We start from the raw sequence: 69,352 nt of genomic DNA, 5'->3' as shown, positions 1-69,352 counted from the left end.
TTAAACTATTTTTTATTTTAATTTTTAATTATAAAAAAGAAGAAGTAGACTAACTTGTTAGTTTGCTCCACTTGTTTATGCCCTATTGAATTGGTGGGTCAAAAAGGATTAACAAGTTCAGAATATCAACTCATCTTGTCAAGTAATGAAAAACTTGCAAATCAACCTACTTTATTACCTTTACTAATTATAATATGATAGTATATTAAAATAGGATACTAAAATAAAATATAAAAATTTAGACACAATAACAACACTTTTATTTCCAATTATTTATACAATGAGAATTATGTTTTTTAATTTTTTTTAATATTTATACCTTTATAAATAATAGGGAAAATACATGTGTAATTACTATTATTATTATAAAATTATTGAAAAAGATATTATTAAATTCTAAAAATATTTGATAAAATGTAATTACAATAATAAATATTTTTTATAATGTTATTATTTATATCTTTTTATTGTAGATAGTAATTTGAATTAAAAAAAAAACAATTGAACAAAAGATAAGATTCACTTAAAAAAATCATTAAATAGAAATAAAAAATAATTAGTTGTTATTGACAAAATTAAAAACTATTTTAGAGACTAAAAAAATTATTGATTTATAAATTATTTTTTATTATTGATAAATAATTTTTAAATTGTTATTTAATTAGTTACCAAGGTTTTAACTACTATTTATTCACATTCAGAATTTGGTAAAAAAAACTTTGGTAACTAATTAGATATTAATTTAAAAATTATTTATCAAGAAACTAATTTAGAAAGTAATAAATTTTGTAGTCTCTAAAATGATTTCTAATTTAGTTAATATAGCAACTAATTATTTTTTATTTCTATAATTGTTTCTAATCAATGATTTTCTTGTAATGAGAGTAAAAAATTAGATATAACAAAAAGAGTAATTAAAAAGAAAGAACAGGTTAATTTAATAGATAATAGATTATTTTATGATTTATTGAAGGTAATTTTTTTTATTGTGTAGATAGTTATTTTTTATTTTTTTATTGTGTAGATAGTCTAAAATGATTTTACTTTTTTTTATCGTAGATAGTTATTTAAATTTGAATAAACAAGAAAAATTGTAAGAAATTATGTATAAAAAAGAATTTCTTTTATAGATAATTAATTTTATTGATTTATGAAAGACACTACCCGTCATAAATATAAATCTTTTTCAACTGTTTTTATTGTATAATTATAATATTATAAAAACGAATAAAATATAACTTTTTTATTTATACATTTTTTTATAAATTTCAGTATAAATTTATTACCGTATTTTCATTTTAATAACTATTATAATACTTAAAATTGTAATTATATATATTTTTATTTTCAGAAAAAAACAAAAAAAATTAATTTATACAACAAAATCTGTAAGAAATAAATATTTTAAATATATAAAATATATGAGAGAGAGAAAAAGATATCCGCTTAAAATAATTGTGTTGCGATTCCATCATTATTTATGATAAGTTTGCTAGTTTTTATATTTGTTATTTTAAAAGATATAATGATATGTTTCGTAATTACAAAATTCTTGCATATTATCAATGAATAATCATTAAACTTTAAATATATTAAAGATAAACTTGATTGAAAAACTATTTTTAATATAAAAATGACATTTGAAAAAAAAATGATAAAAATTATATATACACACACATTTAGTTATCGATAATCTATTTTAAAAATATTAAAATTGAAGTTAGCGATATTAAAAATATCTTTTCTTTGCCTGAAAAAAAAAAGAGATAGGGAATTTAAAGAGATAATTAAAGGTAATAATTAAATGCTATATAAAGGAGAATAATGAACACAGAATTCACAAATCCATCTAAAAACATTCATCTTAACCCTAAGATTTGACGAAATCTGGTTCCCACGCTCCAATGTCTTCACGAGCAATCGCTGTTGTGATGCTTCTTTTGCCACTGATGATGACAAGTTCAGTGGCTATACCGAGCCCCATAGAGCAGTGCCTGAGGCAACGACTGAATCCTGCGCCTCCGCCACCGCTGGATTCGGAACTCTATGGACTCTTCGATTTCAATCGCATTGTATGCAAAGACATGTTTCGCGGTGTGAGCCATTCGCTGCGGATAACAGGTGAATTGCCTCTGGATTACGTGCTTGCTCTATGTGACATTTTCGGCGATGACGAGTATATGGTTCAGAGTTACGTCACTCTCCTTTTCAATACTGACGATTTTCACACACTCGCCGGCGGTCGCTCTTGCGCCACCATTCGAAGGAGGCAACGCGCCAACCCTCACAATTCCTCTCTCTGGTGAACAATCCTATTCCATCTTCAAATAGGATTTTTCTTTTTCCTTTTCTTGATTTGTGGTAACTCTTCTGTATCGAAAGTGGTAGAGCTTTATTTTTTTAATCTTTAATATTTAATAAATATATTATTTTTATGCAGTAATTTTTGTTAACACTCAAAATTATATGTTTTTGTAGTTGTTTAGTTTTATCCATTGAATTAAAGAATTTCATTACTTGTTCTGTCTTTAAAAATTCATAAAAAAATAATTATGTAATTTAAATCAAATTTGTTAAAGTGTTGTGGTTTAAGTTGATTTAATTTTTAGGTTTTGAAAGAAGTTTGTTTCGCACATTATCTTAAAATATTAGTAATTTATATAATAAACAAGATATTTATTTTATATAATATGGATTTTTTTTGTTGGGAACGTGTAATATGGGATCTGAATAAACATAATTAAACCACGTTAGTTTTTATGAGAAAAATCTAAGACTTTCTAAAGTAATAAAAAAAAACATTTATTAAGAATCTGTATGTTTTCGAATTTGATTTAAACCAATAGGTATTTAACCATAATGTCCAATCTATTTTCAATGTAACGTTAATTTCCTGTCCAATAGGTATTTAACCATAATTGTCCGGTCAGATAATAGGTTCCTGATTATTTTTTATTATGAAAAAGCAATTTCCAAGGAACAGGGAGACTAGAACCTGAATAGATAAACAGCACCTTCAAACCAAAACCTTTTTAATGAGTCTCTAGTTTTGTGCATGAACTTAAAATCTTGATATAACCATTAACTTATGAGATAAGTTTCATATATATATATATATATATATATATATATATATATATATATATATATATATATATATATATATATATATATATATATAATTATGCCATGGGTTTAGAAAAAAAGAAGCCATGTGTCACTTAGGCTAACTTTTTTCTACACTCCCATGATTTTTATGTCCACCCATGAAGTGGGTAAAAGATCAAATTATCTTTTTTGTTGTCACCATTTCTTTTCTTCACCACTCTCATGTGATTAGTCTCATCCTTATCTAAGTGTTGTGTCATGATAGATTTAAAGAAAAAGTATTTTAGATTATGTAATTCGAATAGACTCAATGAAGAAAATATTTTAAAAAATATTTTAGATTGTATAATCCGAAAGATATTTATAATGTGGAATCCAAATAATACTTTTATATTATATAATATGAAAGTTTTGGTTTTTTAAAAGAAAAATATTTTGAGACGGTGTAATTGAATGAAAAATTATAAAAAAAAAAAACTTTAAGATTGTTGAATTCAGAAATTTAAAAACTTATAGATTTCACACTTCGAAATTCTAAGTTACACAATTTCATATAGGGTGCAAAAAGAAATCCTCACCACCAAGTAGAGGGATAAAGAAGCCCAATTTATTCTTTCTTTCTTTCTTCAATGTCCATATTCAAGTTTTGTTCAGGTATAATTTAAAATGCAAAGCATTTTAATTTTTTCTTGAATATATATATATATATATATATATATATATTACACTTTAGATAAATAATATTCTATTGATACAAATATTTTTTAATTATTCATAGACTACTTTAAAAAACTTACAACTTTGTTTAGGGATATAAACAAAAAGGGAATAACTTGAAAGTGATAAGCCATTACAAAATCATGTATACGAATAATAAAGATGAAAAAGAACGTTAATTTTAGATGATGAAGAATTTTAGACTGTATTTTTGTTGAAATCTGTAATAAGAATTTAATTAATAAAATATATTCATTAAAGAATAAATAAGAAATGTGAATTCTTATTATTTTGACTAGTAAATAATAAAAAAAAACAATTTAAATAACTAAGTTATATATATAACATGCTTAATCATACTATTAGAAAACATTAAAACTGAAAATGTCAACAAAAACAAGCTAATTATGGTTTTTTTTATCTTTAATATTTAATAAATATATTATTTTCATTCAGTAATTTTTCTAATACCTATAATTGGTATATCGATTTTGTCAATCCAAAAATAACTGAATTACACAATATTATGTTTTTTTTCAGTTGTTTAGTTATCCATTCAATTAATGAGTTCGTAGTTAAAAGTTACCTCTCCAATGTAATTGTGTATTTTGTCACAAAAAAAAATACATTAAATTCTTTTATATTAACAACTTTGATAATTATTCTTCTACTTTGAGTTACAACCTTTATGTGAACGCTTTTATAAAACTTTTAAGTGTTTAATTGAACAATTTATACAAATCTTCAATGTAGTTTTATTAGCTCTATTTAAACCCCCTCTTTTCGAGAACTAACATTTTCTTCCACATGAGACTATGATTACTTGTGATCAAATGTGTAACCCAAATGCTGAAAATTTTACCACTCTCCTACTTCTCTAGTTCATTTGATATTCTTTTAACTATGTATCCTAATGTATCTCTCTAGTCATTCATATAAATCTCACCAACTACAAATGACATTAAAAATTCTTAATTTCATATATACTAGTATGTTGACACGCACAAAAATATTTTAAATATTTAATATTTAAATAATAATATTATAATAATAAATCTATATATTAAAATTAAGAATAATGGTAGAGTCAATTATAATTATAAATCAAAATTATATGAATTATTAGTAAACAATTTAAGAATGTATCAAATAGATAAAAATAAAAATATTATGACTCAAACTAAAAATAAGTGTTTGACCTTGACTTTTGTTTATTGTCATAGTAAAACACAAGATATTGTAAATTGTCTTCTCTAAAACTTAAAAGGCATGACTTCAAAATGTCATATCTTGATTCATTTGTTTTACAACAGACAATATTGTCTAAAATCTTCTCAACAGTGTAATAAACAATCTTGTTAACTGAATTCCTGAAGCAAAGTTGTTGGTCAATAGTCTCATTGCATAACAAATCATTTTTTATAATTCAGTACTATCCTGAGATAATATAATTTTCTTGACCCAGGAGGAATATATGTAAGTCTTCCAATTCTAGCATCCATCTTCCATAGCTATTTCTTATTTTGCGTCATATACAACCACAATTATAATGAAAACATTATAAAATATATTTTTAATATTTTAACACTCAAGCAAATTAACACGTAACTTTTAAAAAATTTAAATTTTATAAAACACACGAGCAACATTATAATTGTAATTTTATTATTTCTCAAAAATTAAATCAAACAAATAAAATAAAATATTTTACGTTAACATAATTTCATATTTTAAAAATCTTATTAGTTGATAAAATCTTTTAGAGCGAAATTGTGTTAATAATTTTTTTTTCAAACAAATTATCAAAATTATTGAACAACAAAATTTCAGGAGATGTATATCTTTTAATTTGAGGAAGATAAGTTTGGTCCCTTTGAAAGGGTACACACTAAACTATTGTAAACAAGAAAATTGGCACGTAAATAGAAATCCATAATTTACAGTCATGACCAGTGATGATGATACTTAATCCATAACTTGTAATAAATGAAACACACGGTGATATCCCTGTGTTAATTATTTACCGTTTTTAAAAGAAAGCACTTCCAATTTTTTAGTAAAATTTTATTAAAAATGGTAATAAATAATTAAATTGACTTACATGTGTTATAATTAGTCAAATTTTAAAATGAATTACAATAAGAAAATGTTTTATTAAATAATTATTATATTAAAAAAATAAAAGTATCATAATAAAAAATTATTAATAAACACAGACATATAATGTTAATATTAACTAAATGTTAAAACTACATATTTTAATTGTTATTTAAAATTAACTTTTAACTATTTTTTTCCTAAAATGATCGGTTCCTAGATTGTTTGTTATTTGGTAAGAAACCGCCAAGTAGAGAAGATGAAACTGAATGAGAACAAAAGAAACTTAGGAATCTGAATCGACAACGTTAGCAACAGCGTCTTCTTCGCACATCCCAATCAATGTCTTCTTCGCCAACAATCCTTTTTCTTCCAATCATGCTTCTTCTGGTCACCGCAAGTGTCAATGCCGTCGCCACACCCACCACCATCACCGTGGAACGCTGCCTGAGACTGCAACTCAATCCCCCTCCTCCGCCACCGGCCAATTCAGAATCCCGTTCACGCTTAGATCTAAGTCGCATCATCTGCAAAGACGCGTTTCGCTCCGTTTCCCATTTCCTCCACGCGACGGGGAAACTGCCACCGGGTTACGTGGTGGCGCTCTGTCACATCTTCCACCACAACGAACAAAACGTGGAACGGCACGTGGCGCGCACGTTCAGGCCCTACGATTTTCACACGCTCCTGGCCGGTCGCACGTGTGGCTCCATGCGAAAGAGGCAACACGTGGACACACCCTCCTCTTTCTCTTCTTCACTGTAACAGAGATTAATTGGATACAGCTAGCAATAATTCATCGCTCTGGTGAACAACTATAAATTTAATATTTCCTTCACCAATCTTTTCCACTTCGATTTGTCATTCTACCAATGAGTTGTGAAATCAATTATTGTTCTTGTTTTCATTGCCTGTTTTTCTTTTCCAGTTATTGGATGAAACAATTCAATAACGTGTTCCTTCGTGCACTCATCTTTAACAGTATCCCATTTGAATTTTAAATTTTTTGGGCCTTGTTAATTGAGATTTGCATTCGAATGTTCTCAATCATACCTAGAATTATGCGATTTTGTGGATTTTTTTGGTGGGGTTCAGGGGGTTCCTGTTATCTAAGATATGTTGTGTGATAAGGGTAACATGTTGATGTAACCGAACATTTACGATTTAGGTTGAGTGTTGTACACATGTAGTATTGTTATGGTCCATTTTATACATATGCATGGAAAAAGGACTAGATTCTTTGTTTCTTCCTTGTCCTAAGTAATAGCTTATTCTTATTTGGATTTTAGATTTTCTAGAACCTCTAAACTAATTTTTACTTTTTATTAAATGTTATGCTAATATATTTAGTATTTTTTTTTTACTTCTATTTTTCTTTTAAATCCAATTTAATTCAACTTACTTTCATTTTTATCTGAAATTCAAACACATTTCTAGAACTTGAGATATATTTAGAGTTAAATAAGTTAACTTTACTTAATTTTGGTTAGATTGTATCTGATTATATCACCTAATGAAATAAAATTTAAAAAAAACAATAAAATTAAAGAAAATGAATGAATAATTTCAAAATTATAATTATTCATAGGAAGAAGTGTCACCTAGTTTAGTTTTTATTATTATTTTTCCTTCCTTTTAACTAGTTTAAGTTTTACAAGCTTAAATAGAATATTTACACTGGTATGATCAAGTATTTAATTTTAAAATGAGTTATAATAAGTTAAACAAATCAATATTTTCTTTTCAATGAAGTTGAACTAGATTATGCTCAACCTTATTGTTAATTAATATTATTTGAAAGAGATAAATATAAATTGTTGTGCTAAATGGTCAAGGAGTGAAAAATTAGAGGTAGTAAAATTGGTGAGTCCACTTTATTTTTGGTTTACCTGGCTTCTAGTCCATCAAAAATAGATTGGGACAGGTAAAGGCTTTGTCCTCTCCTGTTAGAGAGTAAGTTGCAGGTTGGCATGGCCCAACAATTTATAAACCTAATTTTTAAACTTGTGATATACATAGTTGTTCCTTTGCTTAATTGTTCCTAATTGAGATGAGATTGGCTAGCTATCATTATTGTATGGTCCTTTAATTGCATGGGATATAGTTGTTATAATAATTTCTTCATTTCATTACCTTTTCTCTTACTTCATTATGTCACTAGTGTTCCCATTTGTTTATTTTTTGTCTAGGTAGGTTCTCCTTTGCTCTCTATAAATTTAGCTTTGTTATTTTTTTTTAAATTTAATTTGCATTATGTCTATTGTGTTTTGTATAGTTTCTGATTAGTTTGTTTAACACATTAATATTTGATTTAAGGTGTTCAACTCCTAGCAAAAAATATATATTTTTTAGAAGTTTGTATTTTATGTGTTATGTCGTCAAAATTTTGAAAAAATGATGTAAACTCAAAATTATCAAACTTGAAAGTTTATGTAAATTTTAAAAAGTTTTGTAATTTTTGATGAGTTTACTTTATATTAATAATTATATTATCCAATATAGAGTACATCCTAGAAATTAGGAAAGACACTTTCTTGATTGAATTCCATATGTGTAAAATATAATTACGTGATGAACATATTATTTGTTGAATTCCCTTATATTACTATTAAAGTTCATAATAAATATGTTGGAATATATAAATTATAATTTTATATTTAAAATATTATGCTATTAATTTTTTTGTAATTGTTGACAAATTTTCAAAATATTATTTTTAATTGATAAATAAAAATAAAATATGGTACATTGAAATAAATGGAGAATGGAGAAAATATAACATAACACACTTTTAGTAGAAAGAGAAGGAAGTTGAAAATTACTATAATAAAGAACTTTTATTGAAAGTTTTGTCCTATTTTTATTTCTTGTTAGATTGAATGTGTACCACTAAGTTAAAAGTTATAAATGATAGTTAAGACACAACTTTTTTTATTTAAGGGTGTAGTAACTCAAGGGTCATGATTCAAACCTTTGTCATGAGATGATTGATTCACCCTGCAACAATTTTCTCATCAGCAATTGTCTATTTAATAATCAAACTCTTCAATTGTAACCTAATTCACGTGACCTCTATCACCAAATAATTGATGCAACCTACAATAATCTCACATTCAACAATTGTCTTATTAGGATTTACACTTCTGATCTCGACTCTAATATCAATTGTTACATCAAACACTTATTATTCGGTCAAAAACCATAACTTAAAAAATTTATCCTATTTAAATGACAAGTTAAAAGTTATAATAATTAGCTTCAGAAGAAAGCGGATGAATTAAAAAAAATTCATGATCCCTCGTTAAAGTTTTCTATAATTAAGTAGGTTTATTATTGTGATATGATCTCTTAGTAAATTTTGTTTGTAAATGAAAAATTGATTATTAAGAGAAAATGTGCAACATTCTCTCTTCTAGTGTTTCTCTTTCTTATTAAAGTAAAATGAACCTCAATGCACTAATTTGAAAATTTTCATTTGAATATCTAACAACCACTTTATTTCTTGTACTTTTATAAGCCCTAATCTTATTTGTATGCCAAAAGTTGTTTAAGATTGTGTTCTAAGATACAACATTGTTTATGACTTATTGGTCTCCCTCTTCTCTCTATATATTCCTATTTATAATGAAATAAATTAAAGAAAGCATGGAAGAAGGAAATTTCATAAAACATGTTGTATGTTGTAGGTGAAAACAAGAGAGTAGTTATTACTCATAAAACCTTCAAAATTCATGCATCCATCCAAATTGATTTGACCTATAAGAGAGGAAAACTAGACACTAGTTAGAAAGAGAGACATCACACCTTTAACAACCTAAATACCACAAACTTTCTATATTTCTTAGAAATTAAAATGAGTGTTTACTTTATATTTGTCACTTGTAAAGTTGAAGATAATATTAATTACTCTTTTATCCATCATACTCTAAAAAGTAAAAACCACATTAATTATTCTTTTATCAATTATACTTTTATGTGATTAATATTTAAATAATTTGCAATCGTGAGATGGAAAGAGAAAGAGGTAAAATAAAAAATTTCCAACTATCTCATTAAAAAAACTATTGTATTTTTCTAAACTATTTAAACAAATTACAGTTTTATTGCTGTAAAAAAGTGTACCTATTACATTGGGTTCCATCTTAAATTGAAATATATAATTCAATTTTCTTCATTTAATACTATTAAAAATATTTTTTAAAAAGATTTAAATTCATTTTAACAGAAAAAAATATAATAAAAAAACTAACTTACCAAGTTAAAACAAGATTAAAACAACGCATTGTTGATTTCCTATTTTACAATACTTAATCAAATTAAACAAACCATAAATCATTATAATTTCAAAAGTTTACACAAACCTTATTCTTATTTCCAAATGTCTTTCCACTTGTATAGATTTCAATTTCATCATCACAAAATTCCTACGAATAATATTTCTCATAATATTTTTTTAATCAAAATGAATCCAACATATGAGATAAAAACTTAATGATTCTAATGTTAATAACTTTGAACAACTAATTTATAATTAGAACCAAATTCATTTATAACTTAAAATAGTTTTTCTCATTCGAAGGAATAATAAGGAGTGAGAAATATACCAAGAATCCTAGAGATCTAATAAAATATTATCAAATAACCAAAATACAAATGAAAAGAGGAATTAGTTGAGAAAATAAAGATGTTCAACTAATAAGATTGGCGAAACTTCAAAATACCACAAAAAGGTAAAATAATTAAGAATAGGGAGATTTTAGAGCAAAATAAATTACTCTAAAACAAAATTTGATAAATTTGAAATTCTATTATTGTTCACCTTCTAACTGATAACATTTGTTTATGTAAAAGACGATAAACAACTTTATAATCGAAGAGAGGAGGAAGAAGGAGAAATTTAGAGAGGGAAAGATGATAAGAAAAATGAATAAAGAATAAGAAGAAGAAAGTGTAAAGATTGATTAAATAAAGATATGTTCAAAATTATATATCTAAACAAGGTTATCTAGTAGGACATGATCATTTACTATTCATGGTCATCTAGAGAAAAATGGTCGAATATATTTGTCTAATGAAGATTGCTCGATACATTTATATAAGAAAGATCGTCTTGTGCACTCATAATGAAAATTATTATAAATAAATAATTAACTTTTTAAACAAAAAATCATTTAAATTAAAATATATTTAAAGTTATTTTTAATGATTTTTTTTTTCATTGGAATTTATTAACCATTAACTTTTATCTAAAGTTCTTTTCGAAGAATTTTTTGTTCAATGCAATTTATCATGATTCTAGTTTAATCAAGTGATATTCTTGTATACTATTATTATTATATTTTACTCCTTATTACTATTTTTTAGTTTGTTATTGTGAGTGTTTTGAATGTGTTAATATCTAGTGAACTAACATTGATTCTCCTAAAAAAAAGTACAAGAGCTTACACTTACGGATGCAACACATATACTTATTGTGTGGATAAAGAGAAAATAAAATTAATACAATTATTAAAATAATATTTTATTATAAGCTTTAAAGAAGTAAAGGTAAAAAAGGGAAAGGAGGGTTTACTAGTTTTAGGTTTTGAAGAAGGAGTTTGGTGTGTGAAATTGAAGAAAAAAGATGAAGATAAATGGAGAAGGGGTTGTGAAAAACATGAATGCATACACATGTGAGTCACGCAAAGCCTGGTTTCTTGGCAAAAGTAAAAAAGTGTGTTCTTTTTTTTTTTATCTTACCGTGATGAATGCAAGTCTGAGCAAGCAGCCCTTCTATAGCCTTACTTTTGTGTTACACCAAAGCTCTGCAACACGTTAAAATAAATGCATAAATGGCATTATTACGATGACCCTTTTGTTACACATAAAATGTGTAGATAGGTAGAGACATAAGTTGGGTTGATTTGATTTAATTCTGTGTCGGAATAGGACCCTTCGATTCAGTACTACTTTAATTAATTTTATTGGTTTGTCTTAGTACCTTGCATGGTTGTATGTGTGCATGTGACAGCCTAAACATGGTGTTGTGGAACAGAAGAATGAAAACGTTGTTGCCCCAGCAAGTGGGGCCAGGTCCGAACCCTGAGGCTTCGGATTCTGAGATTGAAGACAATTGGAGGGTTTGAAGGAGTTTGGTTACCCTAAACGAGGTTCTTTGTTGAAAAATTCCCAACAAAGATTCTTCTTAATTGAATTAAATAAAAGGAAAAAGAGAGAAAGTGGTGGTGTAGTGTATATGGTTAAGTAAGATGTTATGTTATGTTATGGTGTGGTATTTTAGTGGTAGATGCATTGGAAAAAGAAAGTGTGGATTGAAACAGGACACAGATTGATTCCTGTGGTGAGGACCCATTGGTGGAAAAAAGGGGTTTTGAGTTTTTGTGGTTGCTTGGGAGGAAATGATGGTGATGGACATGGAGAAGCAGGCCTGAGTTTGACATGAACATGGGACAACCTGTTGTTGCTTCATCAAATCATTTAACTAATCCATACTCTCTACTTTTTTGTTTTTTTACTCAACCCTTCTTCCCCTACTCATTCCTTTCTCTTTCTCTTTCTCTGCTCTCCACCCAAACAAATAATTAACCATTATAAAACTCATTTCCCCTTTTACTTCTTCATCATCAACCCAACACACCTTCCAAATCTTCAAATTCTCTACTTTTCTCATGGATCACTTTCACTTTTCAAACTAAACCCATTTCTATTAAGATCACATTCCTCTCCTCTCAATTTTTTTTCTATAAAAAAAATTACAATTTTTTTACGATCAACTTTATAAAATTATTCATAAGTTAAGGTTTATATTCACGAGTGTGATATTATAATAAAAAATAAACTTTAAATCTAATTTAAATTTAAAAAACACTACCAGAAAATTATGAAATAAAAATCAATTTAAAAAAAAAATAATTAGTTACTATAGGAACTAAATTAAATATCATTTTAAACCCTAAATAAATTTTGGTTTTTAAATTAGATTTTATTACTATTAAATGGTTTCTAAATTGGTATCTAATTAGCTGTCAAGATTTTTGCTACCAAATTTAAAATCTAAATAATTGATAGTTAAAACCTTGATAGCTAATTACATACCAATTTAAAAACTATTTAACAGTAATGAAACTAATTTAGAAACTATTTTTTTTTAGTTTCTGAATTGTTCTCTAATTTAGTCACTATAACAACTAATTATTTTTTGTTTCTAAAATTAGTTTATAAAATTGATTCATAAGTTAAGGTTTATATTCACGATATTATAATAAAAAATAAACTTTAAATCTAATTCAAATCTAAAAAACACTACAAGAAAATTATGAAATAAAATCTAATTTTAGAAATAAAAAATAATTAGTTACTGAGACTAAATTAGATACCATTTTAGACACTATTTTTTTTTTAATTTCTAAATTAGTTTCTATTATTATTAAATGATTTCTAAATTGGTATCTAATTAGCTACCAAAGTTTTTGTTACCAAATTTAAAATCTAAATAATTGATAGTTAAAACATGGATAGCTAATTGGATACAAATTTATAAACTATTTAACAATAATAGAAACTATTTTTTTTAGTTTATGAATTGTTCTATAATTTAGTCACTATAACAACTAATTATTTTTTATTTCTAAAATTGGTTTATATTTCATGATTTTCTTGTAGTGAAATTATATTATAAAATTAGTTTATATTACATTCCTTTATGTAAATATTTAATTTTATTGGATGTAAAAATATTTTCTATTCTCTACCAGTTACTCATTGTTTATTATTTAGTTTTGAATTTGCAGTCAACTAATACAATTTTTTTTGTTTAACTTTACAAGGGTTAACAAATTTATGAAATATGATAATTTGTGATGAATGAAACTACTTTGCCATGCTAATGCATAAATAATTTTTTCTTCAGTTTTTTTTATGTCATTACTTTGTATGTCTTAATAGTATTTTTTTTTTCACAAATAATACAACAAAATGAGCAAATTAAGTTCCAAATGCTAATATATATGTATTGTGTGTGGATAATAATATTCCTACAATCGATATTAAAGGACTATGGGGGCCTTAAAGCTACATGTGTAACCATTTTGATTGTTATAAATAATGACAATGTATGTATTAAGTGACTCACTGTGATGCTACTTCTCACAACAACAAAAATTAAAGAATAACCACTTAACTGTGTGTGATGACACGTTTCATGAAAGTTTTTTTATTAATAAAAATATTATTTTAATATCCATAAACATGAATTTCTTATTATTAAAGAGTTATTTATTTGTATATTCAAAACTAATTTCATGCCATCTCATTATTTAAAATTGAACTATTTATTAAAGACCAAAATTTTCAAGATCCTTAAAAGGCGATTATAGTCTAAAAAAAATTTAATAATTGTTTTTTTTAAATATTAGAAGTTAATTTATGTTTGTTTCTAATAGAAAAATAAATTTGTGAAGGAATTTGAATTTATAAAAAAGTGTTTTCAATAGTTTTGGAATATAATAAAATTGATGATCTTTTCCAGTTTTTGATTGTTTAAAAACCTGTAACAAGCAAAAAAATATTTTTTTATAAAGAATTTAAAGTAACAAATGTACATCAAATTGTAGTAAGTAAGCAAACAAGTCAGATAAACATGACTTAATATATTAAATAAAAAGTATATATTATGTAGAAATTATAATAATTTTAGGGTGGTGGGAAAATAAAATGGTTGGAAATGGAAATGGGAATAAAGAGACCACAAGTGAGAAAGAAAAAACACCAGGCCAAGAGGATAACACGTGGAACTAACTGTATTAGAGACAAGTAATTAATAGATAGATAGGAATGGGAATAATAGGAATAGGAATAAGAATAGGAATAGGAATAATAATAATATAAGAATGCGACTCCATCATCTAACACTGTTATTTTCCCACCCCCAAAACAAATAAAAAACTAATTAATTACAACCCAATAATAATAAATAAATAAATAAATAAATAAATAAATAAAAACCCTGCGAGTGAGTGAGGTCAGGTTCATTTCACACCAAAAAGGTGAAGGTGAATGTGAGAATCGAAGAAGCCAGTGAGTGAGTGAGTGACTGAGTGAGTTTTTCGAAGGAAGAAGAAGATGGGAGGTGTGACTTCTTCAATGGCGGCGAAGTTGGCGTTCTTCCCTCCGAATCCACCGTCGTATAGGCTGGTCAAGGAGGAGGCCACGGGGCTGCTGCTCATGGACCCTTTCCCGCACCGCGAGAACGTGGAGGTTCTCCGCTTCCCCAACCGCCGTGGCACGGAGATCGTCGCCGTCTACGTTCGCCATCCCACCGCCAAGTCTACCGTCCTTTACTCCCACGGCAATGCCGCCGATATTGGTCAGATGTACGAGCTCTTCGTAGAGTTGAGCATCCACCTCCGCGTCAATCTCATCGGGTATTTACTTCAAGCTTTGTAGTTCTCTCTCCCTCCCTCTCTCTCTCTCTCTCTTGGGTTTGGGATTCTTGATTCGGTTATGGTCGTTGATGTTGATGGGCTTGTTGCTCATTGGTCAAAGATGATGTGTTAACTTGAATCTTATCTGCTAGGATTTGGGGCTGTGGTAATTTCCACCTGTGGTGTTCCTCTGTGTGGACCTGGTTGCCTAGTGGGCTAAATTTATCATTTTTTTGTGGTTCCTGTGTGATTATGTTAAGTAGATCAGGTGAATTTCGGAGTGTGGTGTTCGATCGTTTTCAAATTTTTTTGTACTCAATTTGTCAGCTAAATGACCAATTGGGGGCTGAGCCTTGCAGAAGGAACTAGTGTACGATAGTAGTTTGAACCAGATTTTCGTCGAAAGAGATACTTGTGGGGAAACAAAAAGTAATATGTCGGCTAAATGGGATGAATGTGAAGTTGGAATTTTGAATATATCTAGCCTTTTGTTTGTATTTTTGAATATATCTATACTTGTGGTTCTCTTTACCTTTGGCTGAAGCTTGGTGGAACGTGAGTGAATACGAAGTTGGTAATTAGGGGCTTAACTTGTTCGAGAAATTGATGTGTGACATTAATGATGTTCGAAGGATTTCTTTTGGGTTCTTCTGGAAGTGCCGGTTGATTTTTTTTTTTTATCTCCAATGGGAATAAAGCTCGTATTTTGAACGTTTTTCTCTAGTATTAGCAAATCCCTTTGCTGTTATAAGTGATATTTAGATGGGTTGGTATGGTTGGGTTGTCGGTTTCTGAACTTCTCAAATTGGTATGTCATTTACTCGATTACAATTCCACATGGGGCGATTGTTTACCAACAATTCAGGGATTACAGCAACATCTCTATAATAACCATTGAAATTGTAAACTATGACGATTAATTTAGGAATGCCAGCAAAGAAATTTCACGATTGAGTTGAACATCCAAAAGTTACCTATCAGATGCTAATCTATTACGCTCACTTTATCCCCGCTAATTTCAGTCTTGTTTTCTCTTTTGAATGTTGCTTTTTTATGTGGTAAAATAATTGTTTGCACAAGAGATGTTTTATTGTGGTACAAATGAGGAGGTCACACGACCAGAAATCATGTTTGAGACTGTACTATATAGATCTTTACTTGATAGAATTAATCTAAAGGACCTCCCCCCAAACAAAGAAAATGATAAAAGTTTACTTGAAGTACTATGCGTGCTTATCATTTGTAAAGTTATATGTTACTAACGTTTTTAAGCATATTGTATCAAACATAATGCAGATATGATTACTCTGGCTATGGACAGTCATCAGGAAAGGTAACTGCTCTATGCACTTCTTTCTGGTTTATTTTATTCTGTTGTTCTCAGCGGACAGAAGCGTCATGGAAAAACTAATCTGCATATTTTCCACAGCCAAGTGAGCATAATACTTATGCTGACATTGAAGCTGCATATAAGTATCTTGAAGAGAACTATGGTGCTAAGCAGGAAGACATCATCCTTTATGGTCAATCTGTTGGAAGCGGTCCTACTTTGGATCTTGCTTCCCGTTTACCCCGACTAAGGGCTGTTGTTCTCCACAGTCCTATACTATCAGGACTGAGAGTCATGTACCCTGTGAAACGGACATACTGGTTTGACATTTATAAGGTTACAATTTTCATTTCGTATTTGCTTGGTGTCATTTGATTTGAAAATGATGCATGTGGTGTGTCTGAGCTTAGTTCTATGTTATATTACAGAACATCGATAAAATTCCATTGGTGAAGTGTCCGGTACTAGTAATTCATGTGAGTATTCCTTGCTTATCTTGTTGAATCTTCTTACTATTTTTTTACAATCATGATTTCAGTAGTTACTTTATGCCTTTTACTGGTATCCAATTTTACCAACTTCTATAATGGTCGTAGCCCTTAAGACAGTGCTTAGTGTGCTGGCTTGGTGTTCCAAGCGACAAATAGAATCTCTTCTAATACAAACAACTTAAGTGTAACTATTTAGTACCTGCCTTTTAGCTGCTGACGTTTGTGATGAAAAATCATGAAATGCGTTGATAAATGGGGAACAACACTTACACGAGCTAGTTAACACAAGAAGTAGAAATATGTTCATTATAGCTGACTTTTCTGCATAAAATTTAAAGAGAAATCAGCCTTTGTTGCCCATTTAAACATTTTGAAATCGGACTTCTTGTGAATATGGTAACTTAGCAAACATTGGTTTTCTGTAGTCATATTTTTGGGTACAAAGCATTCCATGTGGCTTTACTAATCTCTAGTCATTCCCATACTCTCTTCAGGGAACTGCTGATGAGGTTGTTGATTGCTCTCATGGCAAGCAGTTGTGGGAGCTGTGCCAACAGAAATATGAACCTTTATGGCTCAAAGGAGGAAATCACTGTAATTTGGAACTCTATCCTGAATATTTACGACATCTCAGAAAATTCATATCCTCGGTGGAGAAGCCACCATCCCAAAGAGTGAGTTTCAGGAGAAGTGTAGATAGAGTTGAACAATCCAGAGGAAGTACCGATTGCTTTGAAACACCGAGGAAGAGTACCGATCAGAGGGACAAACCAAGGAAAAGCACTGATAGGACAGAAAAAATGAAATTTCATGAATTCAAATTCAATAATACTGAAAAGTTAGAAAAGATAAGAGTCCAATTTGATCAGATGGAGAGGTCACGAAGAAGCGTAGAGTACAATGATAAATCAAGAAGCATTGAGTTCCAAGATAAATCCAGGAGAAGTGTTGATGTTCAGTTTGAGAGGCCACGGAAGAGCATTGATTGGCTGGATAGAATTCGTTAAAGCTGAAGATCTTGAAGCATAAGTTATATTGGCACTGGGTTTGCTACATGGGAGGAAAAGGTACAAAGATACAGACACAGTTACTTACACTGGGGTTTTAACTTATGGTTTGCAGAATGCATATGCTACTCGTGCAGTTTCATACTTTCATTGCAATGTTCATGTAGATTTGGATATGTTGGGACTTGGGATTTAATATCCTTAGTTTTTTCATTGTTATTACTATTTGCAATTGAAGCGACTCTAACCTTGTTTTAGTCATGAAAACGGAAATGAACATCATATCAAAGGTGGCTGTTGCTATGATTTATGAAAATTCAAATGAATTCAATATCCTTATTTATTTTGCATTCATTTTTCTTATCGCAATTAAGATATTGTGTTTACTTTTTTACAGTGCCAGTTTAGCTTAATTTTGCCAAAGCAGCATGAATTTTGCCATTACTTGTGTTGCCAAAAGGGAAATAATAAGAAAGAGAAGAGTTCATTGACCATCTCATAAAAGTTTATGTTGTCGTCTTGTAATTATTTAGATTCATTGGAAGCAACGTGAAATGCAAGCTAACCCTCAACTTTTGACTGATTTGTTTGAAATTGGCACTTTTTACTTTGAAATCCTGCTTATCTAATGAATCCTATTAACGGTCCCTTAGCTTAGATTTTATTGTTATTAATTGTTATAAGTTCATTATAGATTCTTCCAACTAATATCAGTTTTTTAATGACAATAGTCCTAGTCTGTCAACAAGCACTTTCGCCCTATTTTATACTTTAGAAAAACAATTTTTTATCATTTAAATTAACTTTTCTTGTCAGCATACGTACATAAACAACTAAATAAACAAACAATACTATCCAAAAAAAAATGCAGAATACATATGCGTGACTGCATGATGGTCTTCACTTTTTGACCTAAACTGATGCACTTTCAGATAAAAAAAATGCAGTTTTCAAACACCATTGTTTTTGACAGCATAACATAAAGCTGGCGTTTTTATTATTTTTTAATAAGACAATCATTATTTGTTTTATTTTTAAAGAGAGGTGTCAATTACACTATCTGTCTCCATCCACTCAATTATTCAACAGTGACTTGAGAATTATATATATATATATATATATATAATCTTACCAGTCAAATTTTGTTTCACATGGTCATGAGTGTTTGGAGCGTCTCTTTACTAATACTCTCATCAAATATTGTTTCACTAATTCCATAAATTTAATTTTTTATGATTCCGAATTATAGAGGTAGATGCAATCAAAATATTGTTTTGAGAAAATTATAATAAAACAATATATACTTTTAACGTAACGTTAAAAGTTAAAGCTAAACGGCCAAAATGCATAAATTTCTAAATAGAATCACAGGTTTTGAATCTTAGGTTGAAGGGTAAGACCTGTAAAAAGTAGTTCAAAGACCAAACTGGGTGCACTCTTGAAGATGCTCTTGCAAGTTTTTAACATTTTTCTTTTGTCTCGACCCTTTTTAAAACCAAATGTCAAATAAATAGTTGTGTCGTGTTATTCCTTGCTTCCTTTTAGTAAACCAAAAAGGTCCTATACATGAGTAATCATGTCAATGGTGTGCAACCAAACAATGAACATGTTTTATTTCCTCTACATTTTTTTATTTAAATTGTTCGAACAGTATTAGGTTACAAAAATTTGTATGACTTGAGTTTCATTTAGAGATAAATTTTAAATAGATAAAAAAAATTATAAATAAAGTATAGACAATATTTTTTATTTTATTCATAATTCTATCTTTCTAAAACTCTTTTATATTTTATTAAAAAAAATTAATTTTAGAAAATAACTATAACATTGTTGTCCTGCCAAGACATGTGAAAGATAAGAAACAAAAATTGGACAATTAAAATTGTGATTGGGGATTAAGTGGCTTAATCTCTATAAAAGATTGTGCTATTTTTGTTTTCTCCTCTTTGGATGTTTGTAAAGAAAAAGATGTTGGTGTAAGATTTGATATTTGGGTGATTTACTTAGAACATTGAGAATTTCTGAAAGTTTCAATGTAACTACTAAACACACTACTTCCAAGTAAGGGGAGTTCATGATATATATATATATATATATATATATATATATATATATATATATATATATATATATATATATATATATATATATATATATATATATATATATAAAGTTAACTTATGAGTAAATGAATATACTTGTACCTTTGAATGAAGTTGAAGTTTCTAAAGATATGTAAAAAATATAAGATTTAATTAATTATTTAGAAATGAACAATATGATTGATATGTTGGATGAATAAAGTAAGTTTTAGTTGTGCTTCTTCTGGTTGAATTTTCTATATTTTGAAAAATATTGCTCTCGTTGCACTATCACTCGTGCGATTTGCTCAAGCGGTGACTCACCTCTCAAGCAATGTTCAAGTGGTGTGTAATGATTGTCTTTATTGTTCACCATCATTTAAATGATATTACAGACATTAAAGCAATGGGGATAATAGTTCAAGTGAAAGCTTGTATTTAAGCAAAAGAAATGTTAAGCCAAATTCTCTCCTCTACTAGAGATGTCGCTCAAGTGAATGTCTGGTCACTTAAGTGAGAATCATGGTGGTGGTGCTTGGGTTTTTGAATATTGAAGACCATGTATCTAGGTCATTATGCTCAAGCAAGGTCTAGAGCGTTCAAGTACTAGTGAAACAATGAGTTCATGTTCTAGAACTTATTACAATAAGCGTGATAAGTAAGCGTGATAAGTATATCACTCAACCAGAACACTTAATCATTATGAGAATGTTCAAGTGGTAGACGCTCGAGCATGTAAGTGGATGTTTGAGAAAGGAGGAAACTAAACCGGGTTATTCTCTGTAGAGGTATCTCGCTCAAGTGGTATGAGATTATTAAAAGAAAAGAAAGAATAGGGTAAATCTTTTATGTATATTGAACCATAGGGTTATGTTTATATAGGAAAAGAAACATATGGGCTAAGCTCATTACATAAATAGAAATATCTAACAATATCTATAATATCTCATAATATCTAACATTCTCCCTCAAGTTGGTGCTTATAGATCATATGTACCCAGTTTGTTACAAATGTAATCAATCCTAGGCCCTCGTAAGGGTATCTGCTAATTGATTATTTGAATTAACAAACTTAGTCTTGATATCTCTCGATATAATCTTTTCTCGAATGAAATGACAATCAATCTCAATATGTTTGGTCCTTTCAATCACAAACAAGTGTTATTTGAGTGATCTCTCCAAATTGCAATTCTTTAAGTAACTGTTTAAGCCAAATAAACTCACGAGTAGCTGAAGTCATAGCTCTATATTGTGCTTTTGCACTAGATCTCGCCACAACACTTTGTTTCTTTTTCTTCCAAGAGATCAAGTTATCACCAATGGAGATACAATAACTGGAAGTTGATCTCCTATCAAATGGAGATCCTGCCCATTCAACATCTTAATAACAAATGACTTTAGTATGGCATATAACAAACTTTTTTCAGGAGAGCCTTTAATGTACTTCAATATACGAATGGCTGTATTCCAATGATCTTCACATGGAGAATTAAGAAATTTACTCACAACATCGACTGCAAAGGAAATATCAGGACAGTAACAATGAAATAGTTCAATTTTCCAACTAATCTTTTGTACTTCTCATGATCTGAAAGAGGCTCCCCCTGATTGGATAGAAGTTTGACATTGGGATTCATGGGAGTATCAATAAATTTTGAATTCATCAACCCAATTTCCTCCAAAATATCCAATGCATATTTGCTTTGAGAGATAACAATACCAGTATTTGATTGTGCTACCTCAGTTCCCAAGAAATATGAGTTTGTCAAGATCTTTGGTCTAAAAGTGTTGACAAAGGTGTTGTTTTACTTGTGAGATGTCATGGTGATCACTGCTAGTAAGAATAATGTCATCAACATATACTACAAGATAGGTACACCCAACACTCAAGTGACGATAAAAAACTGAATGATCTGCTTCATTACGAGTCATACCAAACTGTTGAACAACATTGCTAAATTTTCCAAAGCAAGCCTTAGGAGACTGCTTGAGGCCATATAAGGATTTGCGAAGACGACATGTTGATCAAAAGTGATCATGTGCTTTGAAGAATCCAAATCCAAGGTGTTTGATGAAAAGCTAGTGTTGTTGCTGTGTTTGGGTGAGATTTGGGTAGAATAAAGTGTGATCCACTCCTTTGTTGAATCTAAATCTGATGTGATTAAAAACCTTTTTGAAATCAAGTGTTTTTCCAACTAAGTGAAAAACAACCTGTTGTTTTGTCGAATCAACCTCTTAGGAGTTTTGAAAAGGTTGAAAACTATTTTGGTTTGGTTGACTTGATTGTCAAGCCAAACAATCGGTTGTTTCGTAGTTTCAACCGATTGTTTGTTTGAAAATCCTAACAAAATTCTGTTTTGAATGGTGAATCTGCTTTAAATGTTTTTCAACTGAGTACGCTCCTTCATTAATTGCTATGACCAATCTTTGGAAAATATAAATGGTTTGTTTATGTTTTCAAATAAGCAAGAAACAATTTTGAGAAATTCAGTTTGACAGAATTGATTTTAAGATTTCAAGATTCACATCAAGCTTTGGATTTTCAAGAGAGAGTGGAATAGGATTGCAATTGTATTCAATTCAGATTGTACTGTGATCAGGTGTAATCCTTTCTAAAACTACTGTATTTCTGGTGTTGTGTTGCCAAGGAGTATTGTGTGTTCTTAAGGTGTTCAAGATCAATACTCTTGGTGTGATTTGCCAAAGGTAGTGTGTTTCTTGAATGGTTCAAGGTCACTACTTTGGTGGTTTGTGTTTTTTAATCTGGTTTGATTACTTTGTGATTTACCCAGTGGTATTCTGGGGACTGGATGTAGCTCTTAAGAGTGAATCGGTATAAACTGTTGGTGTATTTCTCTTTTACTTTGAACTCATTTAAATTCTGTTTTAAGCTTTGCTGATATAAACAACCAATTATTTTTCTATTGATTTGCTGAATAAATTGCTTAAATTCTTGGCCAACTTGATTCCTATTCTGGTTTTACACAAAGAATTTTGTTAAACCTGAAAAAGTTTTCAAAAACCCCTCTTAAATAATTCACCCCCCTCTCGTTTAAGGCCATATATTCTTACACGACATACCAATCCAAAAGACTCTCCCTGAGCAACAAAATCGAGAAGTTGCTCCATATAAATTTCTTCCTGCAAATCCCCATTATGAAAGGCATTTTTGACATCCTGTTGATAAAGAGGTCATTGTTGAAGAGCAGCCATGACTATGAATAAGCGAACATAAACTATATTTTCCATTGGAGAAAAAGTATCACCATAGTCTAAACCAAAAATTTAGGTATAACCCTTAGCCACAAGACGAGCTTTGAGACGATCAATAGTACCATGAAGACCAATTTTGATAGAAAAAATCCACCTGCAACCAACAACAGATTTCCTAGATGGTAAAGGAACAAGTTCCCAAGTTCCATTATTCTGAAATACATTCATTTCATCAAGCATGCCTGATGCCAACCAGGATGAGTTAAGATATCACCTACAGATTTCAGAATGGATACAAAAGAGATAGAAGAAATGTAGGTATAAAATGGTTGAGATAGTCTATGGTAACTCAAAACAATATAATGTGGAGAGGGATTACGAGTAGAATGTATACCTTTACAAATAACAATAAGAAGATCAAGTTCAACTGTCGGAGCTAGAGAGGGGGATGAGGTGTTGGCACTAGAAGAGAGTCATGATGGACGATGAGACATTTGATGACGATTATACACCTTAAGAGTTGGTGGCAGTGGGGAATCTTTAGGTGTACTAAGCACAACAAGAGGAATATTAACTTGATTAGATGAAGACATAGAAGGATAAGGACAAGACTTAAAATAAAGGGAAAATTCACTGAAGGTGACATTTGCTGAAATAAAATAAAGGTTTAGAGAAGGTGAGAAAGATTTATATCCTTTTTGTGATCTAGTGAACCCTAAAAGGACACATTTGTGTGACTTAGGAGATAATTTATCAAGACCAAGACTAAAATTATGAACAAAGCATGTGGCCCCAAAAATTTTGGGAGGTAAAGAGTGGAGAGGGTCATGTGGAAATAAAATAAAATAAGGAATTTTGTCATCTAAAACTGAAGATGGCATGTGATTAATGAGATAACATGAACTAAGATCAACATCACACCAAAAAGGAACATCACCATGGATTAAAATAATATGAGTTGTTTCAACAAGATGTTTATTTTTGTTGAGGTGTATAAGCACATGAAGTTTGATGAAGAATACCATAAGAAGACATACAAATTTTAAAACAATGAGAAAGATGCTCACGTCCATTATCACTGCACAAAATTCGAATGGAAATTCTAAATTGATTTTTAGTTTCATTGTAAAATATTTGAAATATAGAAAACAACTTAGAACGGTTTTTCATTAAAAACACTTAAGTACATCTTGAATAGTCATTAATAAAAAAAAATAATGAAATCCTAAATTAGACTTAATACGACTTGGTCTCCAAATGATAGAGTGAACTAAGGTAAAAGGAGATGAAGCACGTTGTGAGACACTACTAGGAAAAGAACTATGAATGTGCTTCCTTAACTGACACGACTCACACGATAAACTATATACATTAGATAAACTTGGAACAAGCTGTTGCATCTTGACAACACTAGGATTCTAGTTCCAGTCATCTGTCTCGAACTCTGGTCTTGTAAAGAAACATAATCTTTGGTAAAAGAAATAACATAATCAAGGGAACGAGTGAGACGACTAATAGATAATACGTTAAATGAAGACTCAGGGACATAAAAAACATTATAAATAAATAAATAAGAAAAAAGATTAATAGTACCAACTGTTGGGAAAATTCAGAATTAATCCACCCCTTTGGTGTAGATACAAAATGGGCACTTACGGAAGCAATAAGCAAATAATTAAAATATAGAAAAATAGAATAATGACATTGAGAATTTTTATCTTGGGAAAACTTCCTCATTTGAGAAATAAAAACCCACAGGACCTAGTCCAAAAAAATGTCTCCGCTACGAAAGTAGGATTACAATGTTTGTTTCTTCTCACTCTGTGAGGATAACACTCAATCTCATCCAACAAGGATGAAATACAACGTCTCTCTAGCATCTCATTAGGATTTCTAATATCACTATTATGGTGGAAAACGTCTCCACTATGAAAGTGGTATTACAATATTTGTTTGTTTCTCTCACTCTTCTATGAGGATAACACTCAATCTCATCCAACAAAGATGAAATACAACGTCTCTCTAACATATCATTAGGATTTCTAATATCACCATTATGGTGGAAAACGCCTTCACTATGAAAGTGAGATTACAATATTTGTTTCTCTCACTCTATGAGTATAACACTCAATTTCACCCAAGAATGGAATACAATGTCTCTCTAGCATTTCACTAGGATTTCTAATCTCACAATCACGATGGAAAACCCCTCCACTATGAAAGTGAGATTACAATATTTGTTCCTCTCACTCCGTGAGGATAACACTCAATCTCACCCAACAAGGATGAAATACAAAGTCTCTCTAGCATATCTAATCTCACCCAAGAAGGATGAAATACAAAGTATCTCTAGCATCTCACTAGGATTTCTAATCTCACCATTATGGTGGATATCTACTCACTTTTTTCTCTCTCTATGTTGCTCTTCTCATTTGCTTCATTTTTTCTCTTCCTCAAAAGTTCCCTTTATTCAGAGAATGAGAGGAAAGCTTCTTAATAAAGAGATTAATACTCATTACATTTTCAAGAGAGATTTACAATTTAAAAAAAACATTTGAATGGTCATAATTAAATATATTCAATGGATCAGTTACCAATTCATTGGTCATAATCTCACATTTTAAGGAGGGATCTCCAACACCAACATCATGTGATAGTACCCTATTAGTGCTAACTAACTTTTTTTTATCAAAATAAAACATTGAAATTTAATAAATTTGAATTGTGTTATGTGAATAATATATTTAAAATAAAAAATTGGCAAAATGGTTGGAGGTGTAGGTGTAGCTTAAATAGAAGTTGTAAGTGTGAACATCTAAAAGAGTGTGAAAGCTTAACTTTAAGCCGGTGGTGAGGTAGAAAGCGGGAAAGCACTTTGAGGTGGTAGTAAAAAAAGAATAAAATGTTTGAAAAATTAAGAAAGAAGAAGAAAATATTTTGAGAAAGCACGCGAGGGATCTAATCCTTTCATGAAAAAGAATATAAGATAACAAAATTGACAACATCAGATAATACTTCACCCAAAAGTCTACACATTAATAAAGGCTAAATCACAAATAATTTTTGGTGCCCAATGCATTACGCTATTGCAATCCTTTACAACAAGCAAATGATAACCACTGAACCGTTCATGAATAAAAAATGTTCTTTCACATTGCTTTTGCCGAATACAACCTTTGCCAAATTGGAATTACAAACTCTAGCTCTTTGCCAAATTAACTTACCTACTTCTGATTATATAATTCTAGATTTATAATTCTGCCTAATAATTTTTTCTTAACTTCTCTGTAATGGATCTGGATAATTAGATATCTCAATCTTATAAGAATCGATTTGTAAAATATTAAGTTTATATTTATTTATATACTATGAGTTAGTTTTATTTTTAGTCGATATAAAATGTTTAACACACTCTCTTATACTGAGATTGTCAATTTGTGCGAGACTAAAAATTTATGAGTAGTCTGATAGAAGATGAAACGATAGATCCAATAAACTTTCGTTGTAATATATTCTAGATAGTTATGATATCCTTTTTGAGGAGCGAACTTTAAATCTAACTCTATTACAAAACAAATAAGATGATGTTTACACCCATTTATATATTATGAATTGGCCTTACTTGAAATCACTATTGAATGTTTTAAAGAAATAATTGAACACTAATAAAGTAGGAGTCAACCTATACAAAGAGATTAACACTTCTAAGATTAATTGGTGACTTTTCAGAAGAAGAGGTCAGAGCAGCGGTTTGGGGGTGCGATAGTTCAAAGAGTCCCGGTCCTAACGGGTTTAACTTTGGTTTTATTAAATCTTGTTGGGACATCTTGAAGAAGGATGTGGTGTCGACAGTGAAGGATTTTGCAGGTTATGGCTGTTGGCCAAGAGGCTCAAACGCGCCGTTTCTTTGTTTGATACCAAAAGTAGAAAATCCTCAACAACTTGGGGAGTTTAGACCTATTTCATTAGTGGGTTGCTTGTACAAAATCATCTCTAAGGCGCTCTCCTTGCGATAGAAAAAGGTGATAGGTAAAATCATAGATGTTAGACAGTCGACTTTTCTTGAAAGAAGATGTTTATTGGACAGTGTGTTAGTTGCAAATGAGATTCTGGAAGACTACAAGAGAAATAGGAAGTGTTGTGTTTTCTTCAAAGTCGATTATGAGAAGGCTTATGACTCGGTGAATTGGGATTTTATCTATTATATGCTAAGGAGGTTGGGATTCTGCGATTGTTGGATCCGGTGGATAAAGGGTTGCTTAGAGTCAGTTTCGGTTTCTGTCCTAGCAAATGGGAGTCCAACTAGGGAGTTCTTTTCTAGAAAGGGCCTCCGCTAGGGCGATCTGCTTGCTCCTTTTCTCTTCCTCATTGTGGCAGAAAGGTTAGCTGGGGTGATAAGGGTAGCAAAAGAAAAGAAGTTGATTGACAGTTTGGAGGTCGGAAAGGATAAAGTAAAGGTAAATATGTTACAATATGCTGACGATACTCTGTTCTTCTGTGAAGCAAATACCAAAAGTGTATTTAACATTAAGGCAATCTTGCAATGCTTTGAGCTATCTTCCGGGTTAAGGGTTAAGGGTTAAGGGTTAATTTTGCGAAGAGTAGAATTGGTGGGACGAGGTGGACCAGGTCGCGCTTCAGTGTTTCACAGCTATTCTTAACTGCGACACGATGGTCTCCCCTTTTATCTACTAGGGCATGCCAGTTGGAGGGATTCATAAGTGCGATGCCTTTTGGAACGAGTAATAGAGAAAGTTCAGGCTAGATTAAGCAGGTGAAAGGGAAGATGTTTAACGATGGCTAGGAGGATTTGCTTGATAAAGTCCGTGCTCTCTTCTATTCCGTTATTCTTTATGTCGTTATTCAAATTGCCTTCTGGGGTGGCAGGAAAACTGGTTAGGATACAAAGGAATTTTCTCTGGGGGTGGGGTGCAGAAGGAAGGAAGATTGCTTGGGCTCCCTGGAGCTTGGTTTGTAAGCCTCGCGAGTTTCGGGGGCTAGGAATTGTTGATCCAAATTTGTTAACTTGGCTTTGTTGGGGAAGTGGATTTGGAGGCTGGGTTCGGTTGAGGGCGACTTTTGGGAGGAGGTTCTCATTTCTAAATACGAAGGGTGGAGAAGTCTGGGAGAGGAAGGAAAAGGTAGGAGGAGCTCTCTTTGGTGGAAAGATTTGAAAGAGGTGTGGACTTCGGAGGGTTGGGAGAGAAGTTTTGAAGACAGTTTCAAGTGGAAAGTAGGTGACGGGAAGGACATTTATTTCTGGAAGGACAATTGGTTGAATGGCGAGGCGCTGAAGAATGCCTTTCCAAGATTGTTTTCTATTAGTTCTGTCAAAGACGCAAAGTTGGCAGAGCTTGGCTTTTGGTCTAATGGCGTTTGGGTTTGACAACTAGCTTGGAGAAGATCGTTTTTTGACTGGGAGAAGTCTATGGCGGATCAGTTGAGTCAGTTTCTGCTTGAGGCTAGGGTTCGGAAGAGGATGATAGTTGGATTTGGAAGGCTGGGGGTCTCCAAACTTTTTCAGTTAATTCTGCCTACAATCTTGTTAGGAAGGACAAAAAGGCGTATTCTTCTCCGATTTTTTGTAAGTTGTGGAGGTGCAAGGCAATACCCTTTGCAGTGCTTACGGCTTGGAGGTTGATGGAAAACAAGCTTGCTACTAGGGTAAATCTGAGTAGAAGAGGGGTGTTGGTAGAAAGCTCGATGTGTTGTTTGTGCGGAAAGGAGGAAGAATCTTGCAGACATTTGTTCTTCGATTGTAGTTTCGCTTGGCGAGTTTGGTTTTATGCTTTAGATGGCTTGGGGTTTCGTTTGTGTCCCACATTGAGCCGAAGTCTAACTTTGATCAATTTAGGATGAGTCTTTCTTCAAAATCGGTTAATATCGTATGGAACATAATCTGGGTCGGGGTGGTAAGCGAAATCTAGAACCACATGAATTATATTGTTTTCAAAAGAGGTGTGACTGATGCGTTTGAAGTATTTGCTTTGGTGCAAGTAAAGGTTTGGTCTTGGGTCTCTACAAATATTCGGTTAGCTTCGTTTTCCTATTCTGATTGGTATTTGGATCCTGTGGTGTGTATGAGGTTGGTTTTTGAAGTTTGTTAGGTGTAGTAAGGGCAAAGTTTTTTTAGTTAGTTTTGGAGGTTTTTGGCTAAAATAGGTGCTTGGATACCGTGTATAAGGGTTGAGTCACCCTTGAAGTGGTTCTTATTTATTTATTTTTTATTGTCGATAAAAATAAAATGTTTAAAATATCATATATTTGTAATTTTTTTTTATGTTACTGAAATATCTAATTTATATATACTATATAGGATACTCATTTATACTTAGTAACTTAGAGTCACACTTAAATTTATAATAAAATGAGGTTACACTATATTCAAAGAGTTTTGAATTATTGCAATATAACACATTTTGAATAAATAGATTTTGAACGATTTTATTTGGATAACTCTAACTCATTTTTAAATGTTCGGATTTAGAGTTTCATTTTTAGTCTTTACTACGGCAATAATTAAAATTGTAACCTTTGTTCCAGGACACGTCAGTTTTTGTTTTATACGTTTAATTATAACAGACACGTTAGTTAAATTACTAATCAGAAGAAGTTAGAAGTGTAGAAAAGTAGCTTTATTCAGAAATATCTTGTTTTAGGCTGCACTTTATGGTGCGTAGCACCACAGAACTCTTACATTTCGGATACATTTTCACACTTTTTCCCAAACCTTTCAAAAAGTCACTCCCTGTTATATTATATCATAAAATCAGTTATGATAGTGTTTTCATAGTTTTCAGAATGTTTTCACTCCACTTGCAAATCAAAACTGGACGTAACCATGTTGCTCACTCTCCTGCACCACCCCTTGTTAACCTGATAGCGTGATCAGCATGCAAGACAAAGATGATCCTTGAAGCATACGATAACAGATTGCATGTCACAGCTTCAGGGTCGGCACCTAACACATAATTCTTAAAAATAATACAAAAGAAAATTTCTCAAGTTTCCTTTTCCTTAATTTCTTTCACTTCCATGCTTGAGCAACACAAACACATCCTACATCTGTTCCCCACAATTCTCTGAGTGTGTGCCACAGCTTGGTATCTTCATGATTGGTCATTGTTGATGCCCATAAGGAACATGTAACTTCCTCATTATTTATTGCTTTTGTTTTCTTCTCACTTGTTAACTTTTATTTCCCTATATAAAGCCTCCTTTCTTCCCTTCCCTTCTCATCTTCCATTGAGTTGATTGATTCCAAACACAAACATGGCAACAAAGAAGCTCCTTTGGGTTGTTCTGTCCTTTTCTTTGGTTCTTGGAGTGGCCAATAGCTTTGATTTTCATGACAAGGATTTGGCGTCTGAGGAAAGCTTGTGGGACTTGTACGAGAGATGGAGGAGTCACCACACGGTCTCGCGAAGCCTCGGTGAGAAGCACAAACGGTTTAACGTGTTCAAAGCAAATCTTATGCATGTGCATAACACTAACAAGATGGATAAGCCTTACAAGCTGAAACTGAACAAGTTCGCTGACATGACCAACCATGAATTCAGGAGTACCTATGCTGGCTCAAAGGTTAATCACCACAGAATGTTCCGAGGCACGCCACATGAGAACGGGGCCTTCATGTATGAGAAGGTTGTTAGTGTTCCTCCTTCTGTGGATTGGAGAAAGAAAGGTGCCGTCACTGATGTAAAAGATCAAGGCCAATGTGGTAAGCTAACTTATCACTGCTCATTAATCATAGACCTCAAACTAGGTGAAGAACGTTTGATAATTAGCTTTTAATCGATTTTAATGTCACTGTAATAGTTGACTTCATCTAATGGGATAAAACTGCAGTTATTGAGTAAAAAACTGTAAGGTGGATTTGGTGTGATGTGATCATATTGTTTTGTTCTGTCATGGATATCTTTCAGTCCACTCGACCAGAAAGATAAAATTGTCATATAGACTATAGCTTCTAATAACATTGTTTTTTTTTTGTCTTTTAAGCTTCAATTCATGCAAAATATCTTTTGATTAATGTCTCGTGTAGGTAGCTGCTGGGCGTTTTCAACTGTTGTAGCTGTTGAAGGCATTAACCAAATCAAGACAAATAAGTTGGTCGCGTTGTCTGAACAAGAGTTGGTGGACTGTGACAAGGAAGAAAACCAAGGATGCAATGGTGGGTTAATGGAATCTGCTTTTGAGTTCATCAAGCAGAAGGGAGGCATAACAACAGAAAGCAATTACCCTTACAAAGCTCAAGAAGGAACCTGTGATGCATCAAAGGTGCATGTTCGGCCAAACTTTTTTTTTTTTTTTAATGAAACCAATATAACTTGAGAAATCTAAAATTGCCAAAAATCTTGCATGTGGTAGGTGAATGACCTAGCTGTGTCAATTGATGGCCATGAGAATGTCCCTGCTAACGATGAAGATGCATTGCTCAAAGCTGTTGCCAACCAACCTGTTTCTGTAGCCATTGATGCTGGGGGATCTGATTTCCAGTTCTACTCTGAGGTAAATATCTAATTCGCTAATTTAGTGTAATTTTTTTTCAACAGCTACCACTGAACATGTTTCAATAGGTATGCTGCTATAATTTGACTATTCTCAATCAACATTGAAGCAAAAGGGTATATCATAATTTTGTATAAAAAAATTTGCAGGGAGTATTTACTGGTGATTGTAGCACGGATCTAAATCATGGTGTAGCGATTGTGGGGTATGGAACAACTGTTGATGGGACTAATTACTGGATAGTGAGGAACTCTTGGGGACCAGAATGGGGAGAACATGGTTACATCAGAATGCAAAGGAACATATCTAAAAAGGAGGGACTTTGTGGCATAGCCATGTTGCCTTCCTACCCAATCAAAAATTCCTCCGATAATCCAACAGGATCTTTCTCATCTCCCAAAGATGAACTTTGAAAGCCTCCCACAAAATCAAAACTCTCATAAGCCTTGGTTGTTTTCATTTTAGTTTGTTTCTAAGATTCTATGCCAATGTATCCATCAATATATTACATCAGACAGAAATAAGTATTTTAATTTGATTTGAGTGCTAGCAGTTTCTCATGTTTCTATAGCCAAGTATTGAATGCAAAGTGATAACTTTAAAACATTTATATAAATAGAAATTGATCAACTAGAGTCCAGATTGTATATGATATGATCACTTTGAAGATACACCATGACATTTTATTTTTGGATTATACTATTATATTGGAAAACACATTATATGGCTGATATAGAAGGTAGACATGATGTAATGTGTAGCAAGCAAGTGAGCACCATTCATCCATCATCAGCCATAGCACCTGATGGGATCAGTGCAACCTTTTTTTGCTGACTGTTTGTTGCTTTCACCATTTCCTCCACCTTTCTCCAGATATTGTTGATGGTAGTCCTCTGCTTTGTAGAACCTCTTAGCTGGAAGTATTTCTGTCACAATCTTCTCCTTCAACTCCAACTGTTTTGCTTCTTTCGATTCCTGGGCTAAACGAGCCTGGTCTTCGTTGTAGTAGTATATTCCAGATCTATACTGTGCACCCACATCATTGCCCTGAGATTTATACACACATGAATAAACAACTAAGAACATAACATGTTTTTATGGAAGAAGAAAACAGCCTCCACAAAAGACAATTTCTTGGTGCTTTCAGAATTGTTCCTTTATGAAGAAAATTCTACACCAAGGATTTCTACTTTATAAAAGCTTTGTACCGGTGAAAGTCTAACTCTACAACAAGTATACATAGCTATAAAATTAAAATTAGATGCAACTCAAGAACTACATCCTGGAGTACCAAAATTCATACTTTTAAAGGTTAATTCGGTAGTATTTCCTAATTATAATGAAAGTTTTACCTTACTAATGGTTTGTATTATGTTATAAATTACAATAATTGTTATGGTTCTGTCATAATCTTTGGTATTGTCAAAAAAGTATGATCAAAATTGCAGTTGCAAAAAGCTGAACATTGTGACCAAAACTCTTGTTAAGAGCACGTAATGCTTTACCCAAATGAAATTCCCAATAGGAAACCATCACCTAAAATATGTAAAACAATCAAGCCCAAGTCTTTCACTCCACATGTATACATACCAGAACAGCCAAACTTTCCCACCACAAAAATTATCATAAATTATATTAAAAAAAAAAAAAACACTTGAAATTCATTACCCATTTGACCCAATAATTTCCGTAGATTTACGTACCTGGCGGTTGATGGAAGTTGGGTCATGTCGAGACCAAAAGAGAACAAGTAGATTCTCGTAGGGACAAACCTTCGGGTCGAACTGAACCCGAACCACTTCAACGTGGTTAGTGGTTCCGGTGCAAACCAGTTTGTAATTTGGATCCGGGGTGTGACCCTGAGTATATCCAACCTGGGTCTTCACCACTCCCTCAATTCGCTGAAAGGCCAACTCCGCTCCCCAGAAACAACCCGATCCGAACTCAGCGAACTGGAGATCCGGAGTATCCGGAATATCCAAATCCGGGTGAAGAGCAGGGTTGTTGTGACCCTCATCGCCTCCACTAGTAGCCATTGTACTTCACCGCTGGTGTGACAGTTTAATGCCTTAAGTTAAGAAGAAGATGGAGAAAAAACGAACGTTAATTAATTAATTGGTTTTTTTGAAAAAGACAGAATGTCACCGATGAAATGAAACGCTTGTTGTGGTGACTAGGAACGGGATAGAATTCAAAATGAAACTAGACTACAAATTTGGGTGGGTGCATGACGGTGGCGTGGTGTAATTTTTCATTTTTTAATTTCTTACTAAAATGAGATTGGTTTTTAATCATATTTTTTATATAACCATATTATAATTTAATTTTTTTTATATTTGTTAATTTTAAATTTATTTTTTATTATATATATATTTTTTAAATTTATTATATAAAAAATTTATTTTTTATTATATATATTTATTTTTAAACTTTTTACATCAAAAATCATATATAATTCCGTAAATTGTGAAAGTATTATTTTTCAGGAAAATATAAGTGGTGCATGGGGAAAGATTAGCAAGTAAGTCACATCCAATATTAATAATTACTGTCAATGTGACATGAAAACTGTGGTGTGAAGGTGACATAATTTTGGTATTAACTACAACAAGTCTTATCAACCTATATAATTTTGATTAATGAAATTTTGTTAAAATTATATTAAGACTTTCAGTTTTAATGATTTTTTTAAATGCTTATAAAAAATAATATTTTTTAATAATTAATAAAATGAAAATTATTATTAAAACTTATATATGCATATAAAGAAACAGATGTAATTTTTTTTAAAATTTAGTTTAATTAAATTTTAAATCAATTTAAATATTTTTAATTAAATTTTTATTAAATTTTTTATTTTATTGAATATTCAAAATACTTTTTTAAATACCAGATCTTATTGTTGTCAATAAGATAACCTAATTTTGTCTCCTCCAACTCATTTACTAATTGTTTTTTTTATTCTTTTTCCTAATTAGTTAACTTTTTCTTTTCAAGTTAACATTGACCATAATTTCTCTTTCATCAATTCGGATATTCTCTAACAATTCATTACTAACCACTTATCTTATTATTCATGTTAATCCCTCATAAGATATAAGAAAGGAGCACACTTGCTTTAATCCTTTCTTTGAGTCTACTTATCTTGTAGTTGTAGACTTGTTCTAACATGTATAGTAAATTTACGTGTAATAGACTTTTACAATATATACCATAGTTTTAAGGTATGTTTATTTCCATCAGAAGGAGGGAAAGGTATTTTTGTGTTTGATTTAAGGGTTTTGAGGGTGGAGGAGTGGATGGGCGAGAGCTGAATGATTTTTTTTCACTCTTCACAAAATGAAGAGATTTGTGGGGATTATGTAGGATTATTATATTTTACCTAAATATCCTTGTGCATGTATTTTAATATACAAAATTAAATATTACATAAATTTATTTATTATTTATAATTTCAAAAAATATTTAATTATACTATTAATAACAACATATCATTATAAATAATGAAAATAAAAAAATAAAATTATAATATCAACAATATATATATATATTTTTTTTTATCAGCAATAATCAACAATATATATATATATATATATTTTTTTTTATCAGCAATAATCAACTATATATATATATATAGTTATATAAAGTAACAAATACTACTAGGACAAATGTTCCTTTGATGTGTTTCGTAATCGATGAAATACTTGTCTTAATTACTGTGGAAAAATCAGGTTTAGCGTTACTCATAAGGGAATGCGTGTGCTGCTAATTTATGATTTATTCATAAAAAAATCATTTCATTGGTATAATAGGTTTCCATCTAGTCTGTTCTTAGAATTCTTTATTACCTATGTATCGTTTTTGTTAACATATGAGTTTTGGTTTAGTCCCCATATTTTTGTATTTTCTTTTTTTTTAATAATATTTTTTTTTTCATGTGATGACAAATAATTGTTGTTATTTGAGGTGTCAGCCTAACTAAGATGTCAAGTAACATAATGATGCCTAACATGAAAGTTTTTTATACAAAAAATAATAAATAAAATATTATTTTCATAAATTTTAATATATTAAATAAATTTATTTCAATTTAACACAAAAATATTTTCTATTATATTTTTTAATTTTTTATTAAAATATAAATAATTATGAATATTATATATTAAAAACATTTAATTAATTCAAACCTACACTAAAAAAATCATAATTCATTATTCAAATATTTTTTAATAACAAGGATAAATTTGTAAACTTATAATAAATCATTTTCACAAATTCATTCTATCATGCCTCAATCCAAACAACTTCACATATCCTTACACATCCTCTCTAATCCTTACAAATTCACTCCCTCCCTCTCCTCACAAATCCCCTCCTCAATCCAAACAAAACAATAGTCGTGAACCTTTCTTAATAATAAAATACAACATAACATACTTTCAAGATAATATTAAATGATATTAAAAATATGAATGAATAATTTTAAAAAAAAATGCTTCCTCTTAGTAATAAATGAGTTTTTTTTTTATTGGTATCTCATATGAGTTTAAACAATATTTTGTCTATAATGTTAAAAGTAAAGACTTTAAAATTATATACATGTGTGTTTTCTTTTGGGTGTCCTTCTAATAATTATAACACATGAGCATTAAATAATAAAATTAACAGTGTTAATTACCGTGGCAAGAAATTATTGAAGAAAAAGGAAAAAATACAAAATAAAAACAGGTAATTTTAATATTTTATATCATATAAATTAAAATAAGGGTCTTACCCGTGTTTTTTCACAACGATATAGAACAAAAAAAAAACCTTTCACTTAAAAAAAGAAAAAAAAAACAAGAAAAGTAGTTAACTCTCTTAAATTTTACTTCTTAAAGAGATAAAAATAATATTTATTTTAGGAGTTTATGATTTTGATTATATTTTGGCCGTCATTTAAGTTAGTTCATAGGTTTTTTTCCTATAGGTGAAAATCTTGTATGTCTGTAATACTAGTAGATCATATAACAAACTTCTTTATAGAAGTGAAGTTGTTTAAATAGTAAGATCTTTTAAATGTTAAGTTCAAACTTTTTTTTATAGTATTTAAGAGTACACCGACATCTCTCTACAGAAGCAAGACGATAAAGTATGGAGTATACATGAAAGTTGGGATGGTAGGTATTTTTATTGTCCCTCTCCTCTAATTTCCTCAACCCTCTTCCTCTTTGGCAGTGCCAAGAAAGACATGGCTTTGGCAGAGGCCACCTTCCTCACTAGTACTTCCCACCTTGCGTCACCTTTCTTCTTCTCTTCCTCCATTCTTAATCTAATTTTCCTGTCACATTCATTCAAAACCAAACCTATAAATAAATCAAAAAATACTACACATATCATCGCAACACTTCTTTCTTTCTCTTTCAACGTGTCCAAAACCACAGAATATCCACGCATCCTTGTCCTTACTAAAGGAGGAAGAATACATATATGGATACTCGTACATCACAAACACCTATTTCACATTTATTTTTTCTCTATCTTTTTCTTCCTATTTTCATATATTATCTATAGTACATAAACCTTTTCAGTTTACCAAAATGTCAAATACCATTGTTATGTTAGGGAAAAAAAGTTTATATATATATATATGTAATCCATTCAACTTATAAATTTCATGTATTGTGATTTAGATTTATTTAGATGTTTACTAGTTCTTTTAGTTTGAAGATATAATATGATATTTAAAAATATGTAAATTTTTGTTATTAAATAATATAGTTAAAAAAAAGAGTGAAATTTAATACATATGATTATTAAGATAATAAAGAAATTTATAGAACTTTTGAAATTTATATTTTAAAAAAAAATAGTGAAAGTGAATCCGTGTTTAATGTAAATTATAGATTATGAAAAACATAAAAGTGGTAAAAGAGAGAGGATGGTGACCTGCAGAGAGGAACCTTGCAGGAATCGTGTCGCAGGCAAATGGAGGAGTCGAGTTTGAAGAGTTGCCACATACGCTTACACGGCAAACACCGTCCCTTAACCCTCTCGCAAGTCACAAAGTGTCGAATCAAATTTTGCAGACCCTGACACGTGCCGAACTTTGAGCACGGTTCTCTCCCTCGCCCAACCTCCACTTCCAACGGCCCTACCTCCGTGCACCCTTCCGTGCATATGTGCTCCAGACATACCATCGCCTCGCTCAGTTCCGTGTACAACCTTCCATCCTCCCTCCTCTTCCTCGTCTTCCTCTTCCTCTGTTCACAAAACACAACCAATTAACTAACTACTACTGTGATTCTTATTCCAGATCTCACATCACATCGATAAGTAATATAGTTACCATTACCTTTTCATCTTCTTCCATGAATCGGAGAATCTCAAGTTCAAGGCAGGGGTCGTGGTTCTGCAAGAATCTCCATCCCTCGGTTTCCTTCACCGCTTTGAAACGGTTGGTGAGGTACTTGACGCACTTGAGGTAGAGATCCGGTGCGTCGCAGAGCCGCGCCAGTTGCAACACGTCCACTACGTTCTCCGTACTGGCGCGGTCGCCCAGTCCCTTGATGCACCGCTGCTTCAGCTGCTTCAACATGTACACGTGCGACAGTGCCAGAAGGTGCATTCCGTACTTGTCCATATCTTCCTCCGTGCATCTGCACGCATCCTATCATTCCTCGTCAGCCATTAGTTATAACTAACTCACCATCTCTACTCTCGTATTACTGTAACAAATAACTAAGTAGGAACCTGGCGGAGTAGAGGAACGCTACGAAGGCCGTGACGGCGGCGTCTGGAACGCCGTGGATTTTAACGATTCGGTTGGAGGATTTTATGACGTTTTGTAGAACCGGGGATGCAGAAGCCTTGGGGACAAATTAATTAAATTAAATTATGAATAGAAGAATGAAGAAAGAAGAAAGAAGAAAGAAGAAAGAAGAAAGATGTACCAGAATGGTAGCGTGCGCTGGAATGCGGTTGCCAGCGGGAGTTTGTAAATAGAGATCGGGTTCGGAAAAGAGGAGGGTTGGGGCATCCATATGTTGGGTAGTGATTGAAGCAGGTTTTGGTTTGAGGGCATATAGAAGGAAGAAGACGGTGGTTATATATAAGGAAACCCGTGAAGATGGAGTAATAGGCAGTGACGATGCAAAATTGTCCTTTTCTACTATAGTTTAGAAGTGAACCCGCATAAATCAGAGGCTCCGACTAAGCAAGTCTTCTATTGGCCGAGTTATTCCCTCAATCCTTGTCCCTACACCGAGCATCTCCGCAATCAAAACTCGAACGGCAATAGCCCAATGATGACTCAAGTCTTCCATTTTGATTAACACTGTTACTTTCTGGTACTCGACAACCCCTCTTGAAAGGTTTAAAGGAAATTTCCTTATAAATACAACATCAAGGAAATACTTGAATTCTCATACTGATAGTTCTTTAAACCTTAAGTCAGAATATTTGGCGTTCACATTAAATACAGATCATTTAGAAGGGGGAAAGGAGAACACTGCAAGAGATGGTTTGGCTGCTCCATGTCTGGCAAATCCTGTTGGAAGCATATGTGACTACTCTCAAGGTGCATGGAATGATCACACGGGAACAATTTCTATGTTGTAGCAGGAAGAGAGCTACCTGTTTTTTTGTTGGCAGGAAGGTTCAATGCTTTGCTTTGGAGCCTCCTAAGACTATGCAGAAATTTCCAAGGCTGGAAGATTTAGTCTCAGCTAGGAAGAAGAATGTTGGTGCAATTCAACTCTTGTGTTTTTTTTGTGTGTGTATGCAACTATTTTAGGTTAGGTTTGTTGCCCTCTTGCCATGTTATCTAAGCTAGTGGAGTATTTAATTGGAGAAAAATGATGGTGTTAGAACTCTTAGAGTTATATACAATGATGAATTTAGAAATAAATGTAATAAAGGGTAAATTTATAATTAATTTATATAAAAAAAATATTAAAATAATAGTATTGAAAATGGTAATGTAGTTGTATAAAATTCAGGTCAATATAACATTATCTTTATTTGGAAGTAAATTATATATATATATATATATATATATTTGCCTTTTTTGTTCCGTGAAGGTAAGTAATGAGGTTTCTCGAATATCTCTTTTGGAATGAAAAATACAATGGATTTGGGTAGTAACTCGAGGTTGGAGGTGTATTGTCTTTTTATATTTTATCTATATGAGTTAGAGTATCTTTCAAATATTTATTTTTATTTAATTAATTTTTTATTGATAAAAAAACAAGAAAAAGTCTTTTTACTTTTATAAAGGAAAATATGAGAAATCAACAATATGAGATTTAGTTGGAAGAAGACGGAACATTTCCACTTTGCAACAAATCTTTGACATAATGAAGAAGTTGCAACATGAAAATGAAGACGCCATAAGAAGATTAGAAGTCGCTCAAGCAGAAATAGAAAGGTGGGGAGAAGTCGAAGGATCTTGACCACAGATGGAGTCCTAAGAGCCCATAAGGAACTTCAGAAGCCGAACGAGAAACTATGACAAACCATGCGTGGACAAATACTGGGAGAGCATATTAATTTGATTATCCTATCGTCGGACATCCAAACTTTCTCTTAGGAGATTATGGACAAGTCACTGCCTCCAGATTACATGGTTCTGAAGATCACCCACTTTTTGAGATCAGAAGATCTCGAAAACCATCACAAATGTTAATCTTAAGAAGCTCATATGTAGTGCAATGCAATATGTTTGTTGGGAAATTCTCAAGAACTACCTTAAAGTGGTTCATCAAAATCCCTAATGTAGCTATCACATCCTTCCTTGAGTTCTCCCACATGTTCGTAGGATAGTTTATGGCCAACAAACTAAAGCCTATGGGGATCATTGACCTCTTCAACATCAAACAAGAAGAGAATGAGTTGTTGAATAGTTATCTTAATCGTTTTTTTAACATTTCAATACACATTCACAAATCGAATGAAGAGATATTCGTTGATGTCTTTATTATAGGATTCCAAGCTAACCCTTTTAGTGAATCCCTAATACATAATAAAGTTGAGTCGATGAGAGAAATCCAAAGCAAATCCTTATCCCATATAGAGGCCGAGGAAGTTGTGAGTCCAAAAAAGCTCAAAGAAAAATGCCAGCAAACCTTATAAAAACGATTAAACAACTTCATAAAAATAAAAAGCAAAGAGAGTGTTACTTGGGTATATCTTGCTTATATTTTTCTCACTTTTCTTCTATCTTTCTCAACCCAACCTTTTTTCATATTACAATCTTATTGAAATGTAGATATTTCTTTTTCTTCTACATTGTTTTCTCAATTTCTTATGGTATTTCATTTACCTGCTTTAGGTAATAAGGATCACAATAAAGGTAATACACAAACTAATTTGTTTGTTTTATGTATACATATCCATCAACTTTCATTGTTTTACATCTCCTCATGTTTGCTATCTTTTTCATGTGACTCTACTGTTTACAAAGAAGGTGACACTCTAACTGAATCTAAGGGTAGATCCTTTTGAGAGAGGGAGCCTGGACCATTCAAGCCACCATATACAAAAATAAAAATAGAAGAACTACCTGTATAAAATTTGATAAAAGCCTACGTTGTTCTGTCTTTATTCTTCTATCGTTGGTTCTAGCTAGAGCCTATGACCAAGTGGTGTATCTAGAGTTCAATCCTTAGCACCTTCATCCGTTTAAAAAAATTTGAATTGCAACACAAGGTTTGTGGGTTGTGCATTGTCCACGCTTCAAACCTAAAGGTCTCTTGCTTGAAGGGGCACGTTAGACATGATAAAATAAGATAATTTTTGTAACAAATAATACAAAAAAAATAAGATAATTTTTATTAGCCTTTTCTTGTTACATCAAAAAGCAATAGATCATTTAACATCAAATTTAGGTATAGTTGATTCATGATGACAATTTAGTACCTGAATGTTCTGTGGGTATATCTTCTTATTCAGAGTGTCACAAGACAACTCTGGTTCACTTAAACTTAAAATGGAGTTGTTATGTTTCAATTTGTCAATTATGAATCTCTTGAATCAATCAGAAAATTGATGTTTAATGGATTATATTAAATTTAGAATGTGTTTAGCGAGCATAATTGCTAATATTTTCTTATTCAACCCATTCAATTGTAGTCACAGATTTGGTGTTAGAAACAAATTTTTCTGATGAGTTCATTATTTTTTTTAAAAGTTGACAATTTATGACTAAAGAAGACTTATAAGTTAATTTCAATGTGTACAGATTGAACCAGAATCACAAACGCAACTTCTAGATGGTACTTTGAACTTGGAAGTAGCACTGTTGGCTGGAGTGCGGGGGCAGGAGGATTTGATGTCTTTGTTGTTACTTTGGGAAATTCAAGCAGCAATGTCACAAAAGTATGGAGTTCACATAATGTTATTGCCTTGTTGGTTAAAGAAGATTCTTGTGGCGTTTGTTTAGAAGTGTGGACCCCCGAACCAATGAAAATGAGGTGATTGAAATAAGCTTATATGTTATAGTTAAACTAGATACATATGAGGTCTTGAAGTTGGTGCATATGTTTTCTACATGCATCTCCATCACTTTCTCTCGTTACATTTTTTGCATTAGTTTCCACTTCTCCATCCCAGTTTCGTTTTGCTTTAATGCAATACTTTCAAAACCATAACTGTTATATAAATTTATATATAAATATATATATATATATATATAAAATTATAATTAAATGATATAAAAATATTAAAATAATAATATTGAAGATTATAAAAAATATGGATTTTCGTGCATGATTCACGAACAAGTTGTTTGCATATAAAGATAAATGAGGCCCACGAGTTGGCTTATTTTAAAGAAACAAAATCTAAATCTGCAATTAAAGAGAGAGAGAGAGAGAGAGCCTTAGGGGCCCACAAATTGTTTAGGTTGCTGAAACAAAATCGAAGTTTCGTTATGAGCCACGATTTTGTATTTTGTTCCTTTTTATTTGCGCATCAAAATGGGTCCCACGGTTTCATTTTATTGGTGTATCGAAAATTTGCATATGCATTTGGGACCCGCGACTTGGTTTAAATTGGTGAGAAATTTGCAGGCGAGTGGGGCCAGCGTTTCTCTTTCTGCATTTATCACTTCCAGTTATTTCACTGTTTGCAGACTGTTTCTTCCTGCAACTTCCTACCTTCTTTTTTCACCTTCATATATTTTTTAATTTTTAAAAATAACTTTTTATAATATTCTCAATTACAAGTGAATTTTCAAATGTATTTCGAATTATATAATATAAAAATTAATTTATGGAAATGAAGAAAAAGAATAAAAATATATTTTTATATTGTGTATGGAGGTGGCAGAAGAAGATATGGAGGTACAGGAAGAAACAGTCCTGTTTGCACCATCCTTTTATCACGTCCACTCTGCTGGTTCAGTACCTTCACTTTGGCAAATGCTCCCTGTACCCAATCATTTTTAACCTGCACCCAACATATTTTTTAATTTCCAAAAATGCCCTTAATTCCGGAAATAAAAATCCAGAATTGAAAATAATATATTCTGGAAAAATAAATTCGGAAGTAATTATTGAGTTTTGGAAATAAAAATCTAGAAATCAAAATTAAAATTCTATTTCGGATAAAAAAATCTGGAATTGAAAAATAATACATTCCGAAAAAAAAAATCTGGAAAAAAAATAATTGTGTTTCGGAAATAAAAATCTGAAACAAAAATAAAAAATCCATTCCAGATAAAAAAATCCGTAATATAAAATTTCGTTCCGGAAAAAAATATCCAGAACACATATTTTGGAAATTTTTTTTAAGGACAGTTTTATCTTTTCCGCTAAGATCGGGTGCAGTGATATGGTGCAGGAAGCAATTGCCCTTCACTTTTTGCCACCCTCATATTATATCCGCATCATCTCTGCCAAATAAGTGGGCCCATTCCGCTGCCAAACACTTTTGCTATCTCTCACCCCTCTTCTATTTTATACAGTCACCAGTTTTTTTCTAAAATAATTATTTGAGTAATTGTATGATCACATTCATTACCTGTTGCTCAATACTTTTTCAATAAAAATAAAAAAAAAACATTAAAAAACATAAAATCCAAAAATTTCAAAATTTCAAAATTTCAAAAGTTAAAACAAATAAATATTTTCAAATAGTGATAGTAGAACTATGTGATCCTTGATTTTCTGTTTAAGATTCATTCTTTTTAAAATTCTGGTTTCACTCTTTTCAAAAGTCCAACTCACATTGGCATAACCTTTTCAAATAGTTGATCCCTTTAGAACTAAGTAAATCTTGACTTTCCATTATGAATGGAAATACGTAGGACCAAAGTTCATCCTTGTCGAGCTCCCAAATAAAAAAATTCAAACTTATTTTATTTATTTTATTTTTATTTTCAGAGAAAAATAAATATTCTAAAAACTACACTATTTTGCATATTTAATTAAAGGTAACGTCTTTGGACGTTCGTTGTAGGGGTGCTAATACCTTCCCCCCAAATCTGGTTCACAAACCATTTTTTTTGAGTTTTCCGTAGTTTTCCCATTTCTATGTTTTTATTTCCAAAGATTCTTTTTTTTGTTAGTTGTCTCGTCGTCATGACCCCAATTGTGATAGGCGGTATACTACGCAATGGGAATACGGTAATATTTTGCTTCAATAACAAACACACTAATATCACATTATATCTGCTTGTTATTAAGTATCCCGTCATCCATTTCTCAGCACTAATGATGCACTTTGGTTCTTGAGTTTCTGAGAGGATTTGATGGAGGCAGCGGAAGACTTAGAAATTTATGGAGGAAGCACTGAAATGCGTTTGGGAAGAAGATGAATAAGCGTAGTGTTTTTAAGTGCAAAGACCAATGAAAAGGTTAAGCCAAACTTTCTTAATTTTCTACTAGGCTAGAGAGCATATCGTAAAGAGAGACCTAGAGAGAAATGTGTTAAAAATTTAGAAACACAATTCAATATATCATTCAAGTATGATAATTACAAGGAGGTGAGCATCTTATTTATAGGCTAGATGAGTTCCTAACTATGCCTCTTGGACGCCTTATCTTTTTCCACTAATAAACTTAGTTATAGTTGGTCCAAAAAAGTCTAAGTGTTAATTGAAGAGGTCTTTGAGTAAAAATATCGTTCTTGCAATGAACATTTGACTTGTTTTGCCTTGACGCATGTCTCACAAAGAAGTTTATCGTTGAATGACTTTGTTGGTAGACCTCTCAATAGAGGAGCTACTAGTTGAGAGATTAATGTTAAACTAACATTACCATATGTATAAAATTTCTCTAATATATAAAATGTTTGCCAACATATATTTTTCTTTATTTTCAAGATAAAATTTGTGGAACAAGCTTTGAATAACATATAAAATAGTTCGAAGACAAGTTTTTTAAATGAAGATTTCCATCAAATCTAACATTTTTTTTCTCTCTTCTTCTGGCGTGGTGTAGCTAGAGAGAATATTTGAATCTTTTTGCTCTTAATATATTAATGGTGTCATACATAACATTATGCAACTATCGACAAATGATGTGACTAAAATTAATAAGATTGTTCAAAAGTATGAGTGAACCAAATTCAACCATATTGAGTCAATAAATTTTGAAATCTTAGTTTTGATCATATAATATCTTTTCTTTAACTTTTTATGTTGAAGATCCCACATCGACTAGATATTAGAGCTTTTCATTGTATATAAGTGGTTTTATAGGATTGAGTTAGGCTTAAAGTCCACTTCGTAATATTTTATTTGAAATTATTATGTATATTTGATTATTCTTTTCATATTATACTTCTGTTATTTTCTAATGAAATTAAAAAAAAATCAATAAAATATGGATGCATTTAATTTTCTAAAATGAAAAATTTTAAACTCTAAAATAATTGATATTTTGAAACTAAAATTTAAATTTTATTCACTACTACAACAAACTTTGTTAGAAACGCACCACCGATAATTTTCTAAATCCCCAAACATATTGAATATATATTATTTTGCACTTAATATGCTTTATTTTTATTTAATGGATATTTTAAATATTAATTAAAAATTCATATTATTAAATAACGTCATTGTATGTTTTAGGGTTTATATTTAGAAAAAAAAATTATCTATATTTTTTTGTTAAACTTGGTTTTAGGTCTGTATTTTAAAATCGATGAATTAGTTTTCAAAATTTAAAAAGTATACTTGAATTTAGTTATTTTGAAAAGTTAAAAGACATTAATGAACTTAAAAATACAAAGTACAACCACCATCAACACACTTTTCCTAGAAAGTTATGGTGTATGAGTTATTAATTCATTAATATATAGCAACATCCAATTGAATTTTCTACAATTCATGATGGGACTGCTGTTGTGATGTTCAAAATAAATTGTGTAGGCAATTATTGTGGTTTACAGTGGTGTGATCAATAGGATACACTTGGAACTTTCTTATTTTTCACCAAATAGAGGATGCATTAAATTGTTATCAAATTTTTTTAAACTAAGTTTTAAGACAATTTAAGTACAAATTTACCTAGTAACCAAACATAACTTGAAACTGATTCAGAATTTACTCTTCATATTGAGATTAGAACATCCCAAACTGAAAACCAAACCTAGCTTATGCAGTGAAAGTGTTTACGTTTCAAAAGCAGGCTTTGCTTTACTTTTCAAGTAGTCCACACAAGGTCTTGTGTGTGTACTTAGCATTTCATGTATTAATTAAATTGCCATAACAAAATTTTGTTGGCATGTCATCTTTGTTTGGCACCTTTTCATTTTCTTGGGTTTGAACAACCTTGAATATCATTACGAGGAGTGATATTGCTACAACATTTTTTAATTGGTATCTTAATGGGGCTTTTCTATTTTGTTTATGACCATTGTTAGAATGGAGGGAAAGTTAGCCATTAGGACATATCAACTTTATTTTTTATGATATTGTCCATATATTTTAAACCTAACATTCATTTTAACATTATATTGAAATTAAGTTGAACAACAAATTTTATAATTACATAATACCATTTATTTATTAGCTTTAAAATTATTAAGATTAATGTAGATATTTCACATCAACTAGAAATATAAGTAAATTATAATATATTTGGGAGATTAAGTTACAATCAATTTTCTTGATTGACAAAAGTTTTGTTCATCCGAGGGAGAAGGTTTCTTGTTTCTTCCTTCTGACTTGATGACTTCAATTATGATCTTTTTTGGATGAATATTTGCAAGTGAGTGTTCTTCCTTTCTTTTAGGGGTCTTGTTGATATTCATCTTAGCATTGGTTCTCTTCCTTCTAACTTGATGACTTCGATCGTGATTTCTTTGGATGAATATTTGTAGGTGGCTAGCTTGTATCAACTTATTTATCTTCTTTAAATTTAGACATTATTTTATCGTGTCGTTATAATTACAATGATATCAACAATGTCAACTTGTACACATATTCAATGGTTTTGACAACTTCTTGGGAGTACAAATTAGATCAATCATTAGAGTTTTTTTCCAATATTTATGCATTGAGAGAGCATTCCTTTCTAATAAATTTTCTTCTCAACCAATGTATTTCAAATTGGAATTTGTTGTGAAAGTCCTTAAGCTCCACTAGTTTCATGAATTTAGTAGCTTAACGTTGCAACTTCTTTATCTTATTCTTTAAAGCTAGACACTCTTCCATTGCGTCACCATAATTGTGATGATATCAATAATGCCAACTTGTACTATAGTGTCGAGGACTTCCTAGGAGTAGGAAATGACTCAGTCATGAGAGCTTCTTCCAATATTTATCATATGTTATAGTGTTATTTCTCGTGCACTTTCTTCTCAACCAACCAATGCCATTTCATATTGGAATATATTGTGAAAGTCCTTAAGTTCTACTAGTTGCACGAATTTACTTTCTCAATGTCTTAAGTCATCCAAGTCAGATGTTAGTTTCTTGCATAGGTTGTTGACAATAGGAGGATCTCGCTAACATCCTTTCATCGATAGGATCATGGAAATCGCCCTTCCACCAACCTATGATTGTGGTTAACTTTAATCTTTTACATATATTACGGTTGGGAGGGTTAAGTTGACTGCTTTTGAATTGAAAGAAATAAATAAAAGAAGAAGGAATAATGGTGTCTGACACCTACTTGTATTGTTTATTTGTTTTTGTTATGTGTGTTAAGTAAGTAAACAATCTAATACCCATCAGAAGATATCATGATATAAGTGTCTATATGTTTTGATAATAACAAACACTATAAGATGTATTAAGATATAACAAAGTTCACTAGTATGCAATACAAGAACACACAAAAATATTAGAGAAGATGAGTAAAATCCACTTCCTTTAACGAGTAGATGATACAACAATAAAAGACTATTAGATGAACCAAATGTTAAATTGAAAAAAATAAAAGAAGGAATAATGGTATCCAACACTTATTTGTATGTTCTTTATTGTTATATGTTTTTATAAATTACAATAATGTTGTTACAAGAAGTACTTAAATTAAGTAAAAAAATGATTATTGTTAAATTTAATGATTACGAGTAATGGGCCTTTTAGGTTCTTCCTGGTGGTGTTTAATTAGTGTTAAGAAAAGTGAGGAAAAGTGTGAATCATTCATTAATCCTCAAATTGAAGTTATAATTAAAAATACTTAAATTGAAATTATATTCTATCTAAGAAATAAACAGCCATTTACCTAAAGTTTTGTTTTTATTTTTTTTTAGCTAATATCTTCTTATCACCTAAACTTTGACCTTTCACAGATTTGTGAATAAAACAACGTGGTGCGTATTTGCATTGCACCTCAAAGAGTTCCCTGTGATTGCGGCATGAAATTGGAAATGAACAAAAAAATCAATTTTGTACTAATTCTGAGTGTCAATATTTGATGCAGAATTTACTGTAGGATAAAGACTTTTATGACTTTTAAGTATAATTTTCTTGAGGTCGATCTATTTTTAGATATCACTGTAAGTTCTTATTAAACTTAAATGCTTTTCAAAGATATATTAAGCTGCTCTTCCTTGCAAATAATTTTTCAGAGCAATTGCCTCCATTAATGATCATGAGTTTTTTTTAAATTATATTAAGTATCCATTTGGTGGCTAACATTATAGCATAATAGGATACCATAATTATCTTATAATGATAATCGATTGTTTGATGAAAACAATATTATTTTTTATTTTATTAGCTACCATATATATATATATATATATATATATATATATATATATATATATATATATATATATATATATATATATATATACCAGATAAGATTTTATAATAACGAGCAGTCAACTTATTTAACTCCAACCCAAAATCATTTAACTCCTACCCAAAATCGTAATGAATTTATAAGTTTTTATTTTTTTATTTTTTTAACTTCTGTTATTTAGAATTTTAAAATTATTATTAGCATACCATTATAGTAACTGCTACTACATTTTATTTATTTATTTATTTTATCATTACTATTATAATAATAATAATAATAATTATTATTATTATTATTATTATGATAATTGGTATCAATAGATCAAAACCACAACAATTTATTATCATCTTATCTTGTTTTTTTCTATAACATTCTTTGTCTATTATTGTAACAAATTTGTTTTATTTTATTATATATTTAATTATTCCTAAACTTTAAAATATTAAATATATCTTGATTTAAGGGAGTGAATTTGAGATGATTTGAGGAGAAAGTGTGAAGAAAGTGAGGATGTTTGGATTAAGGTAAATAGAGTGAAAATTGTAGAGAAAGTTTATGAAAGTTAGTGAATAATATGATGAATGTGATTAAAATTATATTTTTAAATTTATAAAAATGTAAATTTTTAAATTTAGATTGTAATTTTAGTTTACATTAAATATTATTATAATTTGAGATTAAAATAAAAAAAGTAATAGAATAAATTACAAATAATTAATTAATTAATTATATATATATATAATTATATATATATATATATATATATATCCTTGTAAATCTGTTTTCAATTGTGAAAGAAAATTTTAAAAATAAAAAATGTTTCCAATTTCCGTGATTCTCCCACTTTATTTTCTCGGTTACCTTTCTTCGTGCACATAAAAACTCTCTTTTCTTTACTGAAATAAACGGAGTCTAAGTGAAAAAAAAAATTGTTAGAAATTGGTAATTTTGATTGTAGAACATTCATTTATATTTACAATATAAAAATGAAATGAAAAGTGTAGTATTTTTATATTATTATTCGATCACAATTTTTTTATATACAATTGATGTTTTCTTATGATTATCTTAAAAATCCCTTTCAATTAATTTTTAATTACTTAATAATATAAAAATATATAAAGCCAGCCATTATATAGAAATTAAACTTAAAATTTTATTTTAATATAAAATAGGGGGAAAAAACAATCATTGCTTCCTTGATTTTAAATATTTTTTTCTTCAATCCTCCTACAGTAACATTCCTCGTGTTACAACAGTTAACAGAATTGTTTGATTATTATGTTGTCCCGATTTGAATTTTTTAAATAAAACAAGAAAAAAATGACAAATCTATAAAAAAAAAAAAAACATCGATAGTATAAAAATTAAGGATTATATGGCCAGAAAGATACGACAATAGAGGATATATTCACTATCTTATTTTATCGTAATATGTTTTTGCTAGTGTTAATATAGTATCATAATGTTATCTTGCCATTTATTTTCATCCCAATTTTTCTTATATTTACACATAAATTTAAACTATAATAGTAATAAAAATATTAAAACTGTTTTTTTATTATTCAAATATTTTTTAAAGAAAATTTTTTAAAGCATATAATATTAATTTTAAAAACTTATATAATTTTAAGAAAAATTAACTATATAAATAAAATAAATTGTACAATAATGTTAATATTCATTTTTATGAATATATATCATAATTTTTTTATTTAATTAACATATTTATATTGATAATTACTGTGACACAAAATTAACTTAAATTATTTAGCAGGATATTAAATTAAAGAATAACTATTTAAATATTTTTCAATATATTAATTATAATTTAAAAGTGGTATGCAAGTTTTTATAATATAAAAAGTAGTTATATACATAATTATTTTTTTACAATTTTCATAATTTGTAAAAAGATTAAATTAAAAGTTAACTTTTAAAAAATTGTATATGATAACTATGAAAAATAGTATATTGGTATATTGTATCTACTAAAGATATAATTATAACTTAACATTCTTATTGTATCCTATCATATTTTCCTATTTTGCTGAATGAAGTTCTAAATACTATGGAGAAAAGGCTGAATCTTGCATAGGCTTTTTGAAGGTTCTTCTTCTACTATTAATATATTCAAGACAAATAATAACTACATAATAGAAAGATACAATGTAATTTTAAAATTATTTTATTTTAATAAGAATTTATTTTTCTTTACAGTTGTAATATGGTGAAGGTTGTAAACATATGAACACTTTATATATATACAAATGCATGAACGTAAACCTCAACCCTTTTGATTAAAAAATTCATGTGGGGGATTCATTAGAGGAGGAGAGGTGCAATGGTAAGTTGGTAACATGATATAAATGAAGATGCATATGATGTTCACTTGATCATTGAAGAAAGGGAAACGGTTGAAGCAAGGAATTGAATGAAAAGTTTGTCAAAATGTGGTTGTAACCCAATTTAAATCTTTACCAAATAGCCACAATCACATCAAATGCCACCGTCAAAAAGAAGATCCACTTAAGAGCCAAACCCATGTGCTTTTTCTCATCTTTTCAACCCTTTCGCCTAATTTTGTCCTCACCTATCTATCTTTGCCTCCACATCCAATTCAACTCATGCAAGGGAAGAACATGTCTGGTTGCAATCAACCATTCTCCCACTCCTTCTTCTTTTTCTTTCTTTTTATTCACTTTAGTCTCTCCTAAAACCTTTATTTACTTCACACATCAATGCTTATATCACTCAAATGTCTTCAAAATATGCAATGTTACATATTGGTTATTTTAATTTGGCTTCTGATGGTAATAATCCCGCTTATAATTAATAGTAAGTAACAACGCAAACATCATAAATGTATTAGCATGGCATCAAATTGGCCTCTAATCTGTTTCTACTAGTACCTTCTTTTGTCCTATATAGTTATTAGGATAGTTGAGCATTTTCTAATGCTCAATGCATTTAAATATGGACAAACATATGATTGATGGGATTCGATTCTTTTCTTTCCTTTTGGATTAAATTTATAATTTTAAATAATCTTTATAGTCTGGTTTTTATAAAAGTGAAACAATTTTTATTTTATTTTATCAAAATGTGATGGTTTTTTAAAGATGAAGAATTCGTATCAATTAGAAATTGTATTTTAATTCAAAATATTACACAGAGTTATTACACATAAATCATGCTATAAAAGCGATCTCACTTTAGTAATATAGAAAAAAATTGCTCCTATTTAATCAAAAACCTGTCTTAGTCAGCACACTATGCATTTGTGTGTCTGCGCATGTGTCGGTCACATGGGACTAGAAGAGAGACAGAAGATAGAAAAGAGAGTTTAATTAACATATATGATATACTATAAAACCTATGGAAAACTTTGTATTATAACAGAATAATGATAATATCAACTCTTCTTCACTTGTTTTCCTCTTAGAATATATACGTCCACATTCTTCAACTGACTTGGTTCTGAGAGTAAACAGGTGGAGGTTGTAATCATGACCAACTCATCAAAACTAAAGAAAAAGAAAAGAAAAACAGCAACACAATCTAAGAAGCCCCCAAAAAAGGGCGAAAATAGTGGAAATCCAAGGAAAAGTAAATAAAAGCTAGAGATCCACCACCATATACTAGCCCTTCTTCCTTTTTTTTCTTTTTCTTTTTGGAACACATGTATATATTTTGTTGAATTTTTTTCCTTTTTGGAATGAATGGATGAGGCAGAAATTGGTTGATGAGTCATGATGAGCAAGGAGAAGCTTTCTTGCAGGATAGTGCACCAGCACCTGTTGTAATGGAAGCAACAAGTGAAGATGGTCTTGCACTTAGGCTAGAAGCCCTTGCATAGCTAGAGGAGGCTCCAGCTCCGGAAGCAGTGAAAAATGCACCATTTACTAACAAGTCCCCTTCTGATCTCCAATTCCAGCCCTGCCATTCACTCTCTGCTGCCTCTTCTCGTTTTGTCACCTAAACAAGTACCAAATTTAGCATCATTACACATGCATGGAATAGTACAACTACACTTAATCATTGCATATCACTGATATTATCAATCACCTCTTTGCTGAATCTGTCATCTGGTGCAACAAATCTGTTGCCTTGGCTATTGATGGTTGGATTAGCACTTCCCCCAATGGCATACATTTCCCAGTGAGTATAATCATTGTTCACCACATGGAAATACCCAAGCCTACACCTGCAAATTGCACAAACGTTTTTCACACTCAATTTTGGCCCTACAAAATAACTCTGAGGGTGAAAAAAAAACAATTTTGAATGAAGATATATGGTGTAAAAGAAAATGGTGAAGATGTAAAGTACCTTGGCATCCTTTGAACAAGGCCTTCACCGAAGTGGTTGAAAGCAATAGTGACCTGCATGTCCTTGTCCTGAGTGTAGGAGTCACTGTGACCTAAGAGCATGACCTTGTCATGATGCGTCATGTAATTGTTGGAGATGGTGATGGCAGTGGACCCATGGATGGCGTCGATCAACCCATCGTTGCAGTTCGACAAGGAGCAGTGGTCCACCCACACGTGGCTTCCTCCGAAGATGGACACGCCGTCGCCGTCCGACACGGTTCTCCACCCGTAGTGCCGTGGGGAGGACCGCACCATAGCGTTCCCTCCCTGCTTGCAGTCGTGCAGGTGGATGCCGTGGATGATCACGTTCGTCACGTACTGGACGGTGATGCAGGGGCCGCCGGCGATGTGCACGCTGGCGCCGCGGCCGTCGATGGTCTTGAAGGAGTTCATTAGAAGCTCCTCCTTCAGCTGGATCACCATGTCGCGCGCGAAGATGATCCAGAGGGGCTCGTCTTGGATCACGGCGTGGCGGAGCGTCCCTGGCTTCGGGTTCACCGGGTCGTCGTCACCGGCGTCGTCCACCACGTAGATCTTCCCGTCCCTTCCGCCGATGGCGTTCTTTCCGAACCCGATTGCGCAGTCCGCTAGCCTTTGCCGGTTCTGCTCCCAATTCGGGTCGCACCGCCAACAGTCGTCAATGGGGTTGCCACTGCCGCATGAGAGGTAGCCCAAGTTCCTCCTATGTCTAGCCATGGAGGCGTTGATTTTCCTGCACCCAAAAATTCAGTTAATAATAATAATAGTAATTGTCTTTTGTTCAATTAATTTTAACAAAATAATTGATGATGAAGTTAATGCCCATCCATATAAAAATCCAACCAACTAGACATGTTGGTTAGTATATAGTAACTAGTATTATTGTAAAGGGTCCTATTAACCTTTGTCATCATTAGACGCTATTATGAAATTGAAAGGGATTTTTTTATAAATTTTTTTTATCATTATAAATGTTTTGCGAGTGACTGTGACTGAAATTTGATCTATTCCTTTTATATTATAACCAAAAGGTAGAGTAAAAAGTGTTTTGTGTCAAGGAGCAATATAAAATTCATTAATTTATGTAGCATGTTAAAATTGATAGGATTTATAAAGTTTTAAACTGAGAATGTATCCTTATGAAAAGCAAAGGAGTTGTTTTTGAAGAAACAATTTGGGTGTTTAAACAAGCACTACCCAATAATGTAGAAGAATACTTTGGAAGATGTAATATGTAGTGATGAGATGAAGTTGATGAAAGTGAAAAAAGTGATCCCTTTTAATAGTTTGAATGTAGAATAGGAGATGAAAATGCAAGTGGGCAACATGGATGAGTTAGAGTAAGTTTACCTGTTGACCTCTTGCACGACCTCTTCAGCGTTATGAAGTGGTGAAGAGAAAATGAGGGTAGGAGTGAGGAGGGAGAAGAGGAAGAAAAGCAAAGGGACTGGAGTGGTTGTCATGTTCTTCTTTGCAAAGTGAGTAAGAGAGAGAAAGAGAAAGGAGGGAAGTGAGAAGTGTTTGTAGGTTGTAGGGGTGTATATAAAGAGAGAAAACCCAAAGCAATTGGTGTGATCAAACTAAACATACTGTCAGAAAAAAAATATGGGACCCAATTGAATCCTGATTATTGGGTAGTTTTGGCCGTTAAGCAAGGCCTAAATGATGCTGCATGGAAGATCAAAACCGTCAAAAAGAAAAACCTTGGTAAAGAAAAGGATAATGAAGTAAGTATTAGGAATTCAATTTAAATATAATTCAAACCTTATAAAATTAGTTTATAAAGTATTTATAAAATGTTGTGTCAACTTGTGGTACTATAGTTAGTGATGTATGGTACTATAGTTAGTGATGGTAATGTCTGATAAATCTAATAACAATTTACTAAAAAATATTCTATTTCACTCTGATATACTAATAGAAATAAAATTTAAATCTAACTTAATCTTATAAAATTAACCTATAAAATTTACACACACTTGTAAAAAAACACACGTATGAACCCTATTATGTTTTACTTACACTAAACAATTGAGGATAGAAATTAGATTAAACTAATATATAATTAAGTTAGCTGCATAATTCTACAACTGCTTTCAGAGGGTAGTTAATTGGGTTTTACCAAACCTATCAATTAAGATGAAGTTCGAATTGATTGTACAACAGCACCCTTTCTTTCTCTGTCATGTTAATATTGTGGCATGATCGTTGAGAGTAATGAAATTAAGCAACGGAATCGCTTAATGATGAGCAATGGACACTTAGATTAATTGAATTAATTGGTATTAATGAACCAGAGTGCAAGATGTACTGGACAAGTGTTGAATAATTACAATTAACTAAAATTGGTCGTTCAAAAATATGTAAATTCTTCCTCCACTACTCCTTGTGTATATTCTTTTGGCAGCAATTACTTCATATTTTTTTACTTGAAAAGAAAGGTTTACCCCAGTGGAAAAGATTGACTTATTTGCTCTAATGGGTCCATCTCTTGCTTTTTAGTTCACGAGACACATCTTAGAAGATCCCCTCTCTTGAGATCCATAAATTTTTCAAGTTTTATTGTCATTGATTTGGATCTTGAAGAAGAGTAAGAAGATAAGTAATTTTCAAAATTTAACACTGTGATACATATTTAACTTCAATATAAACTTGCTGTATTTCTATTAAGTGATATTTCTATTAAGTGAGTTCATCCTCAGACCATAGATTACCAAAAATAAATATTATATATTATTATAAAAGATAATGAGGTAATGTAAATAAGAAATGTACTGTCTACGATCGATGAGAGGTTGACCGATAGGAAAGTTGAAAGGTTGACTGAAAGGTGAAAAATAAATAAATAGTTATTGTGACAAAATTCATTTAAAGGGTCCAAAACATAACGAATGTGATTAAAGAGGATCAGGTGTAAAGAGTAAAAGTTCAACAGGGTTTTAAACCCAATAAGAAAGTGCTATAAATAGGTGATCAACCAAGAGATAAGTGAGTGAATTTATCTTATAATTAACTAGTACCAATTCTGACTTTGGTATCAGAGCACCTTTTAGGTACACACACTCATCCGTGAGAGGAGACCGAGACCAAGAACCGAGAGATCCAGTTGACCTAGCCCAAAGAAGTGAGAGTTTACATACAAGTCATATCCAAGTCCAAGCCGAAAGCTCAGACCGAGAGGTCCATGCTGAAAGCTCAAACTGAGATCTCGCACCGAGAAAGAAGACCAAGAAGTCAATAGCCTCAGAAGAAAGAAGATTGTTTCTAGGCAATTGCAAGAACATTTTGGTGCCCACCGTGGGGTCGAGAAACAGGACAGTTGAGGAAGTAAGCAAAGATGAGTAGAAGAGGAGAGCAGTCTGGGGAGTAGGGAGATAATCAGAATGCCATTTCAATGGCTATGCTCATGCAGTTACAAAGAGAGTTCGAAACACTAAAGAAGAGTTAAGTATGTTAAAGGCGGAGAATGCGTACATGAAAAGGAAGTTGAATGAAGAGACGGTTTTAAACACGTCGTTTGAAACTGTTCAACCAAGAACACATATCCACCAGAAGGTACATAGTGAGGAAAGCTTTAAAGCTACGAGGAAGAGAATACCAGAGACTTCTGGTATCTTTGCCAGAATATCTGTTACGATGCATCCATTTTCCAAAGCCATTATAGAAACCCCACTGCCCGAAAATTGAAAGAATTTAACCATGGAGAAGTATGATGGAGGTACAGATCCTTATGAATACATTGCAGTATACTCAACGCATATAAGTTTGTATACGTGGAATGATAGCATTTTGTGTCGAGTATTACCAACAACTTTGAAGGGAGCAACTATGAGTTGGTTTACTCAGTTGTCACTGTTATCTATCGATTGTTTCGACACTTTAGTAGAAAAGTTTGGAGCTTAATTTGCTACAATTCGGCAACATCATCTGACGTCAATTGCCTTGGTGAATATAAGGCATGAAAGGGAGAATCATTGAGAGTATTCATGGAACGCTTTGGAAAAGTAGCGCTGAGTATCCGAAATCTTAGTCTGAAGGCCACTATGTATCATATGATTACAACACTAATGTCAGAACCATTTGTCGATATCTTTTGTAAAAAACCAGCAACAAATCTTGATGAGTTAAGGCAGCGTGCATCGAAGTTTATGCAGATGGAGGAGTTGAGGGAGTTTCGAAATCAAGCGAGGATGGATGTAGGAAGTGAGAAGAAGACAAATGAAAAAGAAGGAGAATATCAAAATAGAAGAGTAAGAGAAGAACTATGTGGTAGAAAATTTCAGCATTATACACCATTAAGCACCACCAGGGCACGAATATTACAAGAGGCTATGGACACCGAAGTAATTTCGCCATCAAGGAAAGCAAGAACACTGGATCGAGGTTATCAAAGCAAAATTTGTCAATACCATAAGAATCATGGTCATCATACAGAAGAGTGTGCAACTTTGAAAGACCGAATTGAAGAACTGATTCAAGCTGGGCAGTTGAAATGCTTTGTTAGAGATAGAGGGATAAGGATCAGACAAAGTACAGGGCAATTAAACACTCATCATTGTATATAAAACCTTTTGATCAAAGATGATTTCTCATATATAAAGAAAGTCTTATTCAATATCGAAACACTTAATGAAGAAGTTATTCATATGAAGAATCAAACTTTTAAGTTTCTCAATGCTTCCCAAACTTCAAACCTCTCGGTCCAGGATGCTTTCACTCCAGGTGAAATCCCTCCCAAGAGTGTATCTCATACTTTAAACCTCTTGGACCAGGATGTTTTCACTCCAGGTAAAATCCCTCCTGAAAGTGTTCATTAAATCAAATCTCAATCAACGAAGTTCTTATTTAAGAAGTCGAAAGGTTAGCCGAAAGGAAAGTCGATAGGTAAACAAGCCTTCAAACAATATGTTATCAATTTTTACCAAGTTAGAAGTCGAAAGGTTAGTTGAAAGGAAAGTCGAAAGGTAAACAAGCCTTCAAACACTATGTTATCAATTTTTATCAAGTTAGAAGTCGAAAGGTTGGCCGAAAGATAAACCGAAAGGTTGATAAGCTTTTAACCAATATTTTCTTGATTTTCAACAAGTTATAGGCCGAAAGTTTGGCCGAAAGAAAGACCGAAAGGTTGATAAAATTTTAATTAATATTTTATTGATTTTCAACAAGTTATAGGCCGAAAGGTTGGCCGAAAGAAAGACCGAAAGGTTGAAAAGATTTCAACCAATATTTTATTGATTTTCAATAAGTTATAGGCCGAAAGGTTGGCCGAAAGAAAGACCATAAGGTTGATAAGCTTTCAACCAATATTTTATTGCTTTTGAACAAGTTATAGGTCGAAAGGTTGATCGAAAGATAAACTGAAAGGTTGATAAGCTTTTAACCAATATTTTATTGATTTCAACAAGTAATTATGAAAACCTACGAGGCAGAAAGGTTGAAAGTTTCAAGCACATTTTAAATTTGGTTAGAGTTTGAGTTATTTTATCAGAAGTTGAGAACTTTCAGAAGTTCGAAAATAATAAATATGGCATAAGATACAACTTTTAACAATTAGTCATTTTGTTTCATATATTTATCCATCAAAAGATTGAAAAGTCGATGCTGATAAAACTATTATATTAAAAAGTTACCCCATTACAAAAATGGCAACAAGAGGCCAAGTCAAAATACATCAAAATTCAACAATCAGTAACCAGGAGCCATTACAAAAAATAAGAAGCTATAGCTAAATCATTCCTGAACATTAATATGCTCATCGCCATGTGCCGCTTCTTCTTTCGGCATTTCATCATAAGGAATGTCTTCAACCGAGATAAGCTCACCATTGTGAAAATCTTTACCAACATCAAAGTTCCCTTTATCTATGGGAATCTTGTAAAAGTATTTGGCTTATCTCAACAACATAACTCTCGGCTTCTGATAGGTTTTCCTTCACTTGGCTTATCTCAAGCTCTAAATTATGTATCTTCTCGGCATCAGCTTGCTTAGCAGCAAATAAGTTTGCATTGAGCATGCATATCCGACAACTCCTTGATTTGAGTGGTTAGTGATGAATTGGCCACAAGAGCAGATTCGAGACTCTTGTTGGATTCATCCAACTCTCTCTTCACTTTTTTGAATTCATAAGAAGAGATACCATTCATAGTTTCTTCTCTAACTATCTTAGCAATAAGAAAAGAGTGGGTTACAAGCTCAACCGTCAAATTCATTAAAGAAGAAATATTGAACGTTCTAAACATTTGTTGAGAAGGACCATCAATGTTACCGTGCACGAATTCTAGAAAACGTGATTAAGCGCCGAAAATGGTTTCAGTAAGAAGTTGAGAGGAGCATCCGGCTGCATGGCGATGGCGCCTGGGAGTAGAATGTGACTACCTACCACTCTTCTCTTTTTTCCTTTTCTTAACATGTTTATTAGTACTGTTCCCAACATCAACAGTCTTAACCACAACTTCAACGTGAGAAATGGGTTGAATGGCTTCAACCTCTCTTTCATGTCAAGGAGCGGAACAACTAAATTTGGTAAACAACTTCGAAAAGTAAGCTCGACCTTTCAGATTAGTAGCAGATATTAAACCTGAAAGCCAAGAGACAATTTAGCAAAGTTAAAATTCTCTTGTTCAAAAAAGAAAAAATTGAAAAAGATACATACAGGTAGCATTAGGAGAATAAATTGAAATTTTAGAAAGAAAACTTCGAAGGATTGAAGAATAGCAATACCGAGAAAAATATTCTCGAACTTTAGGATTAACCCAATCATAGCCGAGACGAAGACTTCAATTTTCTTTTGCCCTCTCAACTCTTTATTCAACTTCAAGATCTATAGTTTCTTCACTTGAACTCATATCACTACTAGCTTTATTCTTCACAACATAAATGGTGGCAAATGAAGACTCCAATTTTCTTCTACCCTCTCGGCTCTTTCTTCAACTTCAAGATCTATAGCTTCTTCACTTGAACTCATATCATTACTAACTTTATTCTTCACAACATAAATGGTGGCAAATGAAATAGCCGAATGAATATCCTTATTCGTCTCAATCACTTTCCCGGTAGCCTTGCTACTCGTGCCCAAAAATCTCGAAAACTCATCAGAAACGAAAGCAAAACTTGAAGAAGACATAATACCTTTCTAGAATATTTGCCTAAAATATTTCGGCCCAACACTCGTCTAGATCTCTTGAATGCAAGAATACAAAAGGAATAAAAGTGGTAGGGTATACCATTTCCAACCAAGTATTTATAGTGTTCTTAAAACTCTTATACACGAAACGTCATAATATCGTGATCGTTGAATTGAAACACATCCAAATGATCAGGGGTTGATGAGTTATCACGTCAAAAGGCACAATAAAAGCAACACAAGTGAAACGATGCAATTTCTTCTTATGCAAGCGCATTTAATATGCAAAAATCAAATATATTCCCAAGAAATCTCTACTCTGATAAGCATTTAAAGTGGTTTCTCGCTCCTTCTAATAGGCATTTCGTCTTTTCAAATTCCTCATGCCTAGGGGTGCTAGTGTACTGTCTACGGCCGAGAGGTTGGCTGAGAGGTTGACCAAAAGGTGAAAATTAAATGAATAAATAAATAGTTATTGTGGCAAAGCCCATCTAAAGGACCTAAAACATAAAGTGTGTGTTTAAAGAAAATCAGATGCAAAGAGTAAAAGCCCAACTGGGTTTTAAGCCCAATAAAAAAGTGTTATAAATAGGTGATCAACCCAAGAGGTAAGGGGATGAATTTATCTGATAATTAACTAGTATCAATTCTGACTTTGGCATCAGAGCACCTTTCAGGTACACACACCCATCCGTGAGAGGAGACCGAGACCAAGAACTGAGACATCCAGTTGCCCTAGCCCAAAGAAGTGAGAGTCTACAAGTCATATCCTAGTCCAAGCCAAAAGCCCAAACCGAGAGGTCCAAGCCGAAAGTCCAGACCGAGAGCTCGCACTGAGAAAGAAGACCCAGAAGTCAACAACCTCATAAGAAAAAATATTGTTTCTAGGCTCTTGCAAGAACAAAAACTATATTTGGTGGTCATTGTAATATATCAAACCAAAGATTGTTTTTCTTCTCCCGAAGAAGAAGAAGAGGTATTGAGGAATAAGAATATGTGATAAGACTTTGAGAGAACAAAATTTAAGATTTTTAATTGTGATTGTTTGTTGTTACTTTTTTATTTAGATATGGGTCTAGATATTTATTTAATGTTTAATAATTCACAAAATTTATTAAGGAATAAGAATATGTGATAAGATTTTGAGAAAAGAAAATTTAAGATTTTTAAGTGTGATTGTTTATTGTTATTTTTTTATTTAGATATGGGTCTAAATATTTATTTAATCTTTAATAATTCACAAAATTTATCTATGTAGATAATGAAAATATTCTCTCCAAAAGTTCTAAGAAGACTGGTTTTGACATGGTTTTGTCTTGCAAAGAAATTTGATTTATTTCTTTTTTTTTATAAAAATCAGATAATTTTGTTTATTTTGAAATAGTATAAAGTTAGTGTTTTTATAACTTTAATGTTGTTAATAATGGTTGTTTAATTGATAATAATTTATATGTTTGATCTTGATGGTTTTTATAAACACAATATTGCAAACAAATATTAAAATGGTAACATTATTAAATTAAATGGGAATTATATTTTTTTATAGGATTTTTAAAATCCAGTAGATTCAATAAAATATATTGGATCTAAAATCTAAATCCATTTTAATTAAATCAAATTAATTTGAATTTTTAATTTTTTTTAAAATAGATTAAATCCATTTTGTCAATCAGTTTAAATTACATGTGGGAGATTGACCTGACGTGGAAATAACTCAACTCAACCTCGATCAACTTGACTCGACCTGTCTCAGGTCGACTTAGCTCGAATCTAGCCCAAAGTCACATGGCTCAACCTGGCCAAGCTGGTTAAGCTCGACTCAACCTGGTTCCGAGCGACTCGGCTCGACCTGAACTTAGGGTGAATCGTCTCGATCTAGACCTGGGTCGATTTGGCTTGACCTGGACACGAGCCGACTCGGCTCGACCTGGATCCGAGCCAACTCAGTTCAACATTGGCCCAAGCCAAGTCGACTCGACGTGGGCCTGGACAGACTCAACTCGATATGGGTTCAGGTCCGCTTTGGGCTGACTCGAGTTGACCTGGACCTGGGCCAAGTAGGCTTCACCTCAACACGCACTGAGTCTACTTCACCTGGGCCGACTTGACTCAGCTCGACTTGACTTAGGTTCAGACTGACTTAGCTATACCTAGGTCCAGGCCGACTCGACTCGACTCGACATGGGTTTGGGTCGACTCAGTTAATCCCGAGCCCGAGAGGACTCGACTGGACTTGGTCCCATGTCATCTTGGCTCCACCTGAGTTGAATCGGGTTAACTCGACCTAGGTTCGGATTGATTCAACTGGACTTGGGCTCGACCCAACTTAGCTCGACCTGGACCCTGGCTGACTCGGTTCAACCTGAATTCGGGCTAACTCAAAATATAACCCAAAATCCATTTTGGATTATTCAAAAATATATCCAATCTATATTTAATCCAAATTCAATTAAATGGATTGGACATAGAATTCAGAAATATGGATTTGAATTTGAGATAAATTTATTTAAATGGACTTAAAAATTATATGAATTTGGATAATTATAAATTAGATTTGGCAATTTAGATTTTTTTCTATTTTTTTTAATGGTATAAGCTATTTAGTCACATTTATAAGCAGATAATTATGAGAGAAATCTTAAACTTTTAAATTTGTCAAAATTTGAGGATGAAAGATTCAAATACTTATATTGAATGATTAAGAAAAATGAATAAATATACAGGAATTAGGTACTACTGAAAGTATTAAAATGTATTAAGGATATTCGTTAAAAAAATCATTAAAAATTAATTTTAAAGAAAAAAATAATTAGTTATTATATTAATTAAATTAAATATTATTTTTGTACCGACAAGTTCTCGGACGTCATTAACTGCTAGCAACGTGGGTCATGTAAGTTGGGTCCCACAAGCGACATGGACCAGTGTTTCGCAAGCGGCACGCGCCAGGGTGCTGATGAGTGGTCAGACGTCGATCACGAGGATGTACTGATGTGTCCTCGGCAACAGAGTGAGGGCGATGTGACATTGGACATCGATGACTCAAACAACAGAGTTGGGCCACGAGAGGTGGATCCCAGACAACACACCAATTATCAATAGGGGAAAGTCTAGATCATGAGGGGTCCATGCGTGTGGTGTGAATAGCGCATTCAGGCGTGACACAAGTAAAGAACCACTGGAAGCGCTAAGACCCATTAGGGTTGCGTTCCAGGGGTAGGTTGCATGCATGGCCCCAGAGATTATGTGCACAAGTTGGTACTCAAGTGGTCATTCCGTCAGAGGTTGCACTCCCGTAAGGGAGTCTTACGCGCTAGATTGCCCTAAGAATGGGTTGATAGCGGCGCTAAGGCATACCCTCAGAATCCCTAAATGTGGGTAGCGAAAACAGCGGAAACCCTAGACTATATAAAGGGTAGTAAGAAACCTCACAAGAGATGCAAGTTTTACGCAGTCACAATTAATTATTTTTTATTTTTAAATTTAATTTTTATTTAATACTTTTTTTTGTAATGATTTAATGTACATTATGTATTCATGACTCTCAACAATACTTATTATGTTCGTAGTCAATCATTGCTTGTACACAAGCCTTTGGATATGTTTAAGTCTTTCAAAACAAATTTAATTTGGTGTTAGAAAGAAAATTAAGGATGTTTAATTTTACCATAATAATAAATAGTGTTGTAGATATGAGAACAACATTCTAAAACTTTTCACTCTTTTGTTTTATTGTGAAATTGTTATACAAAATCCTTATTGACCAAGCCACACAAATATGATTATAGAATTTTCAAATCAAGGTCTCAATGATATGGTGAAAAGTCTGATTAATCCCCCTTGGTCCTTTTAGTAAAAGCATTAAAAATTACAACTTATTTCCTTAATAGGGGAGCATAAAAATTGTCGTCTTCAAAAAATAACTTGTGATTAACCGTGATCAAGTCATTTTGTGATTCCACTGTCAAAATCGCATAATCAAAATATGAAGATTTCATTATTCTTAACATCATTCGAGAAAGTGACTATTTAGAATCATATCAAGAAATTGTGACTATATCAAGAAGTATATCTTCAATTGAAATAATTATCGTACTACATTTCTCCAAAACTATAAATATAATATTGTTTTGATGAACCAACAAATTTTAATTATTCAAAAAAATAATTAAATAACAATTAATTTAAATATAAAAAATAATTAGTTATTATATTAATTAAATTAGATATTATTAACTAAAAAAATATTTATATCTAAAATAGTTTATATTATATAAAATAGTTTCTAAATTAGTATTTAATATTAGATACCAAAATTTTAGTTATTAATTATTTTAGAATTTAAATTAGTCTTTAATTATAAATTAGTAATTAATTTAAAATCTAAAATAGTTAGTTACTATAATTTTAGTAGTTAACTAATCTTAAATACTAATTTAGTAACTATTTAAAAAAAATTAATAATAAAAATTCATTTAAATAACAATTTAGTAATTTATAGAATAAATATATTAATATAATATTTTTTTTTCTTTCTAAAATTAGTTATTATTTAATAATTTTTTATAGTCGGAGAAATTTGAAGTTAAAGTTATAATCGAATATTATAATAAAACGGTTATATTATTAAGTCACAATGTTGTGTTATAACTTAGTTATAAAAAAAGTTATCTCCATTAACTTTTAAACAAAGAAAGGGAGAGAAATATTCAACCCGATTGAGCTTTAATCAGTCGTGAACAACACCCTGTAGTTTTTTTTTTTTTTTATGTTATTGGATGATTCATTTCATCATCTCCACCATGCATGCCTGCTGTTAAGCATATTTGAGGTGGTAGAGTGGTTCTCCCAAAAAGAAGAGACCATTACTATGAAAATGCTTCCACTTTAGTCATTGTAGGTATCTATAATGATAAGACAGGGACACCAAAAAGGACACTTAGAGGGATCATTGATAATGAGGATTTCATGGGGTCCCCAAACTCTTACTTTGCTTCTATGCCAAGGGAAAACAATTGTGTTTTTACTTGTTCATTTATGTTAAGTTCAAATACAAACATTCAATAATTTTTAACTCAATCTCTTGCACAAATGAACCTTTTAAAATAGAAACATAGGTAGCACATCCACGGATACAGACACTAATACGACACAGACATAAATACGGAGATACGTATAATTTCTAAAATGTAGGATACGAGGACACAAATATATATATTATATAATTATGAATTATATAAATTGACAACAAAGATTTATGTGCACAAGTATGTCCCAGATTATTTTTTGGAGCAGAAAAATGTTTTTTATAATTATAATAAAAATTTATACAATAAGTTTGAGTTTTTAGAAAATTAATGTATTTTTTCTTTTTAAGATTGTGTTAGAACCATACTAGAATTATCAGAAATACAACAAATACTTTTTGAATTGAACACTTAACGGATACGTGTTCTACAAGTGTCATACGAGTGTCGGTGTCCGATACGAGTATCCGACACCGACACGCCATTTAGGAGGAGTGTTTGAGCTTCATAGATAGAAAATAGTGTTAAGGGGTGTTAAAGCTTCATTGTATACATAGTTTGTAACTTTATACAAGAAAGAAAATCATAAATAATATTTAATGTTTTTCATCAACTCTTTTTTACATTATAAATAATCAAAGTTGATGTGAATGTGTTAAATGAATGGTAAGAATACCAATGTCTTGATTAAAAGAAAATTATTATTTTTCAAATAATTCAAAACATAACTAATAAAGGATTGGAATGTTTATTTAATCTATTGAACAAAATGATACGAAAATAGATTAATTGTAAAAACTTTCGCCTAAAAATATCAATGAAATATTCCTGGTTATAGATAGCTATATCATTTATCATTCATCTATAATATTCATCATGCCTATATTTACATATATTTATATTTATCATTATGAAATTTTGCAAAATAATTTTTCCTCATCATAGAAAATCAAAATACAAATATACATAAAAAAAAATCCAAAGATAAATATAAAAATAGTAAATTTTTTGGAATTAAAATTAGTGGTTGCCAATGTTTTATATAGAACTTTATTTACATAGTTTTTTTATACATCAATGATTGTTGATATTTACTTTATTTTGTTAGTCATTGAATTTTTTTTATTAGAATATTAAAATTTGATTGAATTTTATTGTTCTTTCTTACATTTTTATTATCCAAAAAGTATTATCAATGACTAACACCAAGTAAATTGATCCAAAAACAATTTACAAAGAAAGAAAAAAAATAAAAAATTGAAAAGTTGTTGGTTGATCCACCTTATGACGGGAAAAGTTACTAATTTCAGCCTGTATAACCTTGGTGGTCCAATGGCGAGTCGGGTCAAAATGGGTCGGGCTGGCCCATTTTGTCACTCATACTCTCATGACATGTCAGACCAGTTGTTTTTCTCATCATTGATTAAGTAATAGGAACATCGCTCAACTTTCACCACCTAATAATCTTACTCTATGTAATTTCAATATATCAATTGAGTCATGATATCTCCTTAGTACGAATATTGAATTCAATACATATCATATACATCTCAATATAGTATTCCCTTCCCTATAAATAAATATACTTCATATCATATAAAAGATATTCATGCATTTCAATTTTAATTTAAAATATCAATAATATGAAAATTTTGTCATCTCTTTATTTTATAAAACAAAACAACCAAACATTTCATAATTAAAAAATCATGGTATAAATTTTTTCCAAAGCTCTCGAGTTTTTAATTCCACAAATTTTGTCCAACGAGAATTTGGCTCTCCCAACAAAAAAACCACTGAGAGTTTTTATTTAAAAGGCTCGCCTAGCGAATTTGGCTCGCTTAGCAAATTTGTCTCATCCAACAACCAAAACTTCAGGTTTTTAATCAAATGAATTTTACCTAAAATGAGCATATGACCACCCAAGAACACATGACTTGTCGAACAAGTCTACATAAAATTAAGGTTTTTCTACATAATATTGCACATGTTTAAATATTCAACATGTATTTTTCAATTTCTTTTCTTCCTATTATTGAATAAATCACTTCTAACTTATCACAACTTGAACCAGTTCTTCCTATTCAATATTCTATCATAAAACTGAAAAATAAATCCAACATTTCAAAACATTCGAACAAGATAAAATTTCATTTCAAACACAAAACATTCTTACACAAGTTTTAAAACAATATGACCACATCACCTTCATATCTAGATCATCTATCCTAAGGTACTATTGAAAATTAAACTAGTTTTTCTTATCTTTTTTGTTTGTTGAACACTTGACCCAACCTAGCCTAACTTAGGCCTAACTCAACCGACCCACTTGACTTGGACTCAACCCAATCCTGTCCATCTTGATCTGGGATCGACTCAGATAGACCTAGTCTTTGCCTAATCAACTTGACCTAGGCACAACCCAACTTGGCTAGCATGAATCCAATCCAAGTTGGCCTGGCATGAGTAATTTCAACTTGACATAACTTGTCCAAAATTAGACTCAATCTAACTTCAACTCAATTTAAGTTGTCTTAATCTTTGCTCAAGCTGATTTGCGTCATGCCTAACTTGACATGTGGTTCTAATTCAAATCAAAACTCAACTGAATTGTCTTATTATTTATCTTTATAATTTATATATATGACTTGATCATTTATGATTTAACATTTTTATTGTATTAAAAAATGTTTTAAAAATTAAATATTTAAGTTCTTGATAATTCTTATACCACTTATTTTTCATTAAAATTTAAGAAAACTAATAATATAAATGGTAGAGTCATAATAGAAAATATATTAAAAGCTTGAAAATTATTGTGTTGTAATAATTAAATATAGCCTAGTGTGTGATTTTTTTATATCTTCATACTGTTTTATATGCTTCCAAGTTTTTTAGAAAAAAAAATATAAAAATCAATATTAAGATGATAGTTGATAATATTTTTAATTCAATCTTGATTTAAAATTCTTAAATTTTAATAAAAATATACAAATGATTTAATTAGAGCAAATTTATGTGAATGCGACTATTTAATTAAAATCATAATTGTGTTTGAATAACCGACATTTCATTACAATAACTTAATAGTAATTATGAAGATGGATTATCAATTTTAGTTATTATATTACTAATAATAGTGACATAATTAAAATTATTCTTACACGTCTATAGTAATTAAAATGTAAATAAATAGAAAAATAAATTAACGGTGACAGAAGATCATTCATAGGCTCTGAACAATAGGCCCAACATATTCTTCCTTTCTCTTTCCATATATATTCCATTCCATCACAGTGGCAACCTATGACAAGACACTAGTAAAAATTTGCAGCCATTATAAGAAAACATGTTTTCACTTCTTTTCCTTTTTTTCATTCCCTTCTCTCTTTTTTTTTCTTCTTCCTTTTTTACATTTGATTTTTTTATAACTTTGAATTTGAAGTTGTGAACTTTTAAAAGTACAAGGTTAAATATAATTTTTTTTTACGTTTAGTTCAAATTTTATATATCTTGGTAGCTAAAGAAACTATTGAAATAAGTTTTTATTTTATTTTTATTTTTTTAAATAAAAGTTTTCATGTTAGACATCACTATGCAATTTAATATTTCATTGACATCTCAAGTAAAAAAAAAATATGAATTTGAGAACTTGTTTATTTTTTTAGTGACAAACAAATTTTTAAC

The 69,352-nt window shown here is 31.1% G+C and overlaps 5 protein-coding genes across 5 annotated transcripts; 2 read left to right on the top strand and 3 right to left on the bottom strand.

The window, feature by feature from the left end:
- The first annotated feature begins 14,771 nt into the window (after window positions 1-14,771).
- On the top strand, window positions 14,772-18,522 carry LOC137820738 (alpha/beta-Hydrolases superfamily protein). The gene is made up of 5 exons (XM_068624970.2): window positions 14,772-15,344; window positions 16,641-16,677; window positions 16,774-17,010; window positions 17,103-17,150; window positions 17,660-18,522. The coding sequence occupies exons 1-5, from the start codon at window positions 15,043-15,045 to the stop codon at window positions 18,170-18,172; spliced, it is 1,137 nt and encodes a 378-aa protein (XP_068481071.1). The 5' UTR covers window positions 14,772-15,042; the 3' UTR covers window positions 18,173-18,522.
- Window positions 18,523-30,231: 11,709 nt separating this feature from the next.
- Window positions 30,232-32,526, top strand: LOC137823178 (vignain). Its single transcript, XM_068628339.1, has 4 exons — window positions 30,232-31,186; window positions 31,511-31,746; window positions 31,837-31,977; window positions 32,127-32,526. The coding sequence occupies exons 1-4, from the start codon at window positions 30,739-30,741 to the stop codon at window positions 32,388-32,390; spliced, it is 1,089 nt and encodes a 362-aa protein (XP_068484440.1). The 5' UTR covers window positions 30,232-30,738; the 3' UTR covers window positions 32,391-32,526.
- A 44-nt stretch (window positions 32,527-32,570) lies between these two features.
- On the bottom strand, window positions 32,571-34,013 carry LOC137823180 (peptide methionine sulfoxide reductase). The gene is made up of 2 exons (XM_068628340.2): window positions 33,681-34,013; window positions 32,571-33,024 (listed from the first exon to the last, which is right to left on the bottom strand). Exons 1-2 carry the CDS (start codon window positions 34,011-34,013, stop codon window positions 32,767-32,769), a joined length of 591 nt encoding a protein of 196 aa, XP_068484441.1. The 3' UTR covers window positions 32,571-32,766.
- A 3,016-nt stretch (window positions 34,014-37,029) lies between these two features.
- LOC137822929 (BTB/POZ and TAZ domain-containing protein 1) lies at window positions 37,030-39,117 on the bottom strand. The gene is made up of 5 exons (XM_068627954.2): window positions 38,910-39,117; window positions 38,710-38,825; window positions 38,312-38,615; window positions 37,906-38,219; window positions 37,030-37,297 (listed from the first exon to the last, which is right to left on the bottom strand). Exons 1-5 carry the CDS (start codon window positions 38,997-38,999, stop codon window positions 37,147-37,149), a joined length of 975 nt encoding a protein of 324 aa, XP_068484055.1. The 5' UTR covers window positions 39,000-39,117; the 3' UTR covers window positions 37,030-37,146.
- Window positions 39,118-52,528: 13,411 nt separating this feature from the next.
- Window positions 52,529-55,039, bottom strand: LOC137821712 (putative pectate lyase 18). The gene is made up of 4 exons (XM_068626438.2): window positions 54,866-55,039; window positions 53,496-54,248; window positions 53,232-53,370; window positions 52,529-53,141 (listed from the first exon to the last, which is right to left on the bottom strand). The coding sequence occupies exons 1-4, from the start codon at window positions 54,976-54,978 to the stop codon at window positions 52,914-52,916; spliced, it is 1,233 nt and encodes a 410-aa protein (XP_068482539.1). The 5' UTR covers window positions 54,979-55,039; the 3' UTR covers window positions 52,529-52,913.
- Between the last annotated feature and the right edge of the window lie 14,313 nt (window positions 55,040-69,352).

The sequence above is a fragment of the Phaseolus vulgaris genome, chromosome 9 (genome assembly GCF_051622355.1).
Source record: "Phaseolus vulgaris cultivar YP4 chromosome 9, ASM5162235v1, whole genome shotgun sequence".
In the NCBI taxonomy this organism is placed as follows: domain Eukaryota; kingdom Viridiplantae; phylum Streptophyta; class Magnoliopsida; order Fabales; family Fabaceae; genus Phaseolus; species Phaseolus vulgaris.
Note: the sequence above shows the minus strand (reverse complement) of the source record. Positions and strands in the feature narration are given on the sequence as shown.

What these genes read in the sequence shown, in the direction of transcription:
- LOC137823180 (XM_068628340.2), bottom strand. Translation starts at nt 34,013, where the DNA reads ATGGCTACTAGTGGAGGCGATGAGGGTCACAACAACCCTGCTCTTCAC. An exon ending in CAACTTCCATCAACCGCCAG is followed by an intron (nt 33,025 to 33,680) that starts GTACGTAAATCT and finishes TATAAATCTCAG; the next exon opens with GGCAATGATGTGGGTGCACA.
- LOC137822929 (XM_068627954.2), bottom strand. Translation starts at nt 38,999, where the DNA reads ATGGATGCCCCAACCCTCCTCTTTTCCGAACCCGATCTCTATTTACAA. An exon ending in CAGCGCACGCTACCATTCTG is followed by an intron (nt 38,826 to 38,909) that starts GTACATCTTTCT and finishes TTTGTCCCCAAG; the next exon opens with GCTTCTGCATCCCCGGTTCT. An exon ending in TGCAAGGTTCCTCTCTGCAG is followed by an intron (nt 37,298 to 37,905) that starts GTCACCATCCTC and finishes TGAATGTGACAG; the next exon opens with GAAAATTAGATTAAGAATGG.
- LOC137820738 (XM_068624970.2), top strand. Translation starts at nt 15,043, where the DNA reads ATGGGAGGTGTGACTTCTTCAATGGCGGCGAAGTTGGCGTTCTTCCCT. An exon ending in CTCCGCGTCAATCTCATCGG is followed by an intron (nt 15,345 to 16,640) that starts GTATTTACTTCA and finishes AACATAATGCAG; the next exon opens with ATATGATTACTCTGGCTATG. An exon ending in GTCCGGTACTAGTAATTCAT is followed by an intron (nt 17,151 to 17,659) that starts GTGAGTATTCCT and finishes TACTCTCTTCAG; the next exon opens with GGAACTGCTGATGAGGTTGT.
- LOC137823178 (XM_068628339.1), top strand. Translation starts at nt 30,739, where the DNA reads ATGGCAACAAAGAAGCTCCTTTGGGTTGTTCTGTCCTTTTCTTTGGTT. An exon ending in AAAAGATCAAGGCCAATGTG is followed by an intron (nt 31,187 to 31,510) that starts GTAAGCTAACTT and finishes TGTCTCGTGTAG; the next exon opens with GTAGCTGCTGGGCGTTTTCA. An exon ending in ATTTCCAGTTCTACTCTGAG is followed by an intron (nt 31,978 to 32,126) that starts GTAAATATCTAA and finishes AAAAATTTGCAG; the next exon opens with GGAGTATTTACTGGTGATTG.
- LOC137821712 (XM_068626438.2), bottom strand. Translation starts at nt 54,978, where the DNA reads ATGACAACCACTCCAGTCCCTTTGCTTTTCTTCCTCTTCTCCCTCCTC. An exon ending in CTTGTTCAAAGGATGCCAAG is followed by an intron (nt 53,371 to 53,495) that starts GTACTTTACATC and finishes TGCAATTTGCAG; the next exon opens with GTGTAGGCTTGGGTATTTCC. An exon ending in ATGACAGATTCAGCAAAGAG is followed by an intron (nt 53,142 to 53,231) that starts GTGATTGATAAT and finishes GTACTTGTTTAG; the next exon opens with GTGACAAAACGAGAAGAGGC.